Raw genomic sequence first — 56,250 nt, 5'->3', positions numbered from 1 at the left:
GGAGCCCAGGAAGAGAAAAAGTGATTAACGATGAGAGTGCTGTCCTTTTTCCCTCCAAAGTAAGTGTGGTGGGTGTGTCATGCCCAGGGCCTCGGCTTCTGAAGCTTCGGGGGAAAGCCTGCCACTGTGAAGCCAGCAGACTCTGTGGCCCACGGGCAACTCACTGTCCTTGCTCTTCTAGATGCTGGGTGTGTCGGAATCCTCAATCCACATCATTGGTGTTAGCCTGGGGGCCCACGTTGGGGGCATGGTGGGACAGCTCTTCGGAGGCCGGCTGGGGCAGATCACAGGTAACATTCCTCCCTGCCCATCCTCCAGGCTTTAGAGATAGAGAAAGCTTGCCCTGAAAATTTCTCTTCTAAAGCAAGCAGAGGGGAGTACAGAGCCTTTGTTCTTACGATCAAGTCACTTATTACCACTAAAATTTATTTATTGTGGTTCTTTCGTATAAAATGGTGGTGTGTTATTATTGCATGATTTCTAATATCAGTGTGAGAGGCCATGTATTTTTTTTTTTTACTTTTTATTTTTAAATTTCTTATTTAAAAAACTTTTAGAGTCAGGGTTTACATGTGCAGGTTTATTATACGGGTATAGCATGTGATGCTGAGGTTTGGGCTTCTAATGATCTCGTTGCCCAAGTAGCAATCACTACTTGATAGGTAGTTTTGCAACCCTTTCCCCTTGCTTTTCCTCCCCCTTTTGAAATCCCCAGTGTCAATCGTTCCCATCTTTGTGTCCATGTGCACCCAATGTTTAGCTCCCACTTATAAGTGAAAACATGCGGTATTTGGTTTTCTGTTTCTGCATCAATTGGCTTAGGAAAATGACCTCCAGCTACACTCACGTTGCTGCAGAGGACATAATTTCATTCTTTTTTATAGCTGTGTAGAATTCCATAGTGTATATGTACCACAGTTTCTTTATCCAGTCTACCATTGGTGGGCATCTGGGTTAATTCCAAGTCTTTGCTATTGTGAATAGTGTTGCAATGAATATACTAGTGCAGGTATTCTTTTGGTAGAAGAATTTCTTTTCCTTTGGGTATGTATCTAATGGGATTACTGAGTCAAATGGTGATTTTATTTTTAGTTCTTTGAGGAATCTTCAGATTGCTTTCCACAGTGGCTGAACTTATTTACATTCCCACCAACAGTGTATAAGTATTCCCTTTTCTCTGCAGCCTTGCCAACATCTATTTATTTATTTTTTGCTTTTTTATAATAGCAATTCTGACTGGTGTGAGATGGTATATCATGGTGTGATGATTAGTGATATTCAGCATTTTTTCATATGTTTGTTAGCCACTTGTATGTCTTCTTTCAAGAAGTCTCTTTTCATGTCCTTCACCCTCATTTTAATGGGGTTATTTGTTTTTTTCTTGTTGATTTGTTCAAGTTCCTTATAGATTCTGGGTATTGGTCCTTTGTCAGATGCGTAGTTTGTGAATATTTTCCCCCATTCTGTAGGTTGTCTGTTTACTCCATTGGTTGTTTATTTTGCTGTACAGAAGGTCTTTAGTTTAATTAAGTTTCACTTGTCAATTTTTGTTTTTGTTTCATTTGCTTTTGAGGACTTGGTCATAAATGCTTTGCCTAGGCTAATATTCAGGAGAGTATTTCCCAGATTTTCTTCTAGGATTTTCATAGTTTGAGGTCTTACATTTAAGTCTTTAATCCTTCTTGAGTAATTTTTGTATATAGTGAGAGGCAGGGGTCCAGTTTCATTCTCCTGCATATGGTCAGCCAGTTTTCTCACACCATTTATCAAATAGGGTATCTTTTCCTCTAAAAAAAGTGTTAATTTTTGTCAGCTTTGTCAAAGGTCTGATGACTGTAGGTGTGCTTCTTTATTTCAGGCCCTATTCTCTTCCATGGGCCTATGTATCTATTTTTGTACCAGTACCATACTGTTTTGGTTACTGTAGGCTTGTATTATAGTTTGAAATTGGGTAGTGTGATGTGCCCAGCTTTATTTTTTTTGCTTAGGATTGCCTTGGCTATTTGGGTTCTTTTTTTGTGCCATATGAATTTTAGAATAGATTTTTATAATTCTGTGAAAAATGACATTAGTAATTTGGTAGGGATAGCATTGAATCTGTAGATTGCTTTGGGCAAAATGGATATTTTAATATTTATTCTTCTAAACCTGCATAGAATACAGATACTTTGGCAAATACTATGCAAAAAGCATAGAATACTTTTCCATTTGTTTGTGTCACCTATGATTTTTTTTTTTTTAGCAGGGTTTTAGAGTTCTCCTTGTACAGATCTTTCGCTCTTTTGGTTAGGTGTGTTCCTAGGTACTTTATTTTTGTGTGTGACTATCATAAATGAGATTGCATTCTTGATTTGGCTCTCAGCTTGAATGTTATTGGTACATAGAAATGCAACTGACATTTGTACATTGATTTTGTGTCCTGAGACTTTGCTGGAGTTGTTTATCAGGTCTAGAAGTCTTTGGTCAAACCTTTAGGGTTCTCTAGAATCATATCACTGATGAAGAGAGATAATTTGACTTCCGCTTTTCCTATTTAGATGCTGTTTTCTTGCCTGATTGCTCTGGCAAGCACTTCCCCTTTTATTTCTTTCTGAGCCTCACTTTCTACATCTGTAAAATGGTTGTAACAGCCCACATCTCCTTGGCCCACTGTGGAAATAAACTTTAGACAGTTTTGTTATATATGTGTAAAAGTGTGGAGGACTTTATGCTTCCAGAGCCACTCTCAGTTAATAAGGGACTGGAGTTGTGTGGCAAAAACCCTCAGCTTCCTGGCCTTTTGGTGGGACAATTCTGGGTCTTGTTTTACAGAATCTCACAGAGGTGCCCCAATGGGGTGAGAGCCCAGGGGGATAACCTACTCACTACTATTTTCCTTTATTCCCTGACCTGTTTTCCCACTCCCTCACCATGCTTCCTGAGACTTTCTCCCAAATCTACTTTGAACTCTTGTGGCAGGGTCTGCTTTTTATAGGGGGAAGGGAAGGGATCCAAACTGAGACATGGGAATAGTAGTATTCACAGTAATCACTGTGTTATGATGAGGACTAAAGTGTGTAAAACTTCCGGGCATAAGGCCTGGTACACAGTAACTGCTCGAAGAAATTTAGCTATTGTTATTACTACATGAAGGTAGTAACAAGCTTTACATTACATTAACTTCCATCAAATAATTGGTGTTATCAAGGTCATGTTTTTTTTTTTTTTGAGATGGATTCTCACCCTGTCGCCCAGGCTGGAGTGCAGTGGCGCGATCTTGGCTCACTGCAACCTCCGTCTCCCGGGTTCACGCCATTCTCCTGCCTCAGTCTCCCGAGTAGCTGGAATTACAGGCACCTGCCACCACGCCCAGCTAATTTTTTGTATTTTTAGTAGAGACGGGGTTTCACCATGTTAGCCAGGATGGTCTCGATCTCCTGACCTCGTGATCCGCCCGCCTCAGCCTCCCAAAGTGCTGGGATTACAGGCGTGAGTCACCACGCCTGGTCTCGAGCTCATCTTAGAGCCAGAGAAACTGAGTCATTGAGAGGTTACCTCTAGACAGACAACAGAGTGGGGTTTCCTGAGGAAGATGGTCCTCAGCGAATTCTCCCAACCCTTGGGTCTTTTCAGGGAGGCTTTATGATCTGCACTGGAAGGGTGGGTGTGTGGTGGGTCCAGGAATGTTCCTGCAGCTGAGAGGAAAGAGGTCCCTCATATCAGTCTCTTCTCACAGGCCTGGACCCCGCTGGACCTGAGTACACCAGGGCCAGTGTGGAGGAGCGCTTGGATGCCGGAGATGCCCTCTTCGTGGAAGCCATCCACACAGACACCGACAGTGAGCTGGGGTGACCTTCCTGGGGTGAGGGAATGAGCTCAAGGCAGTGCCTAGGAGGCTGGCATCTAGCTCTGTGGCCCTGGGCAGAGATGCCCTGCCCCTCTTTGACCTTCTGTTGCACAGTGAAGAGTTTACCAAAATGCTATTGAAAGTCTCTTCCAGCTCTGTCTCTGTGACCACTGAGGTGAATGGTTGTATTTTTAGCCACTATAGGCAAGAGGATTCTCACTTATAGACCAAACGTATTTGGTTATGAGTCTCACTTTCTAATTCAAATGAATGCAGTAACAACAGCGTGCTGAGCAGTACTGGGTAGGGCATTGCTACCTGGCTGACTTACGGGAAAGTCATGAAGCTTTTTTAGGATAGGTGTGCCTGGTCCCAAGGTATTGGGCCATTCCACTCCCCAGACAGGCAGGCCTGTCACAACTTCCCTCCTCCCCAGATGACAAGCTTGGCCCTTCAGTCCAGTGGAGAATAAGAATCTCTCTTCCTGGCCAGATGCGGTGGCTCACGCCTGTAATCCCAGCACTTTGGGAGACCATCCTGGCTAATACGGTGAAACCTAGTTTCTACTAAAAATACAAAAAATTAGCCAGGCGTGGTGGCCGCCTGCCTGTAGTTCCAGCTACTCCGGAGGCTGAGGAAGGGGAATGGCATGAACCCGGGAGGCGGAACTTGCAGTGAACTGAGATCGCACCACTGCACTCCAGCCTGGGTGACAGAGCGAGACACCGTCTCGAAAAAAAAAAAAAAAAAAAGAATCCCTTTTCCAATAGTGACAGGCACAGGAAAGACTCCCCAACTCTCAACCCATTATGACCAAATTAAGTTCTTCTGACCAGTTGGGAAAGGCAGGGGTATTCCTCTTCATTTCTGCTCCATGGCAAATGCCCATGGGGTCTGCGCTTAGTGTGGTGGGTGCAGGGAGAAATAACATCTGTCCCTGACCAGACGAGATTGCAGCTCAAGTTAGAGATGTCCTTATCTCATTTCCTGTGGTCAGAAGCCTCTTTTTAGCATTTAAGACTCATGATTCTGAAAGAAACACATTCAGTTATATTGTCCAACCCTTCTTCCCACCTTTATTTCACAGATAGGAAACCAAAGCCCACAGACCTCTTCCTAGCTATGTTAGGTGAGATAAGCTTGTTCATTTAAAAAGTGAATACTGGCCAGGGGCGGTGGCTCACGCCTGTAATCCCAGCACTTTGGGAGGCCAAGGCGGGCGGATCACAAGGTCAGGAGATCGAGACCGTCCGGGCTAACACAGTGAAACCCCGTCTCTACTAAAAAAAAAATACAAAAATTTAGCGAGGTGTGGTGGTGGGCACCTGTAGTCCCAGCTACTCTGGAGGCTGAGGCAGGAGAATGCCGTGAACCCAGGAGGTGGAGCTTGCGGTGAGCGGAGATCGTGCCACTGCACTCCAGCCTGGGTGACAGAGCGATACTCCATCTCAAAAAAAAAAAAAAAAAAAGTGAATCCTTTCTATCCTTAAATTTGCTAAATATGTGTCTTATTAGGTACCCATTTACCTAAGCAAGGCCTCTCAGGCCCCTGCAAAGTTGGAGCCTCTCCCTGATGTGACTTAAAAAAAAAAACATTCTATTTATTCAATCAATATTTATTAAGCTACGTGGCAGGTGCTGAGAATACGGCAGTAATCAACACAATGAATGAGGTCCCTGCCTACATGGAGCTTACAGGCTAAGTGGACCGTAGGAGTCAAGAAGGGAAGCCCGGATGCCCATTAGAGAGTGTCTGCAGTAGGGGTCTGGGTGAGAGATGATGGTGGCTTGGGCAAAGGTGGTGGCAGTAAAGACAGAGAGAAGTAGACAGACTCAAAATATGTTTTGGAGGTAGAGCTGACTAGACTCGTGATGGGCTGCATGTGGGGTATGAGGGAAAGGCAAGACTCAAGGATGGCTTCTAGGTCATTGCTTAACCTCCAGATCGACGGCAGTAAGCAAATAACACACAATCAATTTCTTCCAGTAGTGACAGATGATAGAAGAAGAAAGTCGGGGTCTTAAGTAGCTGGGCCTGAGCCAGTCTGAGGGCTCAAGTCTGCCACAGCGGAGGGTCCAGGAGTTGGTTACAGGGACAGAAAGAGGGCAGAGGATGCTCTCTTACCTCAGCTCTGGAGCCATGTCCTATTTCCACTCAGTCAGGAGAGCACAAAGATATGTTTTTGGGGAGAATGTGGAAATGTGACCCCATACATGTTTACCTGAACTATTACTCAAAGGAAAATCAAAACTACTCAATGAGGAAATTTACCAAGTTTATAACATTTACTGAGTTACAAAAACTTGTGTTACAGGATATTTTTCTTGATTTTCTTAGGCAAATATGAGTATCTTACCAACCGAATCTCTTTGGTTCCCTTTAGCGTGAAAAATCCCTTTAGAAAACTGGGAGGCTGAGGCAGGTGGATCACCTGAGGTCAAGACCAGCCTGGCTAACATGGTGAAACCCTGTCTCTACTAAAAAAAATACAAAAATTAGCTGGGCTTGGTGGCATCCACCTGTAATCCCAGGTACTCAGGAGGCTGAGGCAGGAGAATCGCTTGAATCCGGGAGGCGGAGGTTGCAGTGAGAGAAGATTGCGCCACTGCACTCCAGCCTGGGTGACAAGAGCGAGAAAAAAAAAAGCGTCTCAAAAAAAAAAAAAAAAGTAAAAAAAGAAAAAAGAAAAGAAAAGAAATCTGTCTGAGGGCTCATCCTGTGAAGTCTCGCAGCCCTTAGAAGTGACGTGGCAGAGAATGGGTGGGCTCTCGAGGTCAGAGTGTGGGTGGGCTCCCGAGGTCAGAGTTTGAGGTCTGCTGCCAGCCGACCCCCTGAAGTAAGGAAGTTAATGGAGTTCTGCCTCCTTTCAGATTTGGGTATTCGGATTCCCGTTGGACACGTGGACTACTTCGTCAATGGAGGCCAAGATCAACCTGGCTGCCCCACCTTCTTTTACGCAGGTCAGAAAGCCAGTAAAAGTTGGTATTTGGCAACCCCAAAGATTGGAATTCACCAACAGCTTTTGTGTTGAGTCAGCCAGAGTGGGCCATAGAGGGTCTGCTTGACAGTGTCCTTTGCTATGTCCCATAACGCTTTACTCCGAGTGTATTCAAGGATGGATGTCTTCAGAGCCCAGGCATTTGAGGGGAGGGTGTGGCACAGTCCACACCAACTGCATCCTCTACAGAGCCTTGCTGTGGCAGAGGCAAAGCCATCGTGCCCAAAGCTGGCGAGCAGAAGGATCAATTAACTGCCCAGCCATTTCACCACATTTACCAACTCAAACAGTTCTCTAAAATTGTTTTCAAGATGATCTTTTTGAACACATTCAATGACCGTACATTTCCTCTCTTTAAATACAGCCTTCTGGAATGTTCTTTTTAATATATTTATTGATATATTTTTAGCATACTAAATTTGTCAAAAGCTAAGATCAATAATTATTTGGTTTTCTTATATCTTATGAATATAGCCAATATATCAGCATTTCATATAAAAATTTAAAATGCTGATTTCTGTTTGCTATGTTTTTAGTCTTTTCTTGCTTTACCAAATTTCTAACATTTTAAGGATTCTTTTGACAATCTTATTGAATAACTACTGATCTATTTTACCAAATTTACTAGTTTTCCAAAAACATGCTTCTTTTCACAATTTGTGAATTTCTCAGCAATTCTGATAAAATAGGATAGTTTGGTTTCAATGGCTTTTGAAGATTTGGTGGCATTTCAATTGGCCACTTTTCATTTTTTCTTCATAACACAATTTGAGAAGGGTTTAGTTTGTCTCTGCCCCAGCTCCCTGTTGCAACTGGAAAGAGCTTGGCCATACAGAGTGTCCCAACCACAGGGGAAAGGAAAGTCAAAATATTGCTTGACCTTGGTTGCAGGTCTCAGCAACGAGGTCTCAAGGTACAGGGAGAGTTTGAAGACCCCAGGACCCTGGAGTTGTAGCTCACCACATACTTCTTAGTTCCAGCCAATTTATCCAATGTTGAATGCTGCAAACTTAAATAGTAAATAACAGTGAACTAAGTTTTGGTAAACTGGGATATTTAACAAATTCAGCATATCAGTCATTTGGCCGGTGAGCCTCAGCGCATTGGCTGTAGAGAGTGACCATAAACTGTGGCTGATGCAGCAGTCTCACTGCTGGGTAGGTTATAATGAGGTTGTAAAAAATTGGTTGTATGGGTGATGATAAAGAAGGTAAAAATATGCACAAATACCCATTTTGAGAAGTGGGGCAGCATCATCAACTCTCTATATATTCCCATTTTATGAAGGAGAGTTTGCATGATCACGTAATCCATCTCAAGGCCAGGCATGGTGGCTCACACCTGTAATCTCAGCACTCTTGGAGATTGAGGCAGGTGGATGACCTGAGGTCAGGAGTTTGAGACCAGCCTGGCCAACATGGCAAAACCCTGTTTCTATGAAAAACACAAAAATTTGTGAGGCGTGGTGGTGTGCACCTCTAATCCCAGCTACTCAGGAGACTGAGGCAAGAAATCACTTAAACCCAGGAGGCAGAGGTTGCAGTGGGCCAAGATCATGCCATTGCACTCCAGCCTGGGTGACAGAGTGAGATTCCGTCTCAAAAGAAAAGAAAAGAAAAAAAAGAATGCATCTCAAATCAAGCAATTTTCTTGATGGATTATGCTTATGTATCTCAGGAAAAGTAAAATGAAAAAGTAGAATGTAGTAACCATGTACACTAATATTTTGAAAAAGTGATTTGAGGGGACTCCCATGCATGTATTTACAGCTTGCTGGAATATAAAATTCAATAGAGCTTCAGTAAACAGCATAGGTTTCCATTTGTCTTGATTGAAACCTTAGTTGTGTTTTTTCTCTGTTCAGGTTATAGTTATCTGATCTGTGATCACATGAGGGCTGTGCACCTCTACATCAGCGCCCTGGAGAATTCCTGTCCACTGATGGCCTTTCCCTGTGCCAGCTACAAGGCCTTCCTTGCTGGACACTGTCTGGATTGCTTCAACCCTTTTCTGCTTTCCTGCCCAAGGATAGGTAAAGTGCTACCCCTTTGACTTTCTTTGACAATGTTAGGAAAGTTCAAGCCCTGCTAGTTGTCCCTGTTAATGTCCTGATCTCCTACGGTCAAGAATTCTATCTTATTGGGGAAAAGAAAATTAAGCGATGAGGTGCTCAGCCTGTTCTTACTTGGAGGTGGACGGTTGGTTCTCGTGCCCCACCCCTCACTCTCTATAGTGTTCCCTATGGCCATCCTTGCCCCACACATACCCTTCCCACATACAGGTTCCTCTACTCTCAGACCAGATGCTGCCTATAGGTCTTTCTCACTGCTGGCCATTCTCCAGTTCTTCATAGACCCTAAATCTCTGTGTGGTGGGGAATCCCTAAGAGTGGAACACAAGACCCACATTAGAGGTCTGATATTCTGGTGGCCTCATGGCAGCTGGGGTGATGCCTAGTTGCTGGGGGACTTGGGCACCTTCCTGGATGATCCAGGCCAGTCTGGGGAAAGGATGCCAGAAAGGCTGCAGGATCTGGCCTCTAACTCACTTGTGTAGACCATTGCTATGAATATCCTGTGGTTATCCAGGATGAAGAGCTCCAGGAAAAACTCCTGGGCAGTGGAAATGGTTTCTCTCCCTCCCACACTCTCTCACGTCCTGCTATCCCTGGCTGCCACTCAACTGCAGCAGCCTGTCACTGCTTATATGAGTGAAATGGGTACCAGCTTGACAAAATAGTAAAGTAGGGTAGCTTCCAATGATAGAACAAGTCATCATTATTTCCTACTCATTGTGCATATGTCAGTTTCCCCTAGATGCCATGGACCCGCAGACATAACTGCCACCTCACACTGTCTGCCCGGCCTCATCTCTCACTACACTTTCCCTCGCGCTGAACACCTGGTGGTGCTAACTACTTGTACTTCCAAGTGTACATCGGGCTTCCTCACCTGTGTGCCTTGGTCCTAACCATACTCTCTTCCCAGAATGCCCTCTCCCCACTTGTCATCCACTAGTCTTCAGGTCAAACACTTCCTGCTTCACCGTGCTCCCACTGCATGGGATATAACTGTCATGAAAACAACTGCTATAGGAGATTTGTTTTGCAAGTTAGAGACAGATTAGTATCAGATTTCTTATAATTACCTGCCAAGAATGAGTCAGATGATCCGAAAAGCATACTTCCGTTTATGTGTGTGTTTACTGCCCACTGGACCGAGTTGCTGGGATGCCAGTACTCACCTCAGAATACAGCACATAGTGCGTGTACGGTGTAGATGTCCGTGGAATAAATGGGTGCATGAATTAATAAACACGTGGCTGGGTGCTGTGGGACCCTAAGATAGCCTTTCAGGACTCTGCTGTCTTTGCTTCTTTATTTCCAGGACTGGTGGAACAAGGTGGTGTCAAGATAGAGCCGCTCCCCAAGGAAGTGAAAGTCTACCTCCTGACTACTTCCAGTGCTCCGTACTGCAGTGAGTAGGGGGAAATGCATGAGCTCAGCTCTGCCAGGGCACCACCAGAGGAGTCCAGCCCAGTGTGGTAGCCTGGGTGGGAGTGAATGATAAGGGCAAAGGCATCACTGGAGGTGTGGCAACAGCCCCTGGTCTGAACCAAAACTTTCAGGGTGAGTCCAACCGATTGCTCTTCAGATGAGGACTTGGGGGCTTCTTACCGTCTATCTACTGACCCTATTTCCTCTTACCCTCAAAATTTACCCTCTAGTGGGTCTTCTCTCTAGAATGGTGTTTAGGAGTGTCCTCTGGCCGCCTCCTTTCTGCACTCTCATTTCCCACTTCTTGGCGCCCACCCTATGTGGTTCTCACTCTGGCAGCCTCCAAGGTCGGGGTCCCTGGGGAATACTGAACCTTTCCCTCTGGTATCCTTCCCCTTCACAGATGCATTCCAGCTTCTCACTGTTGCTCCTAACCATGGCATTTCCTTAAAGCTAGGATGCTGGTGATTGTAATGATGTTAAATGTGAAATAAAAATGTGTCCAGAATCCATGAAATACATTACAAGCTGAAACATCGTCCTTCCCTATGCTATGTGCATCTTAACTAGGGTGACTATACTTCCTAGTTTATGCTGGTTATCCTGGGGTCCTGTCTGCTTTATCACGTGTATAGGATAAAGTATGCTGGTTTGGATGATAAACTATATGCCACCCAATTTTAACTGATTTTCTGATCAGCTTATGTCAATCAGTGCAGGGATCTTTGTGAAAATATCTTCCTGATACTAGAAGGCCTGCTGCCGTATGATATGGAGCCCAGAGCTCAGACTCTGTGCTCACCTGGACCTGGATTCAAATCTCAGCTTCTCCACTTACCAGCTGTGTGATCAGGAGCAAGCTATTTAAACTCTCTGAACTCTATATCCTTATGTGAAAATGGGAACCATAACAGTACCTACTTTAAAGAATCAATTGTGAGTATAAAATAAAATGGCGCACAGGAGATCGCTAGCACAGGGACTGGAATCCAATCAGTAATAATTTCCTTCCCTTAGTGAATCAGAGAATTTGGGAGAAGAATAGTTAGGGTGTTTCTATCTTCATGCCAGAGAAAATTTATGGCTACCTCTTAGGAGCAAAGTGGACTACAGAGTCAACTGTGGGCTTTTCACATCCTTATCAGCTCATTCAACAACCCAACTGGGAGACGTAAGGAAAGGGAAGCTCTGAGAGACAAAGTCACATGCCCAAGGCTCCACAGCTGGGTGAAAAGGTCAGAACTCAACTCCAGGTCTCCTGGCTCTAAAATCTATACTGCTTCCTCGCCACCACCATGCTTCCATCTTCTGAGAACCTGCTGTCTGCAGGCCGTATGTCTCAGCTCCCCTTCTGTCAGCGCCACCCCAGCAGAGCTGGCATGCGGGAGGATGTTTTGTCTGGTGGTGGAGGTGGTGCTGCCAGGACCAGATGTCCTGACTTCTAATTCCAGCTGCTGGGCAGATTCACAGCAACCTGAGCTGGTGCCTCTGTGTCTGTGCAGCTAAGAATACACCTGGCAGGAAACTGGGGAATGCCTGGAGACTAACAGCATGTTAAGGTCCCTGCTGAGGGGGTTCACAGGGCCATACTTTTTCTGACTGTTTCATATTTGTTGTGAGACCACCTCCCCACACCTTCAGAAGCATAGCCCTGTTGGTTCCAAAACCACAGAGGGGCACATAAACAGGCATGCTCTGCCTTGAGCTGTCACTTCTAGGGATGGGAGCTGGGTCCTCCCTGCTCTCCCCGGACAGATATGGGTGTCCTCTGGCCGCCAGGAGCGGGTAGGGACCAGCAGCTCTCCAGCCACTCTCAGGCCATCATGGCACTGGGCTCCCTTGCCTAGCAACCTTGGCCTGCTTTGACTTCAGCAATGTTGACCTGTGCCAGGCATGCGCCAGCATGGGCAGAGGATCTTCTACCAAATAATAATTTTTAAACAATATATTCCCTCATAGAACAGTTTTTCACATAGTGTACCTTCTCTCCATTACTTCACTCCATCCTTACCATGTCCTGTGTGATAAGTTGGGGGCTATTACTTGCAGATGAGGGAACTGAGGCATGGAGAGGCTCAGTGTCTTAGGCAAGGCAGCATGGCTTGTAAGCAGTGGGCCTTGGATCCAGGCCTCCTGACCAACCACTCAGGACTCTGTGTTGTGTGACATGAGACACGTTCCTGTGCAGATTTGATTCCACTAATTCCCACCCACCCAACATTAAGCCTGGCTCCCTTGGGGCCTCCAGGGTAAGTGAAGAAAGAAGCAGACCAGGAGCAGTGGCTCACGTCTGTAATCCCAGCACTTTGGGAGGCTGAGGTGGGAGGGTGTTGAGGACAGGAGTTTGAGAGCAGCCTGGGTAACATAGTGAGACCCAGTCTCTACAAAAATTGCTTACAATTAGCCAGGCATGATGGTGCTCACCTGTAGTCCTTGCTACTAGGGAGGCTGAGGTGGGAGGATTGCTTGAGCCCAGGAGTTCAAGGCTGCAGTGAGCTGATTGTGCCACTGCATTCCAGCCTGGGCAACAGAGCAAGAACCTGTTTCTTAAAAAAAAAAAAAAAGAAGAAGAAGAAGAAGAAACAGAATCTTAGAAAACTTTCTTAATCAATGATACCTGCTAGCAAAGGAAGAAGTATTAATAATATAATATAGCAAACTCAGCCCTGAGAATTAAATTCCTAAAGCTTCTGTAAGTTAGCTATTTTTTCCACATTGCAAATATCATCCTTTCCAGTTCAGCCCTTGCCCATCCCATAACAATTGACATCCCATAGTAACATCTGAGAAGGAGAGACAGACGGGGTGTGGTGTCAGATGTCCTCTGTGGAGGGGAAGCATTCAAGGCTCTTTTCTTCTCGTGGGTTCTTGGCATCTTGGCACCTTTTGGTGAGCCCTGTTCCTAATCCCAGGGAGCCCAGATGGGCCATAGCACTCCTTCAACTTAGTGCTGAGCTCCCCTGCATCCAGTTTATATTCCCCTCCCCAAAGTTAGCCCATAAAATATGGCAAATGAAAAAGTACAGGTAGAGGAGAGGCGAAGGATTACATCTCTAGCTATGTTCCCATCACCAAAAGAGCCTGGGAAAATTCCCTGAGACTAAAGTGATTGCAAAATGCCACCAGGTGCACCTACCCCTTAATTAAAAAAAGGACAGTGTGTTAGGGAAACTGTAATCTTTATTTATTTATTTATTTATTTAGAGACAGAGTCTCGCTCTGTCACCTAGGCTGTACTGCAGTGGCACGATCTTGGCTCACTGCAACCTCCGCCTCTTGAGTTCAAGCAATTCTTCTGCCTCAGCCTCCTGAGTAGCTGGGACTACAGGCATCCGCCACTATGCCTGGCTAATTTTTTTGTATTTTTAGTAGAGATGGGGTTCCACCATGTTGGCCAGGCTGGTCTTGAACTCCTGACCTCAGGTGATCTGCCTGCCCTAGCCTCCCAAAGGGCTAGGATTACAGGCATGAGCCACAGTGCCTGGCTTTTCTTAAAATTGTTAATTTTGATTTTTTTTTCGAGACAGGGTCTCCCACTGTCACCCAGGCTGGAGTGTGGTGGCACATTCATGGTTCACTGCAGCTACAACCTCCTGGGCTCAGGTGATCCTCCCACCTCAGCCTCCCAAATAGCTGGGACTACAGGTACACAACACATTCCCAGCTAATTTTTTGTTTTCGTTTTTTTGTAGAGACTGGGTCTTGCCATGTGGCCCAGGCTGGTCTTGAACTCCTGGGCTCAAGTGATCTGCCCACCTTGGCCTCCCAAAGTACTAGGATTTCAGGCATAAGCCACCATGCCTGGCCTGTAATCTTTCTTACCTTCTCTTGCCAGAGGGACAGCAGGTCCCAGGGGTATCACCGTGGCCTAGGCTGTACACCCAGTCTATGTTGGTGACACTCACTTTGAGACCTCCAGCATCCATGCTGCTCAAGGGAGAGTCTGGATGCCACATAGGTAACCAGTGGCCCCAGGGAGAGGAGCAGTCTCCTACACACACAGCCTGCTTCCCTGACGCTGGGAGCGGGAGAGGGAGCAGGGCCGTTGCTATATTTTATGAATTAATTCTTTCTTTTTTTTTTTGAGACAGAGTTTCACTCTTGTCACCCAGGCTGGAGTGCAGTGGCACAATCTTGGCTCACTGCAACCTCTGCCTCCCGGGTTCAAGTGCTTCTCCTGCCTCAGCCTCCCTAGTAGCTGGGGTTACAGGTGCCTGCCACCATGCCCTGCTAATTTTTATATTTTTAGTAGAGACAGGGTTTCACCATGTTGGCTAGGCTGGTCTCAAACTCCTGACCTCCGGTGATCCACCCGCCTTGGCCTCCCAAAGTGCTGGGATTACAGGAGTGAGCCACTGCGCCTGACCTTATGAGTTAAATCTTTAGTTTATGTCTTAGTCTATTTGTGCTACTATGACACACTACCTGAGACTGGGTAACTTACAAAGCTCAGAAATTTATTTTCCCACAGCTCTGGAGGCTGGGAAGTCCCAGATCAAGGCACTGGCATTCCATGTCTGTAAGGGTTGCACTCTCTGCTTCCAAGAAGGTGCTTTGCTGTTGCATTCTCCAGAGGGCACAGATACCGCATTAACACACAGCAGAAGGCAAGAGGTCAAAAAAGGGCCTTGCCAATTCCCTTGAGCCCTTCTATAAGGAACTATTTCATTCATGATAGTAGAGCCTTCATGACTTAATCCCGTCCCTCAAAGGCCCCACTTCTCAATACTGTTGCACAGAGCATTCAGTTTAAACATGAATTTGGAGGGCATACAAACATTCAAAGGATAGCCGTATATGATAGATGCATTTTGGCTCATTCAAGATCATCCCACCATGAATATGTCAGCAAACAAGGGGAAGTAAAACATCAGTATTACAAAATAACAAAAACTAACATTACTGAATGCTTCCTAGGCACAGGCACTGTCCTGAGGACTTCATACATATTAACCCACTTATTTCAGACCTAGGGTGTCTATTTTTCTTTTTTTTTTTTTAGACGGAGTCTTGCTCTGCCACCCAGGCTGGAGTGCAGTGGTGCGATTTCTGCTCACTGCAACCTCTGCCTCCTGAGTTCAAGCGATTCTCTTGTCTCAGCCTCCTGAGTAGCTGGGATTACAGGCACCCGCCACCACACCCGGCTAATTTTTATATTTTTAGTAGAGATGGGGTTTCACCATGTTGGTCAGGCTGGTCTCAAACTCCTGACCTCAGGCGATCCACCCGCCTTGGCCTCCCAAGGTGCTGGGATTACAGGTGTGAACCACTGCATCCGGCCAAGTGTCTATTTTTATTATCCTCAATTTACACTTGAGGAAACTGAGGATCTGAGATTATAGGTAATCTGCTCCTGGGCACACAGCTACTAAGAGATAGAGCCAAGATTCCCAACCACACTGCTGCTCTCTGGGGTTTTTGACCAGTGCACCTTCTGCCCTCTGGCCAGTCTCTGTTGTGTTTTGGTTTCCTAGTGCATCACAGCCTCGTGGAGTTTCACTTGAAGGAACTGAGAAACAAGGACACCAACATCGAGGTTACCTTCCTTAGCAGTAATGTCACCTCTTCATCTAAGATCACCATGTACGTAAGTGTCCCACCTGGTTGACCCCTCCCCTTAGGAGTTGGTTACTTTTTCATTTTACACACATGGACATCCCAGGTCAGGGACTGTGTGATTGCTGATGCATGGACCCAGCCGGCTTGGCTGGGGGCAGCACCTACTATAGATCCAGCCACAGACACATGCTGAGGAGCTGCTCAGTAGTGGGTCCAAGTATAACAGATTCAGACAAGAGTAGGCAGAGCAGGCAGGCAGCAGGGATGGCATGTCCCAACAGGTGGAGAGGACATACGAATCAGGTGCCTGAGAGGAAACAATACTCTGGAATCCAGACAGTGTGGGTATCAGGGATGTCAGTAGGGAGGAGGGCCTCAGTCACCAGCCCAGGGAGGGCTAAACAGAGCCTGGAGAGCATCCACTTCTGGGAAAGGAGAGCAGTTCTGGGTCAGTTACCAGAATGGAATCTGAGGCACAGGGTCAGTCAGCAAAGGAGTGTGAGCTGAGGGCCAGACTAGCGGCCAGGAGGGCTTGATGCTGGGTGATTCCTGGAACTGGGGCTAATCATTCCCTTCCTTTGTTGGGGCAGACTTGGGCTTGGGGGCTGGTGGGACTACGCTTGAAGCGAGAGGGCAAAGAACCCCAACCCCAACCGTAGGGAGCCACAGCCTGCAGGGGATAGGAAGTCAGTAGCCATGGTGCATGCTTCTTTAAAAAGCAACCGGTTAGGCCGGGCACGGTGGCTCACGCTTGTAATCCCAGCACTTTGGGAGGCCGAGGCGGGTGGATCACGAGGTCATGAGATCGAGACCATGGTGAAACCCCGTCTCTATTAAAAATACAAAAAAATTAGCCGGGAGTGGTGGCGGGCACCTGTAGTCCCAGCTACTTGGAGAGGCTGAGGCAGGAGAATGGCGTGAACCGGGGAGGCGGAGCTTGCAGTGAGCCGAGATTGCACCACTGCACTCCAGCCTGGGCGACAGAGCGAGACTCCGTCTCAAAAAAAAAAAAAAAAAAGCAACCGGTTAGTTATTCACAAGCCAGCGGGAGACAGACTGTCAGATAACGTCACTGTCTCAGTCAGAGTCCAGTCAGGAAAACAGAGGAGTCCAAGAGAAGGAATTTAGCACAGCGAACTCATTACAAGTATGTTGGATGAGCTGGAAAACAGATGGGGACACAATGCAGAGATTACTCACAACAGGAGTCACTACAACCCTAGGCTAGAGGGACAAAGCAGGAGTAGCGTTAGCAAAGCTGGGTCCACAGGGAAGGCTGCTTGGCAGCTGAACCCATGGGAAGTGCAGCCCCTCTGGAACTCCTGCCCAAAGCAGCCATCCACCTGAGCATGCTTCCACTGGGTTAGACCTCACCGGAACCTGCTGGTGAGGGAACCTGCAGGGGAATAGATCAATCCAGAGCAAACAGGGAAATGACCAGTGCACACACACTTCAATGTGTGAGCAATGCCCTGAGAGTGACAGCATAGAAGACAGAGCCTGACCGAGTCTAAGGAAATGATGAGCAGGCTTTACAGGACCTACCCAGGCCAGGCTTAGGGAGAATGTGACACCTCTGGTGTGTCTGGAGCACAGATTTGGGGTTGTGGGGATGGTGTGAGGCTGGAGAGGTAAGTCAGAGCCAGACCCTGCCAGGCCTTGAAGGACAGGTTTTTACCCTGAGAGTAGTTTGGAGAGCCACTGGGAGTTTTAAGCAGGACAGTGATGAGATCAGATGTGAGTTTGGAGATATTTCTCGGCTGGGATGTTGGACGTGAACTCTGCTATGAGGCACTACAAGTTTCTGCTGGAAGGAGCGCACTTCTTCGCTCCCAAACCCATGGCCACTAGCTGGTGTTCCTTCCGGCTCACCCAAGGTCACACAGCTCGGTACAGCCATCAGGATTCCAACATAGGCCTGCAGGTGCCCACAGGGCCTTGCAGATTGTGGCTGGGTATCGGTAAGCCAAGTGCCTTTCATTAGACCCGCTTGAGGTTGTGCTACTTCTAGAAGGGTGTTTTCATCATATTCTAGCCCATTGGTAGGTCCAGCAACACTGGCAGGAGTCATGAAAATGACCCATAACCCTGACTGCACGTTAGAATCACCTGGAGAGCTTTAAAAAATACTGACGCCAAGCCCCCCAACCCAGACCAATCACATCAGGGTCTCTGGGCATAGGCTCCACAGCTACACTTTAAAATTTCCCTGAGTAATTCCAGTTGACCTCCGCAGATTAGCGCTTCCTCCTCCACGAAGAGGTTCGCATAACTCTTTTGAAGAAGGTGCCAGAACATGATTCACTTCTTGCAGATCAGAAATTGGGGGAAAAATGGGGAGATTACGTGTGGTCTTTCTCCAAATTTCTTATAGCTTTATGCGACTCTAAGATTTCCTTCTAATTGGAGAATTAACCTGGGCCAACTTCCCAAACCACTCGCTTAAAAGATTTTTCATATTCCTTGTATTTTACAAACTCTTCAATCTAAGCTTAAAGGAAACAATCTTATTTTTTCTTCTGAAATATTTCAAAAGACTTGTGAATTTAAAAAAAGAGGGAACGGTTTTTAAACAAAATTATACATGATCTTCCCTCAGAAGGAAAAAACAAGTGATATGACTAACAGTGGACCAACAAGAACACAAAGAAGCCCTGTCACCACTCTGCGAAGGCCAGAAAGGAACGGGAAACCCAGTTGGCAAGGGTAGTTCCCCACACCGCCCCCAACCCCCGCCGAGAGGAACGCAGCACCCTCCTTCTTTCCTCTTTCTCAGAATCCCACTCGGAGGCCAGGGAGGATCACGAAGGGCCCCACAAGTCAAATTCCTTCCCTAGCTGGGTGGTGCAGCCCTGCTGGGCGCCCTCCTTGACCCCACACTCACCACCCTCAGGCTCTGCTGGCTGGGCTGTGCCTTGCACTCAGCGTGAAGACTTTCCTCATTGAATCTCACGATTTTTTGCTTTTGTCTCCAGTACCTAGTACCTAGGGGGTACCACAGCCCTTTTGGAAGCACTCTGCTAGGTTGATCACCTCATACTTCTCCCTCATCTTTGTCTCAGTCCAAAGTGGTGCCTGAATCTTTATACATAAAGGGAATCTGGGGGGGCAAAGCCAAGGGGGTGGGTTAAGACAGAACTGGATGCCGTTTTCACTCTGAGCCTACTAGGCTGAAGTCAGTATGAACCAAACCCTATGGTTCAAGTTCATAGCAGCATGTAGGGAAGCTGGGACTTACACCTAGTTGCTATGTGACTCCACAGCCACCTTGCCAGGTTAGGTAACTTGTCCAAAGCCATACAGCTGGGAAGACAAACCTGGGTTCCACCCAGCTCTGTCTGTGCACTTCACAATGTTTTCTTGTTGCTGTTCCCACCCACACATTCATACTTAGCCTAAAACAGAAAAGTCCTTACACAGAATTCTTTGAAAAGGAATGTCCTAAAAGAGGGTTTCTACTTCTGAATAATTGGATCTGAAGGTGAAGATCTCCTCCAGCTGGGAATCCAAGAATGAGGAACAGTTTTTCCAGATATGAAAATCCAGGAGCTACTATTTTGTTGCAGTGTCCACTTGTTTATTCTAAAAAACCAACAACTACTTTCTTGGTCATATTCAAAGCTGTAGGTGTGGGCAGAGGGGCTGGTGAGGGTGACACAAAGGACTGTGGTAAGGAGCTAACCCCTTGGTGCATGACAGCCAACCAGTGCCACCAGCAGAGCCCGATCAGAGCCAAAGGGGGAAGTACAGGTGGCAAGGGCTACAGTCATTTACCTTTCCTTTACCCTTTTCTTGCAGACCTAAGCAGCAACGCCATGGGAAAGGAATCATAGCCCATGCCACCCCACAGTGCCAGGTAAACCAAGTGAAATTCAAGTTTCAGTCTTCCAACCGAGTTTGGAAAAAAGACCGGACTACCATTATTGGGAAGTTCTGCACTGCTCTTTTGCCTGTCAATGACAGGTAAGCCCCAGTATCCACCTCCGCCCCAGATGCACTCACACATCAAAGACCAGTCTTGGCCTTAGATGTGCTGCCTGTTGAGGTTCAATCTCATCATAGTGATTATCATCTTAGAAGCAGAGATGACAGAGACACAGTGTTTTCCAGAACCTCCTGTGGGACCATCTTGGGTTGGGGAAATTCCACTGTAGTTGTTCTACATATTTGGTTTCTACGTAAGATTTTATTAGAACAAAGTTTCCTCATTGCATATTTTCTCCTCTGTGGCCTCCACTCCAACTGTGTCATGGGTCACATTCATGGGTGTGGATCCAGAATCCACATCCCCTTTCCCTTCCTCTAAAGGCATTTATGTCATTAACCTTACCACCCCTGGGCACTTGGACCACAGGAACTGGCTCTTAATTGTAGGTGATTGCAGACTTCTTTCACCAGACATCATGGGAATTCAAAAGCCACACAATGCCAAGCCTGTCTCCTCACCAGCCACTGCTCTCTTATTGTTCTTCTCTTCCAGAGAAAAGATGGTCTGCTTACCTGACCCAGTGAACTTACAAGCAAGTGTGACTGTTTCTCGTGACCTGAAGATAGCCTGTGTATAGTTTAACCTGGGCAGGACACATCTCCCTGCATTTTTTTTTTTTTTTTTTGAGAGAGGTGTGATGAGGGATGTGTGTGTGCAGCTTATTGTAGACCATTACTACTAAGGAGAAAGGCAAAGCTCTTTCTTATTTTCCCCATAATCAGCTACCCTGGAGGGGAGGGAGAACTCATTATACAGAACTTGGTTTCCATTGCTGATCTTATGTACATACCCATTTTAGCTTTCCCATGCATACTTAACTGCACTTGCTTTATCTCCTTGGGCATCTGTACTTAGGATTCAATAGAAACATGTAGAGGGTAAACAATTTTTTTAAAAATAAAACTTCATGGAGTACCTGAATCATTTAATTGTTTTACTTGAATGGAATTCTGTTACCTACAAAAAGTTGAAATTTATACTCTGTGGGATTGGAGAAAACAGTATTGCATTATCTGTATTAAAATAGCAACTAAAAGAAGTACTTGGAACAAGAGAGGGGATGAAGGGTAGGGAGGAAGATGGCACCATTCACCAACCCTTACCATTACCTCCTCTGGATATCTGGAAGGTTTGAGGGATCAGAGAGATCTTGGGGAATACAGGTCAATTTCCTCTGGGTTAGTGTTTCCCAAACTTTGATCTTTGTAAATAACCTTGTATCAGCCGCAGCCCAGCAAAAAACAGATGATGCGCTCAATCTGGGTTATTTGAGGAGAATTTAGGAAAAGGACTATTTGCCATAGTCTTTTGTGGGGAAACCACAGGGATAATGCAGTTCCCTGAAGCTACTGGCAGTAGAAGCTGCTACTACCCTACTTGTGAAGAGGCCAGAGAAGGAGGGGAAGTACCAGGAGGCTGCAGACCTGCGGTGCAGGGACACAGCCAGCAGCAACCCCCGCAGGGAGGGAGCAGGAGCACAATTCTCTGACTTCACTCTTCCTCCTCCCCCATTTTCCTGCTAGTGCTCCCCATTAGGGACCCCCAACAGAAGCCAGAGGGCAAATAACACATTGACATGGCCTGAACAGGCCCGGGGCATACAGCAGGACAGAGAAGGGTGGACAGTGGATGGGAAGGGGGTGGGGAACTAACAGATATGGCACACACCTTCACCACTTTCCCAAATCCAGGTTCCCCCTGGATTCTTTTATTCTTTAAATTCACTTTTTTAAAAACATAAATAAATGTGCTTTAAAAGGAAACTGCTGACTTGCTGATTCACTCTCCACAATAAAGACTGGGAGAATGATGTAAGCAACAGGCTGCAATTACTTCACCTGGGCCAAGTCAGCCAGGGCACTGAGAGAGCTTTGGCCTTCGTCCAGGCCTTGGAAAAACGACCAAAAGGACAGGTGAGGCTCACAAAGATGTTTAACTGTCTGCATGATCACAGTCATGTCTAAAGAATACACATGTTCCCTACTATGTAGGCTTGCAATTTTCTATTTTGCCTCAAACCAAAAACCCTCCTTTCCTTTTCCTTCTCTTTACTCCACCCAGGTTCCTCCCTAGAGACAGTCTTACCCTACGCTGCACTTCCATTTGCCATCTTGGGAGACATTGCTTAGCACATACTTCTTCCTTAGTTTTCCCCACTGCTCGTTGCTTTTTTTTTCCAAATGTGTATCATATTTCTGTGATGAAAATCATATTGTGGGCTGGGCGTGGTGGTTCACACCTGTAATCCCAGCATTTTGGGAGGCCAAGCTGGGTGGATCACTTGAGGTCAGGAGTTCAAGTCCAGCCCGGCCAACATGATGAAATCCCATCTCTACTAAAAATGCAAAAAAAAAAAAAAAAAAAAATTAGCTGGAAATTAGTTGGTGTGGCGGCACATCCCTGTAATCCCAGCTACTCAGGAGGCTGAGGCACAAGAATTGCTTCAACCCAGGAGGCAGAGGCTGCAGTGAGCTGAGATCATGCCATGGTACTCCAGACTAAGAGACAGAGTGAGACTCCGTCTCAAAAACAACAACAACAACAATAACAACAAATCATGTTTTGTGATGTTGGTGCTAACTGGTGTTAAACTGACTCAATCTGTTTTTCAGTGGCCTCAAATTCCATTCTGCTTTTGGCCATAACCCTGGGTTTCTTTGTGAGTATTTTCTTATTTTTAAACACTGTTAGACTTTCTCACATGTTATTTTGCTCCCAGTCAGAAACTTTGGATTATTACCTTACATGGAAAAACCAGTTTCTCTACTCATAAATTAATCCTAGAAACAAATACAATGAGAACATTATAATGTTTAACATTCCAACTAGATACTGTGGTCTGATGCAGGCTCAAGTCCCGGGCCTGTTTTTTCCTTTTTTTCTCCTTTCATGTTCAGGAGGCAAAATTTTTTCTTTACTAAAAAGGGAAAATTTGCAAGTATGTGAGAGATGTTAAAAATTTATCAACACTGGCCAGGCACGGTGTTGTCCAGCACTTTGGGAGGCCGAGGCAGGCGGATCACCTGAGGTCTGGAGTTCAAGACAAGCCTGGCCAACATGGTGAAACCCTGTCTCTACTAAAAATACAAAACATTAGCCGGGCATGGTGGCAGGTGCCTGTAATCCCAGCTACTCAGGAGGCTGAGGCAGGAGAATCGCTTGAACCCGGGGGGGCGGAGGTTGCAGTGAGCTGAGATCGAGCCACGGAACTTCCAGCCTGGGCAACAAGAGCAACACTCTGTCTCAAAAAAAAAAAAAAAATATCAACACTGAATGGAGACATTTTTCTATATGTAATTACTGGATGGAAAGGATATAAAAAATGTATAACTCTTTATGAGATGGAATGTTGTTTAATGCTGGGTCTATGTGGTACCTAAAATCATCTTGTCCAGGGGTACGTGGCCCACACTTTGGGAAACATGGCTTTAAATAGATGGGATGTCTGTGGGGTCAGGGAAAGGGAGAGCTAACATGGAACTCTGCTCCATGGCAGAACAAAAGCAGAGCTTGGGTCTCCCTTCCACACCTACTTTGCTCACCTGCTGCAGTCTTTTCATGAACAGAGACTATTACAGAACTAATTAAATTCAATAGGCAGATTCACCACCAAGTGCAAGATACACTGCCAAAAGATACAGAACAATGTGACCTTGGAATAGCCACGCAACAAAAACATGCAACATTGCACAGCTTTTTACTAGGTTCCAGGCACCATTCTGAGTGTTTCATATGTATTAACATATTTTATCCTCTCAGCGAGCCTATGAGATACCTGCTATTATTATCCCACTTTACAGATAAAGAAATCAAGAGGCTGAGGAACTTTCAAGATCACAGGTCTAGTAAGTAAAGGAGCCAGGATTCAAATGCCAGCTGTCCACCCCAGAGCCAGGTGATTAATCACCACTCTAACCAGACTCAGAAACATGACAGAGAATTAGCCCCTAAAGGTCCACAATGCAACCCTGTGGGACTGGATACATAATTTGCAGGGTTCAGTGCAAAATAAAAATGCAGACCCCTTATTTAAAAAGTTGAGAATTTCAAGATGGTGACAGCAGAGCATGAAACCAAGTGTGGGGCCTGAGTGGAGCCCTGTGCCCAGGTGTACAGGTCGCATGCCCAGGAAGCCGGCCTTGCAGCCAGGTGAGCCACGCTGTCAATTCCCAGAGCCGGGCATTCCAGCCAAGCTTGTGTAGTGCAGCTGACTGTGAACCCAGACAAACCTCAGTTGGCTAAGGAAGAAAGTTTTGAAGGATGAAAAAAAGGTCATAGGGCCTTTGAGAGGGGTGCTAGTGTTTCTTACAGAAAATATTCAGACCCGGTCAGGCACGGTGGCTCCCGCCGGTAATCCCAGCACTTTGGGAGGCTGAGGCGGGCGGATGACCTGAGGTCTGGGGTTCAAGACCAGCCTGGTCAACATGGTGAAGCCCTGTCTCTACTAAAAATACAAAAATTAGCCAGGCATGGTGGCGGGGACCTGTAATCCTAGCTACTTGGGAGGCTGAGGCAGGAAAATCGCTTGAACCTGGGAGGTGGAGGTTGCAGTGAGCCAAGACTGTGCCATTGCACTCCAGCCTGGGCAACAGGAGCAAAACTCCGTCTCAAAAAAAAAAAAAAAAAAAGAGAAAAGGAAAGAAAAAAAAAAGAAAGGAAAATATTCAGACCCCAGGGGACATTCCTATATTAACAATCACTAGATTTTCAGATGAATGTTGTTTAAGGTTCCTCTACACTAGAGGCTGTGGGAGTTTGGTTCCCACTGCACAGCTTGGTGACAGGTAGGAGAGAGCCCATCTCCAGCAGCATTTTGGAATGCTGTCCCCAACATCTGGAGCACAAGATGCCAGAGAGAGATTGGGACGGGTTGATAAGGGAGAAAATTGACTTCCTATCCTCTTTTGAGGTCTGATGATCCACACTGAGAACAGATGTAGGAAAGACCTTCTACTCTGGTGTCCTACAGGTGTGAGATTGTTTAGCAACTGCAGAGTGCTTAACAGCAAAGAGGACATGTGTACTCACTTCTGAATAGCAGGGCTGGCTCCTTCAGTAGAGGGAGAAAAAGGTGGGAGTAGAAGGACAGGGGAGAGGAGAGGAGATGGAAGCATGGATGGAGGTGACTGCAGTCAGATAAACAGTTGTTTGGCACACAAACCCAGCGTTCCATAAAGTCCTATGTGGACTCCGTGAGTTCACAATAGTTTCCCTTGCTCACAAACTGTGCCTTGATTACAAATCTTCTCATGACAAATCAAGCCCTTGGCCAACAGGGACTTTGTCTTGTCTGCTGTTGTACTCCAAGTCCCTAGCACACAGTAGGTTCTCGAATGTTTGTTAGAAAATGAATAAATAAGTGGTCCCGGGAAGTATTTTCACTTCTAAGGCTTAATTATTGGCAGAATTCACCACTGAAGCCATCTCAGTGTTGGCTTTTCTTTGTGAGTAGTTTTTCACTAATTTAATATCTTCACTTGTTATAGGTGTATTCAGATTTTCTTTTTCTCTTGAGTCTATTTCAGTAATTTGTACCTTTCTAAGAACTGACCATTTTATTTAAGTTATCTAATTTGTTGGTACACAATTGTTTGTGGTATTCTCTTATAATTCTTTTTATTTCTGTAAGGTCAGTAATGACGTCTCCTCTCTTATTCCTGATTTTAGTAATTTAAGTCTTCTCTCTTTTTTTCTGGATAAGTCTAGATAAAGATTTGACAATTTCATTGATCTTTTCGAGGTACCAACTTTGGTTTTCTATTCTCTAGTGTGATAATTGCTACTCTAATCTTTATTGTCTTTCTTGATCAGATATTATTCTATATCATTTTTAAAAACAGCTAAAGCCACAAATCTGCCTTGACCCTTTTGTTTTTGCTTCTGCTCTGTCAATCTTCCTTGAGGCAGCAGATCTTTCATGACCTATTGCCCAAAAAGGATAGAGTCATAGAGTCACAGACAATTATTGGAAAAATTTACATTGGTTAATATATCAAAATGATATTCTGCTACATATGCATAACTTATCTTCACTTTTGGACCACAAAGATCTATTTCAGAGACAAATTTGGAGTGGAATTTTCCTTAACATTATCCTCAGTAGAGCCTGAGGTATAGAATACTCTCATTTTCTCACTCAAATCCTGAGACCTCAATGGTCGTTTACCAGATGTTGGAATTTCTAAATGAATACCATTGTCTTAAAAATCATATTCCTCAGGTCAGAAGGCTAGAGAGCTCTAGTACAGGAGTCCTCAACCCCTGGGTGAGTGAACATTAAACCTGAGCCCCATCTCCTGTCAGGTCAGTTGTGGCACTGGATTCTAGGAGTGTGAACCCTATTGTGAACCATGCATGCAAGGGATCCAGACTGTGCTGTCCTTATGAGAACCTAACTAATGCCTGATGATCTGAGATGGAACAGTTTCATCCTGAAATCATCCCCCTTACCACCGTCCCCGCACTGCACTGGTCTGTAGAAAAATTGTCTTCCACAAAACCAGTCCCTAGTGCCAAAAATGTTGGGCACCACTGCTGTAGTAGATACCTAGTCAGTTTGAGGTGCCTTTTTTTTTTTTTTTTTCAGGTGGACAGAAAGTAGGATTTATTGTTGGGCATTAGGAGGGGCAGCACAGTGGAAGCCCTCATGAGTGCAGGGCCCATCACTTGTCCAGAGGGCCACCATTGGGGATGTACTTGACCTCTCAGTCATCTGGAATGAGCCGTTTCTCAGCCACCGTGTCTTCACATTCATCCACATTGAACTTGGTAATGCTCCACTTCTTTGAGACGTGGATCTTCTGGTGGCCAGGGAACTCGGCCTTGGCCCTGCGCAGGGCCTCAATCACATGCTCCTCGTTCTGCAGCTTGGTGCCGATGGACATGATGATGTGACCAATGTGAACCGTGGCCACAGTGCCCTGGGGCTTTTCAAAGGCACCTCATATACCTGTTTGGAGCCTGTCAGCCCAGCATAGGACAACGTCTTGTTGATGTGCATAACGTGGAAGGGGTGGAGCCACACTCGGATATGAAAGCCATCCTTGCCACAACTTTTTATCATGTACTTATTGGCACAAATTCGGGCAGCCTCCAGGGCTTCAGAGGAGAGCTGCTCATATTCATCTGACACCATGTGGCCACGGAGTGGAAACTCATCCACTTTTGCCTTCTTCCACCCCAGGTCAAAGATGGGAATCTTGGCATCAGCAACACCTCGCCAGAAGAGAGGCTTTGTGTTGTTCTTACAATAATGGTAACACTGGGTGGGGCAGCGGCCCATGGTGACACCAGAATCTTCAGTGGCACACCAAAGGGAAAGAGCTTGAGGTGTCTTTTGAACTTAAGAGTCATCCCTTTCTCTAAGAACTGACCGCCATCTAGAAGATGGGCAGCCCCAATTGTACTACATGACCCTGTCCTCAGACCCAGCTGAATGGACCAGAAGTAGACAGCTGACTGAATCTGGACAAGGTAGATTTCCTTCCTGAAAGTCTGAAATTATGACTAAGAGGCAGCCGTACTTGTCTTCTGGTTATTGGAATTGTTCCATATGAACTCAGGAGCTGAGGGCGAACATATTCCACCATGAGAACAGAGAAACAGGGAAGACTGCTCTGTTGGAAAACAGAAATATGTTGCAGTTCTCCTAAGAGAAACAGAAACAGAAGATGGTGACTGGGTCCCCGACAGCTTTCTGCTTTCACTGATGGCTTTCTGATCTAGTCCCATATTAAAATCTAGTGGCATTTCTGACTTTGAATTCCATAAGATATGCCTGTGTCCTTATAAGTTCTCCTTTGCTTTGTCATCATAATTATCAACATCGTCAACATTATCAACAAAAAAGATAAAACTTCCTGAGCATTTACTATGTGCCAAGTAAAGTTCCAATTAGCTTACACAAATTATCTTATTTAATCCTCCCAATAAATCCATGTATTACTTCATTTTACATATGAGGAAACAGGGACAAGGAAATTAAGTAACTTGTCCACTACAGTTAGCAATGGATAATATCAGGATTCACACCAAAGCCATCTGACTTCAGAATCTGAGCTCTAACCACCATGTTATACAGTTTACCCTGCTCATGTTGGTTTCCAGCACTTGCAACTAAGATGTATTAGCTAAATAGGGCCCCTCAGTCTGGCCCTACTCTGCCTAACTAAAATTATCTGCCATTTTCCCCAGTGTGCTGAAGCCAGCATTCCCCTAAAACATACTATGGTCAATGTCACCTCCATGCCTTTTTGCTCCTTCTCCTTCCCACCTCCCCACTTTTATATTCTACCAATAATTCAGGGTCCACTTCCAGTTCTATCTTCCCCAGGGAACCTGGTCACCCGTATGTTCTATCAGTCAGTAACTATGCTGCCTTGCAATGGTGGTTAATAGCTTACTGCATGTATGTCAGGCCTCTATGATGAGATTGTAAGGTCTTTAAAAGCAGGGGCTATGTTTTCTCTTTCACTGTGTCCCCAGAACACTATAATTCATTGTAAATGTGCAATAAAAGCTCCTTGAATTGAATTAAAGGCAGTAACCTTAGTGGCATAGACAAAGGCAGGGAGAGAAGGTCAGGCACAGAGAGGCTTAACTTTAAAAGAGAGCTTAATGTCTTTTCATAAGTGTCAGGAATGGCCTTCACATACTCATCTTGTTTTAAAATTTTATGTGTCAATTATTATATTTTAAAAGTTTTAAATCTCTATAGGAAAAAGGATATTATATTGAAACATCAATCTTCCATAATTGCTGAATTCTCACCCAGCCCTTGACCTCCTTGTTGAGTGGTTCCAAGTCTGATATTCTGAAAGTGACATATGCTGCTCCCCACAGCCTCAAACACATCTCTGATCTCACTCTTGGGCACACCTCAAGCCTGGGATAACCATCACAACTCTCCGCTGCCCCACCATCTCAGAGGAGGTAGGTTTCTTCCCCTTAAGAAGAGCATGGGGGTGATGAGAGTATCCCAGTGCCTGAGTCTTCCTGGGCCCTAGGAAGGCCTTGGAGTCCTCTCTGATCCTTAGCATTCACCCTCATCTATGAAAACAACTGTTTGCATTATGTGTCCACTTAGTGTCCTGACAACAGCCTAAACTCAATCCATCCAAAAGCTAATTAACATCTTCCCCAAAGTTGTTCCTCTTTTTATAGTAATAACTGCCACCACGATCCAATCATCCAGGCTTGAAGCCTGAGTCATCTTTGACTCAGAACATCACAGTGCTAAAAAAAAAAAAAAAAAAAAAAAATTATTTTAAGCCATTTGCCTCCTTCCCCCAACATATGATTTATACTCAGACTCTATCTCTCAATATCTTAAAATGCGTCTGAGATCTATCCATTCCTGTGTATTCCCTCTGATAAGGCTCTGGATTTTGGCACCAACCCCTGAACTACTACTCTCTTTTCCTGCTGGTTTGAATAGGGAGAGAAGCAAAAGAAAACTGGAAAGTGGAACTAGAAGTCTCTAAAACCACAAGTGTTAACCATACCCTTGCCGGAATGGGGCACATGAATTGTCCTACTAGCAGTTAACAGCTGAGTTTAACCAACATTTAAGAATTACCAACTACATCCTGGCTAACCTGGTGAAACCCCGTCTCTACTAAAAATACAAAAAATTAGCCGGGCGTAGTGGCGGGCGCCTTGTAGTCCCAGCTACTCGGGAGGCTGAGGCAGGAGAATGGTGTGAACCCGGGAGGCGGAGCTTGCAGTGAGCCAAGACCGCGCCACTGCACTCCAGCCTGGGCGACAAAGCAAGACTGTCTCAAAAAAAAAAAAAAAAAAAAAAAAAAAAAGAATTACCAACTAAATGTCACACATGTAGCCTTGTGTGAGGTGCTGGGGCCACAGCAACAAGTAAGACTTCCCCAGCCCTCAAGTGCCTAGCGAGGGATGAGAGCTGAGGGGGGCGGGCTCAGAGGACTCTGCAAGTCCTGAAGGGGATTGGTCAATGCTGAGGGCAAGCTGAAGGCCAGGAGAGTGTGCGTAGGGAGAGGAAATGTGTACTAGGTTTGAGGGGTGAATAGGATTTCAGGCCTGAGGGCTGAGGGATGGAGGGCAATTCCAGGCTATTAAGCAAAGGCTCAGTTTACAGGCTGGACTAATCCGATTTGTGTGCTGTGTCCTGGGCTCCCCTGTGGCAGTGATGCAATCATGTGACAGTTGGTGGTCATGTGCTGGGTAAGGACACTTTCAGGAAGGATGATATCACAGAAGTGATATCTCATAATCACCAGATAACTTTCTGAGTAGGAGGCACATGTCAGGGCATGAATTCAATGGTGACAGACGTGAAACTGCTGACAGCATTGTTTTCACTTCTACCTTAAGATTTGTGTGGATGTCTACAGGAAACCAGGGGGTCAAAAATAGAAACAGAAGACGTGCTGAACATTGCAGATGGACTCAATTTCCTCCTTCAGGCAATTCTTCTCCCCAGGGTCTCTCACGGGTTTTTGCTTTATACATATATGTAATGCTATTTTTCAAACATATAAAGAGACTGTTGTGGCTAATTTTTAAAACCTATAAATTTATCTGAAAATCCTATTGAAATCCAAATGTCTTTTGCCTTACATACACCATTAGATAATAAAAGCACAACTTCTACAATGTAAGGTCTGATTCTTTGGCGGGGAAAAGGGATTAAAAGAGGTCCTCATCTTGAGAAACCACTGCTATATGCCATAGGTTGTAATGACAGCCCTGCCTTGGTGATCCTCCAGGCTGTGGAGTGGCACCACATCCAGGTTATGTTGAATCTCAATTTACAGTGTACAGAGTAGTTTTTTTTTTTTTTAAGATGGAGTCTTGCTCTGTTGCCCAGGCTGGAGTGCCCATTATAAGTCATAGAGACTCAGATTTTGAGTAACAGAGAAATAAAACTTTGTTCTTTCAAGTAATAAGTCAATCCTGACTAATATCACATGGTAAGAAGTGTGGATTTTATTCTAAGTGGAACAGGAACTCATTTCAAATTTTGAGCCAGAGAGTGATAAGATCTTGTATATGTTTAAATGACCTCTTTACTGTGTGTAGGTTATGAGGCAGAAGGACTGGTTATAAGTCCATTGAAGTTAATTTAGAATGAAGTAGTGGTGGCTTGAAATTAGCGGTGGCAGTAGAGATGGTGAGTTGAATTCAGAATATACAGGTATGCACCATATAATGATATTTTGGTAAACAATGGACCACATATGGTGGTCCCATAAGATTATAATAGAGCTGAAGAAGAAAGTTTGAAGACTACCAGATATCAAAACTTATTGTAAAGCTACAGTAATTACAACCAGATGGTACTGCCAAAGGATAGAAAAATAGAACAATCAGACAATAGAAAATTCAGAAACAGACCTACATCTATAGGAAAATTTGATTTGTTACAAAAGATAAGCTGAACAGTAGTAGAGATAGGATAATCATTTCAATAGAGAGTGCTCAGTCAATTTGATATCCACATGGAAAATAATGAATCTTGGCCCTTAGTCATATATACAAAAACCAAATCCAGGTTGATTGTAGGTCTAACTTTGAAATGTAAAACAATAAGAAATCTAGAAGGTTACTGGGAGAGTACCTTCAGGGGAGGAAAAGATTTCTTAAACATGACACAGAAAGCACAAATCAGAGACAGAAAGATTGATAAACTATCACACTGAAATTAAAAACTATGTTCATCAAAAGATACTATTTAGAGAAAAACAATATCCACAAAAGTAGGAGAAAATACATATATACATAATCTCAGTAAGTAACAGAAGGACTTTTAACCTGATTATTTGAATAACTCCTTTAAGTCAATAAGAAAAAGCATACAGGCTGGGCACAGTGGCTCATGCCTGTAATCCCAGCACTTTGGGAGGCCGAGGCAGGTGGATCACTTGAGGCCAGGTATTCGAGACCAGCCTGGCCAACATAGCGAAATCCTACCTCTATTAAAAATACAAAGATTAGCTGGGTGTGGTGATGCACACCTGTAATCCCAGCTACTCGGGTGGCTGAGGCATGAGAATCACTTGAACTAGGTAGGCAGAGGTTGCAGTGAGCCAAGATCACACCACTGCATTCCATCCAGCCTCAGTGACAGAGCCAGACTCTGTCAAAAAAAAAAAAAAAAAAAAAAAGAAAGAAAAAAAGAAAGAGCAATGGACAAAAAAAGAAACAAGAATAGATACTTCACAATAGAAGATATCCATATGGCCAAAAAAAAAATGAAGAAGAAGAAAAGAAAGAAGAGCTACTCAACCCATCAGGAAAATAAAAATACTGCTAAACATGACCAAATAACTAAAATGAAAAAAAAAATGACAATGCCAACTATTGCTGAGGATGAGAAGCATCTGGAACTCTTATACAGTGCTTGAGGAAATGCAAATTGGTACAATCACTTAGAAAAACTTGTAGTATTTACATACCCAATGCCTGAGTAATTCCATTCCTAGGTATATATCCAAGAAAGGTATACATATGCATACCGAAACACAGGTACAAGAGTGTTCATAGCAGCACTATTTGTAATTGCCCCAAGGTGGAAACTATCCAAATGCCCATCAACTGTAGATTGGATAAATAAATTGTGGTATACTCATACAAAGAGCACACAACAACAAAAATGAAAAAACTATTGAGAGGGAGAGATGCCCAAGGATTCCCAGCTGTTTCAGCCCTCATCTGTTTGAGTTTTCCCAGACAGGTGAATGAAGAAGCCTTAAAGATGATTCTAGACTGAGCTGCTATCTGACTGAAACAACATGAGAAACCCTGAGGGAGAACCGCCTAGCTGAGCCCAGTCTGGTCCCACACTCATGAGCACCACAAATTATTAGGACTATTTTAAGTCACTATTTTAGGGATTGATATTACACAGCAATAGATAACTGAAATATATGTTGAAGTATTTAAAGAAAAAGGAAAATAGAATATATTAAATTTATAAATCTATTTTAAGATGTTTAAGAAAACCTAATTAACTAAGTTTGTAAAAGTCCTTCTAAAAACTATTGCTTAGTACTAGGTTCATCAATAGAAAAAGAGATTTGTGAGTTGAATGTCACAGCCTAAGGGAAAACAAAGTTTTTAAATTTCCACTTCCATAAATTTCAATCTTAATTGAAAAATAAAAAATAACCACCAGTGAAAAGCTGGATCTTTGACTTCACTGATCCTTTCAGACAATGCAAAGAAACAACATAGGGAAAGGAGTTGAGTGATTTATTGAGTGCTTACTTGGTACTATGCCTTGTGCTAGGTGCTTACCTAAATCGACTCATCGGATCCTCACAACAACCCTGTGAGGTGGGTTTCATAACCTCCACTGTTTACCGATGAGGCTCACAGAGGCTATGTAACTTGCCCAAGATTCTGCAGCTGGTAAAGGACAGAATCTTTGCCTCTGCACTTCCAGTGCCTGCTCCTGAAGGAAGGCTTGTGAGGGTGAATTTCTCAAAGTCACTCAAGGTCTTTACTGTAGCGACAGTGTTGGCACCTTCTGTGTCCTCTCTCACCTTGCCTGTGAGCCTTCCAGTGGGTGGGAAAAGAGGCATGCCTATCAGTGGCCATTCTGTGAACACAGATGAGAGCTGCGCTGGCCACAGAGAAGATAGTCCCGTGATCCTTAAAGTTCAGGTGTGTGGGTTGGAGCCAAAGGGGCCTGTCCCCTGGATATAACTTGACAGTAGCTCTGGAGAGGAATTTTAGAAGCTGTGGAAAGAAAAAGAGGGAGATTTTAGCACTATGTCTCCGGACAATTTGTCTAACTTCAAAGGGTTCTTTTCAGTTTTTTTCTTTTCCTTTACCAATTCCCAATGTTTTAACTGTACTCACTGCCTGACATGATAGGGGCAGGTATACCTTTGAATCATTTCATACTAGAATATCAGGGCAAGTCAGCTTTGAAGGTATCTAGCCCAATCCTCTCCTATTGTAGAGACCAAGAGATCAACTTTTGTTGCTTCCTATGAACGTTCTATAGAACTCTACTTCTTACCTAACCCTATCTAATTTAAAGAAAAAACCAAAAGCCTGTATGGAATAATGGTAAGTTTCATAAGACTCCTGACTTTTATTTTTACAGAAAGATGGGTAGGAAAATGAGGCCTGTAAGACAGCAGTGGAAACATGACTCAGGAGCAGCCCCAGGCTGCTGTGATCCAGAGGGCAGGTGGGGAACTGTTGCCTCTAACTTACCTGACCGACAATGGAACCTGTGGCAGGTAGAGGTGGCACGACCCTCTAGAGACCCCTGCTCTGGCTGTGCCACTTTCAAGAGCAAGTTTTCTGTGCCAGGACTCTTTCCAGTAGTTCTGTGAGAAAAGCACTGTTTGCTAGCACTGACAGCTACCAAAAACCTACAGCTGCTTCTGAGATGAAGAGCATGATGACAGTGTGACTCTAATCTGCCTCCTCCCAAACAGATGAAGGAGAGCAGTGTGACTTAGTTATTCAAGGGCTAAAGAGCTAGCACATGTTTTCTTTAGGCCTCCACTTTTTGCTGTACCTTTTGTTGTCAGGGGATTCTGCCAGCTGCCACCTTCCCTGAAAAGCCAAACTGGGGGAAATAAGAGGGAAAATCATCTATCTCTGATAAAATAAAGAGAAAGAGAGAGAGAGAGAGAGACAGAGAGACTGCTAAACAATTGTACATACAACAGAATCTTAAAATACGCTACACATTTAACTAGTGCTTCACAGTTTAAAAACTGCCTTTATGTATTTTATCACAATCACTCCTCACAGCAACCCGGTAAGGTAGACAGAGCCATCTTGGTCCTGTCCTGCAGATGAGGAACCTGTTCTTGATGGCAGGTGAGTGGCAAGACTAGAGTCCAGATCTCAGAACCACAGAATCCTAGAGTTAGAAGGTACCCTGACAGCAATAATCCAAGGCATCCTTTTCCCAGAGTGTGAATCATCTTATAAAATCTCTGAGATTTCTTATGGCCCCTGTTTGAACTCTTCCAGTGATGAGTAACTCTCACCACCCATGAGCAATCCAGTATCAATACTGATCTAAAACCCTTCTTATAACTTTCAGCCTATTCAATTCAATTTCTGCCCACAAGAACTATACCAAATTAAGTCAAATTCTAATTCACATTCTTTTTAAAATTTGAAGATATTACACTTGCCCTTTTCTTGCAGATAAAACATTTTCAGTTCTTTCAACTACTTATCACGTGATTACCTAGAACCATGCCTAAAATATACAGTAAATAGTAAGTGTTGATTGGATCGTTCCTCTTGCCCTTAGTACTATGTCCTGATCCTCCTGTTGAGGGGCTCCTTCCCTTACCTCGAGGGTCCTCCATTTTGTAGTCTGTCCATCATTTGTTTATTTAAATAATAGGGAGAAAAGAAACAGTATAGTTTTCAGAACAATGTGAAACAAAATAAAAATTGTCCAAATGTCAGACAGCTTTCAATTTATTTTGTGATAATGGATTCATTATTTCACTCAACAGACTACCTTGGAGTTGCATTTCTAGAAGATGAGTCCCTCATTCATTGAGCATCTCCTGTAAGTAAGACACAGAATGGATCCCTGTGCAGAGTGGCCACAGAATTAAACAGAAAAATTCTAGTGAAGGGAGGGATAATTTGGGGTCTGGCTGGAAGACCCTGCATGAATACATTATCCTGCAGCATAGTTTTGCCTGTTGAGAGAAGCAGCACCCATTTTTTGTTCAATTTTGGGTACCACCAGACTAAAAAACATATGTCTCTTCAAAAAGGAGCTCCAGAGGAAACTCTATTTTCAGTTGGTCTTAATTTGGATTGGTGTGAGAGACAAGCACTGGTGTTAATGTGATGAGGCTGTGTCATTCCTAATGATGCAGAATTCAGCCAGCTTCATGCCTCTCATATAAGTGCTGTGCCGGGATGAATAGTAATGAGTTTAAAATTTTGATAACTAAAGAGCCAGGAAATAGATGGTGAATGGTGCCCTACTTTATGAAAGAAACAATAGTAAATTGCTCCCAATCATAAGGGAATATGCTTATTCATTAGAGTAATAACCTTATAGCAAGTTTGATGGTAAATAAGTCAAACCAAACATCCAAAACACAATTCCAGAAAAAGTACTGAGGCTAAATTATCCCATGATCACAGACTACATCGAAAACTGTCAGAAGTTTGGCTAATATGATCATGTTTTCAAGTTGTTCTGAAAACCTCTATGGCCTGAAAAGTAAACAATATAATTTTCCTTTCTCTCTATTGCTTAAACAAAGAAACATGAAAAACTATTCTCTCCATATTGCAAATTCCGGTATTTTAGAAAGTGAGCCTCATCAGCAGTTTTCTCATCTTGAGTTTTAGAAAAGGTTGAATTTGGAAAGAGGCATTTCATACGATAGTATGCATTAAGGGTTGAGGGCTTGGGGACTGAGTAGTGATCTCCTCTCTCATAAAATATCCGCACTGTAGGCCGGGCGTGGTGGCTCATGCCTGTAATCCCAGCACTTTGGGAGGCCGAGGTGGGTGGATCACGAGGTCAGGAGATGGAGACCATCCTGGCTAACACGGTGAAACCCCGTCTCTACTAAAAATACAAAAAATTAGCGGGGCGCGGTGGCGGGCGCCTGTAGTCCCAGCTACTCGGGAGGCTGAGGCAGAGAATGGCGTGAACCCGGGAGGCGGAGCTTGCAGTGAGCCGAGATTGCGCCACTGCGCTGCAGCCTGGGTGACAAAGTGAGACTCCGTCTCAAAAAAAAAAAAAAAAAAAAAAAAATAGAAAGAAAGAAAAGGAAAAAAAAATCTGCACTGTAATCACATGGTAGGTGATAGATTCTTCACAGGCACAGAATGGAGGGAACTGCTAGTTAAGCAAGACCCACCACCACAAGGGCTAGGGAGAGTCCCAAGGTGCCAGAGAAATTGTAGTGAAATATCACAGACAGTTCTTGCTGAAAGACACTCAGATGTCCTGGGGCTTGTGTCTACTGAACTGTGGACTGACTACTCCTCTTTTCTTCCTTTGAAAAACTTATCCTTGCCTTCTCAGATCAATCCAAGGGGGTTCCTGGGGACAGCTGGTCCAACACGCTCAAATGAAGAAAGTAAGGTTTAGCGAGGTTGTATGGTTTGCAAAAAGTCACGTATTTGATTAGTAGCAAAACTAGACATAGAAGCCAGGACTTTGGACTCCCAGTCCTGGTCTCTTTCTCATTTACCATGCTGCCTGCCTCCTGATGTTTGGAAAACATTCCTAAAGCTGGGGATTTTACACCTTCACTTGAATGGTTTTCTTTATAGGCAGAGGGAAAAGTACTGATCTTTGGAAGAGTTAAGATTAAAAACTAATAAGATGGGGGTACAGGGTGTTTAGGAGGAAGAATAGATACAGCAAGGCAAAAAAAGTGGGAAAAAGAAAAAAGGTAATCGGAGAGATAAATATATGAACAATAAAATGGAAGAAAACAAGAGACAAGTGAAGAGGGAGAAATGAATTGAGAAGACAAAGAAAATGGACACTTAAGAGCAGTAAACTGGCCAGGCATGGTGGCTCATGCCTGTAATCCTAGCACTTTGGGAGACCAAGGCAGGAGGATCATTTGAGCCCAGGAGTTTGAGAACAACCTGGGCAACATGGGGAGACCTTGTCTCTACAAAAAATTTTAAAATTAAACATTATCCAGGCACAGCGACATGTGCCTGTAATCCCTGTTAGTTGGCAGGCTGGGGTGGGAGGATCGCTTGAGCTTTTGGAGGTAGAGGCTGCAGTGAGCCGACATCATGCCACTGCACTCCATCCTGAGTGACAGAGTGAGACCCTGTCTTAAGATAAAAAAGGAAAAAAGAAAAGAACAGCAAATTGAGGCAATCAAGGACTGAGAAGAAATTGGAGAAGAAAGAAGAGAAAAATAGAACCAAGAAAAGAGAATAAAACCAGGAAGAACAACATGAGAAAACAGAGAGCTGCTGTGAGTCGAAGAGAGAGTGTATAGGTGGATGGGCAAGTTGGACCAAGAGGGATCCACAGGACATAAGGAGCATGCGTGGATGCAGGATGAACGAGTAGGAAGGCGAACAGCTGCACAGAGGGAAAGGAGTGATCAGAGTGGCCAATGCATACTTGGGGGAACTCAACAAAGTGATCTGGGGTGTTAGATTGATCCTTGGAATTACCTCAGAATCAGCTGAACTGTGGTTCTAAGGATGCTGGTAACACAGGAGATTGTAAATTCCATATCTACAAAACCAAATCTCTAACCTTTCATCAGTCATCTCTATGGCCTCTTTCATCATTTATATAACCTGTTTTTCAAAATAGACAAACATTCACTCATTCATTTCATGTACTCTGGTGGCCTTCCTCACTGGGCTAGTTTCTCAGGTAATTTATTGGTGCTTTCTAAAGAATGGTGGGAAGCGCCTTCCAAACTGGGAACAATGGGATTTTCCTCAGGAAATTCAGGCCTACATCATGGTTGGGTGGAGTTACAGAGAAAAACGTCACAGCATTGTGAGGGCAGCCGGGGGAACATGAGAGCAATTTCCCAGAACCACTGGGCACAGCCTTTCTTGTAGACTCTCTGATGAGGGAAATTCTGTGAGGGAAATCCTGCACGCACTGTTAGGCCCTCCAGGATTTATGCACATCCTACCTCTCACAGATGTGGGTGACTGAAGAAAGCCAGGCTGCCATATACCTATCTGATCATAGTAACATTTAATCATAGCAGTATCTAGTCCTCTGTGTGATCAACAAACACATTCTCCACTGGGTGAGAGGAAAGCAAGATGAGGACATTTTCCTCCCCGAGCTATTAGCTCATAATCACAATCCTCTTTAAAATACGCAATTTTAACAGAGATCCCTGCCCAGTCTAGGCTAAATAACAACTGCTTTCCAGGATGGGCTCTATACCAGGAAAGACAAGCAATCAGAATTAGAACCCTGCCACATTCTTTTTCTTTTAAAATGCATGCCACAAATAAAAGCCCCTTTAGCCCCAGCTGTGGCCTCAGCTATTAGAATAAACTTGCAAAAAAACAACAATCTACCTGCCTGCTCAACATATCAACCAGCCCACTTTCCAAAATGCAATCACAGTTTTTAAAATCCCTTCATGCCTTGCATGCACCCAGAGTGAGTTGCTATCTGCAAAGTTGGGTTAATGCCACTTTCTGTGAGTCTTCTAAGAGGAGATGTTCCACGAATGATTTTTTTTGCCCTAACAAGCTGAGTTAAGGCCAGCTGTTGACAGGAATGTGCAGCGGCTGCCTTCTGAGTACTTACATAGGATCCTGAGCCGGTGGCTGTGCCCATGTTAGTTCTCCCTTCACCTCATGTACTCCCCATCACTCCTATAATCCATAAACGATTCTGATCCTGACACCTCCTCAAAATCCTCCAGCACCAGACTGGTGGAGTCCTCACCCAGGATGCCGCTGTCTGGCCTGGACAACCTGGCCCGGGTAGGAGGTGCAGGAAAGTTGATGGCAGCTGGACGGGGAGAACAAGGGGGTGTTTGCTGGAGAGAGGTGGGTGTGGCCTGAGGAGGAGACACAGCTGGCTCACAGACTTCCTCATCACCCTTCTCGGACTCTAGTCCAGCATCTGCAGCAGTGGGACCCAGGACATGATAGAGGCTGGGAAGGCGGATGTCAAAGCGCATCCCAAACTTAGCAAAGAGCTTGTCATTGAGAGTGTAGAGCTTCTCCGAGATGTCATAACCCAGCAGAGCCGAGAAGAGGCAGGAGATGTATCGCTCTTTGGTCAGAAGAAGATGGAGACTTTTCCGGGGCCAGGCAATGTAGCTACATGAGGTCTCAGCAGTCAGAGTGACCTGAGAGGGGTCAGAAGAAGACAGTAAAGGTTTAAACTAGAAAATTTGTCCATGCTGAGCACAGAGATCATTCAGTCACTTGGCAAACAGCTGTACTTTTACTGAAGAAGCTGTGTGGGCGTACCCCTCTATGGCCTTGCCTGGAGGAGGTCCAGTGGATGACTTTCACTTGTGTGCACTGATATGGGGGTGTCCTGTGTCAGGAGCCCTGGAATCAGCCATTCACTCACTCACCCATCACCTCCCGGAGCCTCAGTTTCCACATCCACTTTCTTCAGCTCTAATTATGTAGTTCCGTGGCTAATGCCACTAATGACTGCAGAAGGTTCTGAGTCTTAGAGAAAGAAGGGGCTTTCTTGTGCTCTGAAGAGTGGTTGAAATGCTGACAACTATTCATTTTAAGAATGAGGAAGGATAAGATATTGGGGTAGGGACACAAAAAGAGTTGGAAAGTTCAGTTTGAGAAAAAGCTTCTGATGAGGTATGCCAAGCTACATCATGTGGCCTGGGATTCAGGTCCATGAAATTGCTTGTAACTTGGCCACTTCAAGTAACCAAAAGGATCTGATGACTGAAATCAGAAAAAGGGCGTAGAGGAAGACAAACTCTAAAGGGTAGAAAATCAAAGGGCACCCCATTCTCCATTTGTTTATTCATCTACGAATTTCTGAGCACTCACTGTGGGCCCATGATGCAAAGCTAAATTATGCTTGCATGGGAAATAAGCAATAACATGTGCCTAGCATGCAGCAGGTGCTTGATAAATCCTTGTTACAATAATGATGAGTGGTAAAGCTGGGGTCAAAATGGAAACATGCTTAGGACAGTGCAGGAAAAGGGTGCAGAATCACACAATTTTTAATAATCTAATTGACCCTAATACTTTGGGCTACCAGAGTTCATGATATATTTTGGTGGTTGGAGACAGTGGAAATGATGATGATATGATGTTAGCAGCTAATATTTGTCAAGAGGTGCCAGGCGTTGTGTTAAGCACTTTATATGAATTGTCAAACTGAAAGTAGGGTAGCTTTCCGAACATTCTTTATTAGAGATTATATATAATCCTTTTCATTCCTGCATTGCCTACCGGATCTTCCATTACCCTCTTCTTCTCTTCCTTCCTTTCTGCTATGCCCCTCCCCCACATTCTTTATTCCTTTCCTCCTGTCAACTTTTCCCCACTAATTGTTAGCACTGCAATCAGGACCTAAACTACATTATCGAGGCCAGAAGTGGTTTCATGTTTCAGCTTTACCTCTATCAGCTGTATGATGTCAGATAAATTACTTAATCTCTCTTGCCTCATGAGAAAGAATTCTGCAAATAATACAATCTGTCCATTACTAATAGTTCAGCAAGTAGTTGTCACATCTGCCATAGCCTGTGCCTTAGATGTACTTATGAACAATTCCCAAACAAGAAATCAGAGTACCAAATATGAAGCAGGTGTGTTTGAGCAATAACTAAGCCGAAAGCAAATAATGTCTTCAAGCCAAACACAAAGACTGTGAACCTTCTTAGAAATATGCTGTTACTTCTTGCATCTTAAAATAAAACAAAATTTTACAAATAAAAATTCTTTTTCTTGACCTCACTTCCCTGGCTAGCTATCACTCCACTAATTTGCTTCCCTTTTTAGCAAAACTCATGAAGAACAAAAAAAAAACCTGTTTATACTTACTGTCTCCAATTCCTCTCTTCTCACTCTCTTAAACCAATAAGACTTTGTCCCTAGCAGTCCACAAAGACTGTTCCTGTTAAGGTCACCAATGACCTCTAAGCTGCTGAGTCTAATGGTCAGTTTTCATGCCATCATCAATTTCCCCTTCCTTTTTGATACATCTTCTTCACTTGGTTCCCAGGATGCCATACACTCCTGGTCCAATCTCATGATTGTTCCTTTTCAAGCTCCTTTGCTGCTTCCTCCTTTCCTCTCCAACTCCTCACCACTTAAGTATCCCAGGGCTCCGCTCTTGAACCATTCCCTCTTCCATCCACACTCACTCACCTGGTGAGCTCATCCTATCCAATGGCTTTAAATATCATCTGCATACAACCAACTCCCAAATTTATGTCTCAGGCTCAGATCTCATTCCTGAATTCCAGACTTAAATATCCAGTTGCCTACGCAGCATCTCCATTCAAATGTCCACAGATGATGCAAACCTAACATCAAACACTGAACTTCCTAGTCCCCCGAAAGCAGCTCTACCTGCAGCTTTCTTTGTCTCAGTTGACAGCAGTACCACCCGTCCAGTTGCTCAGGCCAAAAGCCTTAGAGTCTTCCTTGATCTTCTCCTTCTCTCACATACTATATCCAACCCTTTAGAAAATCCTTTTGGCTGTATCTAGACAATATATGCTATGGCCCTACATGATCTTGCTGCCTCGTCACCTCTCCAACTTTCTCTACTGCTATTCCCTCCCCTTCCTCTCTCCATTCCAGGTCCACTGTCCTCCTTTCTGTGCATCAGACACACTGGCCCCACCTCAGGGCCTTTGCACTGGCTCTTTCCTCTGTCTCATATGCTTTTCCCAGATAGTCACAGACCCCACCTGTCACCTCTCTCAGGTTTTTGCTCAAATGTTACCTGCTTAACAAGGATTTCCATGACCACCCTATTTAAAATTGCAACCATATCTCCCTTACACTACTCTAGGTTTTTTTTTTAAACTAGCAGTTATTATCCTCTAACATATTATATAATTTACTTATTCATTATGCTTAGGGCTTTTTGTCTCCCCCATTAGAATGTAAATTGCATGAGGGGAGGGACCTTCATCTGTTCTGTTCACTGATATATTTCAAGCCCTTTTAACAGTGCCTGGTATATACTAAGTTTTCAATAAATATTACTGAAGTGAATAAATGAATCAAGGGAAGACAGCCAATCTTGTATATTGCAAAACAACCTAATGTCACTTTCTTCCCGCCGCCCCCACCACCCCCCGGAGATGAAGTCTTGCTGTCACCCAGGCTGGAGTATAGTGGCGCGATCTCAGCTCACTGCAATGTCCACCTCCCAGGTTCAAGCAATTCTCCTGCCTCAGCCTCCCGAGTAGCTGGGATTATAGGCACCCGCCACCACCCTAGCTAATTTTTGTATTTTTTAATAGAGATGGGGTTTCACCATGTTGGCCAGGCTGGTCTCAAACTCCTGACCTCATAATCCAACTGCCTCGGCCTCCCAAAGTGCTGGGATTACAGGTGTGAGCCACCGCGCACAGCCTCTAATGTTGCTTTCTCATGTCCTGTATAAAATCCTTCCCCAAAGGTCTTCCTGAAATCTGCTTCTTGATTGGTTCTCCCATATATATAGACATATCTGTTGTAATGTTTTGACAAGTATTTAGCTTTTTTTTAATACTCACCTCAGATGTTGGTTGAATGAATTAAATGAGATAACCTATGTAAATAGGACTTAGGTCCAGTAACATAGGATGCAAATTAGAAAAACAGTGATGTTTTCTGTGAGATCCCTCCTGTGCTGTGTTCTTGGTGACTAATGAGTGTCACAGTGCGGAACACACAATGAATTCTGACTTAAATGAATTGTCGAGAGGTGTGGTGGAATGCTGATTGATTTGTACTAAGTACAACGTGAATTATAATTTAGGCTGTCACTGTGGATTGCTCTCAGTCAACAAAGACTATGTAATTGCAAAAGGCAAGGACAGGATGAACTCTAACTTAAGATAACACTTGACATTTACAAAGAGGAAATGGGACTTTACACAGCCAATAGCAAATGTGTGGCTCTCATTGCTCCCAAAGGAGGTACACGCTAAAAATATAAATGGGAGGAATATGACCATACCTACATTCCAGGCTGAGAGGCCATGTGGGGTTACAGCCCTTCCTCTTGAGCACAACTTAGGGGAGGACACCCGGCTTAGCCACCACCTGTTCCTCTGTGTCAGTGTCAGAAAGAGCCCTGGTCCAGCTGGCTCAGGTCCTGACTCAGCCCTCCTGGAGGTTCTCATGTGCCTGAGAGAGTTCCTGAAGAAGGTTTCTGGGCTAGTTAGGGAGGGTGTGTGGAGGGAGGTCAGGGTAGGAACATGATGGAAGTGGGTCTGCGGCTGGTGACCCTGGCAGTGGGATCAGGACTGCCTCTCAGGCTCCATCATCACAGAGCCAAGTGTCAGGGTGGGGGTGGAAGCAGGTCCTGCCAGGTAGCACTGCCCGGTCTGTGTCTGTTCTGGGGTTGGCCCATATGTTGGCTTGAGGGACTCCCTGATAAAAGTAGTAGGAGACACGTGGAACCCAGTGTTTCCAGGTCCAGCAAACTATCCAGGCAGGGGAGTCCTTAAAAGGGTGAGTGAATGTGTGTGTGCGTGTGTGCATGCGTGTGTGTGTGTATGTGTGTGTGTGTAAACTCCACTTTTCTGGTGACCCTCCCATTTTAATAAAGAACAGAAATGGTAGATCCAGGCAACTTGGCTTTGTCACTTTCTAGCTGAAGACCTTGGACAAATTACTTGATGTTTTTGGGCCTTAGTTTCCTCAGCTGTTAAATGGAGTAAAAATCATATTCAACCCATAGAGTTGTTATGAGAATCAATGAGGCGATATGATATGTAGTGCCTGCCACATGCTAGCCATTCAATAAGTGAGAGCTATGAAGAAAGTGACCAAAGCCTGAGGGATTGGCAGAGATAAGAGTAGGGGCCAGGCAGCCAGGCACCTGCATTGGAGCATGTATGTGAATGCCCTATGGAGTCCTCTGGGACACCAGCTGCCCAGTGGCAAACCAGTTCAGCAATTTTTTTTTTTTTTTTTTTTTGAGATGGATTCTCGCTCTGTTGCCCAGGCTGGAGTGCAGTGGCGCAATCTCGGCTCACTGCAAGCTCCGCCTCCCAGGTTCACGCCATTCTCCTCCCTCAGCCTCCCGAGTAGCTGGGACTACAGGCGCCCGCCACCAAGCCTGGCTAATTTTTTGTATTTTTAGCAGAGATGGGGTTTCATCGTGTTAGCCAGGATGGTCTCGATCTCCCGACCTCATGATCCACCCGCCTCAGCCTCCCAAAATGCTGGGATTACAGGCATGAGCCACCGCACCCGGCAAGCAATTCTTTACTGAATAGCTGCTGTGCTCCAGGTACTTTCCTTTAGAGTCTGGGAACAGAGAGGGAAAAGCCTAGATTTTTACTTCAAAGAGTTCACTGTGCAGAAGACAGAAAGGAGACCAGATTATTAGAACAGAGAGCAAGATGTGCACCAGTTAGCATAAGTAAAAGGACTAGAAGAGGCACACGGGAGTGCTAGGCTGTGGGGTGGAAGCTGGTGAGGCTGTTGGGTGGAAGCAGGCTTCACAGAGGAAGTGAGGTGCCATGGTCTCATCTAGAAGGGGAAATGCATTTAGAGGGGAGAGTAGGGGCCAAAGCATAGAGCTGCAAAACAATGTGGTGTGTTTAGGGAAGTACTAGTGGTTCAGCATGGCTAGTATGAGCAAAAAACATGAAGGAGGGAGAGCTGGAAATGTGACTAGAGAGCACCAAAAGGTTTAAGTTACCCTATAAGGAGTGTGGGTTTTTATGTTGTGGCAGTAGGGTCTTCCAGAAGAGTTTAAGCATACAAGTAACATGGTCTACCCAGGGGCCAGCATCTTCCTACCCTATCTCACCTATGGCTAGGAGCCCAGGAACTCTTTCACAGAGGAAGAGTGCCCCCACCTGTAGCTTCACACTGGCAGTGGTGCGAAGGACAGATGTGAGAAGGGAAACATGGAGGCACGGATATTGCTGGGCTACAGTGGGACAGGGTGAGGCGGTGCTGCCACCAGGCTCCCTGTTACCTGGAACACCCCCTCCTCAGAAGGCTGTAGTGATTCCCACTCAGGAGAGTCCATGAACTGGTATGGAAAGATGTAGTGCAGAAACTGCCCATCCTGGCTCACACGAACCCTGGAAGGGAAGAGAAGAGATCACGTGGGAAAAGGAAAATGGCTCTCCAAGCTACCCATGCTGAAGTTAGGTGTTGCTGATTAACATGAATCTTCCTGTAGAAATACTTTGCCTAAAGCATGGTAAAACCCAAAGCTAGAATAGCCAGCCTAGTTACTGCATGCAAGTAGTTCAGAAAAGGAACCCACTGAGACTTCCTGAACCCTCATGTTCCTCCTCCTTCTCCTTACTGGTTGTTCTCAACTTCAGGCTGCAGAGTAGAAGCCCCAGGGAAGCTTTTAAAAAAAGCACGTAGGCTTGGGCCTTATCCCAGAGAACTTAAACAAGAATCTCTCTAGGTAGGATCTGGATGTTATTAGTATTTACATCTCCCCAGTGATTCTAATAGGTAGCCAGGATAGAAACTACTGCTCAAGAACTCTGCTGCTGGCCCGGTGTGGTGGCTCACACCTGTAATCCCAGCACTTTGGGAGGCCGAGGCAGGTGGATCACCTGAGGTCAGGAGTTCGAGACCAGCCTGGCCAAGATGGTGAAACCCCCATCTCTACTAAAAATACAAAAATTAGCCAGGCATCGTGGCGAGTGCCTGTAATCCCAGCTACTCAGGAGGCTGAGGCAGGTGAATCACTTGAACTCGGGGGCGGAGGTTGCAGTGAGCTGAGATCACACCACTGCACTCCAGCCTGGGCAAAAGAGCAAGATTCTGTCTCAGAAAAAGAGAACGCTGCTGCCTATTTAAGTTTATATTCACATTAATTAAAATTAAATAAAATTAAAAATTCAGTTCCTTACATAATTACATTATAGGTGCTCAATAGCCATATATGGCCTGTGACTCCCATGTTGTGCAACATAGATCTAGAACATTTCTGTCATCACAGAAAGTTCTGTTGGATGCCGCTGCTCCACAGATTCTCCTTTCTCCCTTCCCATTAGCTACATGAAGATTCATGCTTACATTTAACCACTTTGTAGACTTCGAAGGAAGTGGCAAGTCCACTATATGCCAGACTCTGCTAGACACTTTACCAGTGTTTTCTTATATAATGTTCACAACACCTCAAGGTAGATTATTCTTTTCTGTATTTTATAGCTAAGGAAACTGGTGCTCAGAAGGGTTGAGTGGCAAGCTTAAGGTTACACAGCGATCAAGTGGCAGAACTAAAATTCTATGTTCTTAGCACAACACCGTGTTGCCACCCTATTACTAGAGCTTTGGGTAGATGGTAGTGGACTCTCTTAGCATGACCCCTTCCCGGACCTCTCTAACAACAGGTGACAATAACAGCTTGTTTCTTTAGACAATGAGATCCCATGCACCCTATTCAGTTGGTGGTCCTAGAGTGAACACCTGACTCAAGCTGAGCCAATCAAACTCCTTCCCTGGGAATCTGGAAATGGAATTGAGTGTAAATCATGCCTTGCATGGGGACAATTATCAGGCATTAACAAAACTAACACACTCCTCCCTGAAGGAACTAAAAAAAATTTTTTTTATCACGTAACTCAGACTTTGAAAAGCATGGGTCCCAACTGGCTATAGAGAAAATAAACTTGAAATCACATAGAATGTCCTAGCAGGACATGTTCTTGTTTCTAGTACTACCTGAGGCTCAGGTGCATGTCTTTCCTTGAGTTTCATAAGAAATCCTTGTATCATTTTAAATAAAGACCTTTTTTCCTCCTTCTGTTGGCTAGAGTGGGTTACTGTGGCTGCAGCCAGAAATCCTAATTATTTGCTTTAATTTTATGAATATTCTTATCCCACACTACCAACAGGTTAAACAACTGCTCTTGACTTGCCCATGACCACAGGCTTGGTTTCACAACTTAAGGGTTCAGCGATTCTCCTTTAAAACTAGAGCCCAGTCATAGACTAGAAGCCTTACTATTGCTGCTTGCTGCCTTTGTACCCTTGTGGCTGTACCTAGCCTAGTGCTTTGCCCCTGCAGGGCAGAAAGACTGCATTCCGTGAGAACTTGTTAGAACTGATGGCATGACATTGATGATGCCTGAGGACAGGGAGTGTATTTCAGATGTGAGGCCACATCTGGAAAAAGATTAGAATCCAGTATGGGCTTTATCCTCCCCCCCACCCAACCCCCGCCCAGAAAACTCAGAGTTCCAACTTTAACCTCTCTTCTAAAGTGAGTTATATCAGGCAATGGGGTGCCTCTATTAGGCAAAGGGGGAAGATGAAAAAGATCTCTAAGGCACACCTTGTTCATTTGGGGGAGATATCCTTCCATTATTTCTGGAGGTTTATTGGCTAAACAAATATTCCTGGACCATCTCCCGTGTTCCTGGAGATCTGGGAATGCAGAGATGGGCACAATCTGGTCTTTGTCTTTGAGGATTTCACAATTTGGTGGAAGTCACAGGCACATAAATAACTGGCTGCAAGTCAGTGTGATAGGTGCTATTGTGGAACAGTAACAGAGGAAGGAGAGAGATTGGTTCTCTTTGGGCAGCAGACTTCTCGAAGGAGATGACATTTGAGCTGAATTTTGAGGGATGCAAAGGGTATTGAGAAGCAGATAAAGATGGGAATGAACAAAGATCTGGAAAATCCAGTGTGGCAGTCTGTTCTCCAGTATCTGCTTTCTTCTCTTCCTTAATGGTGCTAGATTTTAACTGGGCACATGACTGCAGAGCAAAAATCAACATTTCTCTACTTCCCTGGCTGCTAGGCATAGGCAAGTGATAAGTCCTGGCCAATGGGATATCAGCACTCCTGAGTCTTGCTCTTAATGAATGCCTAGGTATATATGCGTGTATACAAATTACCAAAGACCATCACCAATTAAAAAACAATTGCACCTATTATCTGACAACCTAAACCTGGAAGACAGGAGCTTTATTCAAGACTCTGAATAAATATGTATGGAAGGGGGAAAAGAAGGAAAGAAGGAAGCAAGAAACGAAGGATGAATAAATGAACAAAGGAAACCAAGGAACAAATTCACTTGTGTCACCATAAAAGGGGATCAAAACCTCACTGAAAAGCTTCCATAGGAAAGGAAGATAGCAGAAGAGAATGGCGCTGCTGCAGCACATGTCAGATCCTTAGGCGAGGATTTCGGCCACCCAGGCAAGCCACTAAAGAGTGACAACCGTAGAGTGTAGATAATGTCTAATGTAGATAATGTCTAATGGCTCACTGAAGCCATTTAAATCAGAATGCTGTGCCCTTTATCATCTGTTTCTTCTTCCTTCTTGATCTACTGGATGATGGATGATCTTTTCCTATATGAATAGCTTAGATAGTTGCCTGCTCAGGGGGTTGTATATGTGGAAGTTTGTGTTTTGAATTTTATATGAGAGAAACTGTCTAAGTTAAGCACTGCTTAACAGGGTGGCAGACTTTGAGAAAGTCACTTTGCCTCTCTGAGTTTTGAAAGAGGTTGGTTTCCTTTATTAAAATAAAACAAAAAGACTTCTGAGGTTTGAGTGAAGGACTCTAGAGAACCGTGTGCATGTGAGATGTGGAAGTCTGCACAAGAATCCCCACTTCCTGGCACAAAGTTCTTGTCTGCTGCTTTGAGATGTTTGGTCCCTTACTGTAACCAGCCCAAGGTTCAGCGATTCTCCTTTAAAACTAGAGCCTAGTCATAGACTAGAAGCCTCTTCCTCTATGTCCAGCTCAGCAAAGCTGAGACAGGGTGACACTGAAAGATAACAAAACTCTTACTCCAAACCTTGAAAGGCAGGAAAAAAAAAAATCAAAATTGTCTAATTTCTGACTCAGCCTTTTGATGCTAAGTATACCAGGAAAAGCTACACCAAGGGCAAGCCCCCCTCTCCCCTTCACTGGGAAGTGATCTTATACAAGTTTACAGTAAATCTATCCTACCTGAACTATACAGTAACCATACATGCTTCCAGCAAATGAGCACCCTACACTGGAGGGAGCACTTCTGCTGGTCTCAGTTTCCTCCTTTGAACAGACGAGCTATAATATAACATCATGGGTCTCAAGAATGAGCAAGTTCCCTAAATTGTCTTTAAGCATGGAACTGTAGGTGCAAACATTTTCACAATAGTTATATGTATTTGTATTTACACCTATATTTGTTTACAAATAATCGCATTGGTTTACACTTTCAGTTCACCAATAAATGAAATGAAATGTACCCTCACAAAATGTCTCCCCTCATAGCTCACTCAACCCAGGACCTCTGAGTTCAAACAAAATCAAAACATATATACATGATACTTCAGGTTCTATAAACGAATACACAAACATGTATTATTACTATTAGTGGTAGTTGTAGTACCATTAGCATCATTGTCAAACTTTTTTCTCCATTGTGTGGTTGGCAGTATTATCTGGATTTGTTTTTTTTTTTTTTTCTTGGAATTGGAGCCTCTAATTACCATCTTACCTTTTCTACCACATTCTCCTGGTCTCAAGAAAGCGGGTGGAGTGGGGGTTGTGGGGCTCAAGAGCCACTAGGGCAGTATCAAAAAATCCACAATTGCCTACTAAGTGTGGAGCACAGAGCCCCGTGATGTTTTCTCAGAAGAAATCAATGCCCAACATTCACATCCAGGTTGACTGGGCATACACTGATCCTGACTAAGACCATTTCTGCCCATATCTGACTGTCAGCCTTCTCCAAAAGAGGCGGTGCTTCCACAAAAGCCTTGATGAGATAGGTCTATCACTTCTCTTCTCCCATTGTTGGGCCCCCAGATTTACAGTACTGTACTTGACTTCTTAGTCTGTAAGAACCTCAATAGAACAACTGGAAATGGAAAGGTGGGCGAGGGGTATTCACTCTCCCTACCTGGCTGCATACAGGTACCCCAAACACAAGTGGGGCTGTTTTCTTGATGCCTTGGCAGGGAACAGGGGTTATGAGAACCACCCCCCTACCCCGACCTCCCATTTCTGGCATTGTTCCCTGAATATAGTTGGTGCTTAGCAAATGTTGAATTTGAATAAGGAACAGATTAACCTTATTGAAATGTTAGTTTTTCAAAGCTTACAGAGATATTGCTGCAGCTTAGGCATGACACACTGATATGTGTGTGGTGATGGTAGAGGAGTTATTTAAGGCCCAGGCTCAAGACACATGCACTGCACACCTTCCAGCAGCAAGTGCACACACAATCATTCTTGCCAACCAAGATGCCTCATGAACTGGTTTCTTCTTGGAAAATGCCAAGAAAGAGGAAGCAACCCCACTCTTAGAAAAATCTATTTTGGTTTGTTTGACTTGTCACATCCTTCCCTCAGTGGAAGGGGACACGAAATGGAAAGAGACATGAAATGGAAAGGGACACACTAGGAAATGAGAAGTGTGGGCTGGGGAAAGAAATTCTGGGCAATGGACAGAGTAGCTTACCGGCCAGAGAGCAGCAGGGACAGGCGGTTGATGGGTGTCTCACCCTCCACAGCATAGGTCTGTTCAGTGGCCAGAGTTAAGACCTGCTCCTCGCAGCAGTGAACAATCTCCTTGTATGTCTGTAGGGGCACCTGCAGGGGCAGGCACAGCGTCTTGTAGAGAAGGTCAAACTCCTCAGGGAGGGTGTCCTCACGCAGGCGGTATACCAGGTGTGCCAGCTGGAGCAGGCAGACCACAGCCAGCAGGAAGCTCCAAAGAACAATGTCCAGGCCACAGGCACTGAACCAGCCCCACAGCACGCAGCACAGGTAACCTGCACTCAGGAAGCCAAAAAGATAGAAGCATCCATACACCCCACTGCCCCCCATGAAGCCCAGGAGTAAGAGGCAGTTGGCTAGGTGGTAGACAGCCCCTTCCACATCCTGCTTCCAGCTAATGCACGCTGAACCCTGCAAGAGAAGCTGGCCCACTCTGCTGCTGTTGGTGCTCATCTTTGGGGCCTCTCAAAGCCTCACTGGGCTCTAATACTGTCCTCACATAGGAAATTCAGAAAATGAATGAATCCATCTGCTCAGGGGTCTTCTCACCTCCGGCTTCTCACCACCGACTCCACCTTTCCTAGAAGGAATGCTTCCGGTGGCTTTGGGAAGGAATGATGGAACATAGTACACTTCATGGAGAATTTAAAAACCTCTCTCTCCCCCTCTCCCCACCCCCTCACACCCCCCAACACACCCCCACCACCCCCGCTGTCTCAGCAAGGCTCTGGCTCTCCCTGCAGGGCTCTGGCAAGCTTCCTTGGTTCCACGTTTCTTGGGACAGTCTTCAAATTTGGTTCTTAGCAGAAAAACCTAAATAGTCCCAAGGGAAAGTAGCACTACAGGACTGAAAAGTCCAGCAGTGTGGGATGACACGGCCACATCCTGCTCTCTGTTTTTCCCAAGCAGAATGAGGAGAGCCAGCATGGGAGGCACACTTGTGTTCCATTTGGAATGTGTTCTCTCTTGGCACCGGAAGAAAGGGTGACCCCAGATGGATACCATGTTTGGAATTGGAATCCAAGAGGTACTGGCAGTGAGAAAAAACAGGCCAGGCACAGGCAGCCTGGCAGAGCACTTAACATACCTCCCAGAGGACAAGATAAGACCTCAGGGTGAGAGAGACAGACAAGGAGAGAGAAAGGAAAAGTGAGCACAGAATTCACCTGAACACCTCAGGCAGGAAACTGTCCCGAGCTCCCTGTGGGGAGAGCCAGACAGTGCTCCTGAGTGAGGACACATCAGAGTAGGAAAGTATGGGACTATTATCAGAAAAAATCCTAACAGTGAAAGCTGGAAAACCCCCTGAAGGCCTTTATTAAGCCACACTGCAAATATCATTATGTATTTATTTGACATCCATTTAACAAAAGTAGCTATGTAAAGCGGCTTTTTGAATTCTAAGCTGGCTTTCCCTGCATATGTCTGGATCTGGTAAGAGTAAACAAATAATAATACATTGCCCAGATCATCATCCCACCCACTCCAGTGTTTCCAAATTATAATTCCCACCTATTAAACACCCATGAAGTGCCAAACCTAGATTAGGCATTTTATACACTTATAAGTTAGTTGTGACAACGACCCTTCAAAATAAATATTATTCTCCTTCTAGATCTGGAAGAAACTGAGGCTCAGAGAGGTAACAAACTTCCACAGATAGTAAGTGGCAGAGCCAGGATTTGAACCCAAGTCTGTCAAACTTAATACTCTGTCCCAAGGGGTTTGCCAGTAAGTGGAAGTACAGTACTAGATCCATGACTCCCAACTCCACACTTCTATGAAGTCTCACAATTTTCAAGGAACTTCTGGTTGAACCTAGGAATCTACTTTGGGCTGCCAAGAGATAAAGCTAGAGTATGCAAACATTAGGCTAAGAAATGTTAGCTGGGCACAGTGGCTTACACCTGTAATCGCAGCACTTTGGGAGGCCAAGGCAGGTGGATCACCTGAGGTCAGGAGATTGAGACCAGCCTGGCCAACATGGTGGAAACCCTGTCTCTACTAAAAGTATAAAAATCAGCTGGGAGTGGTGGCGAGCGCCTGTAGTCTCAGCTACTGGGGAGGCTGAGGCCCAAGAATCTCTTGAACCTGGGAGGCAGAGGCTGTGGTGAGCCAAAATTGTGCCACTGCATTCTAGCCTGGGTGACAGAGCAAGATTCTGTCTAAAAAAAAAAAAGGAAGGAGGGAGGGAGGGAGGGAGGGAAGGAAGGAAGGAAGGAAGGAAGGAAGGGAAAGAAAGAAAGAAGGAAAGAAAGAGAAAGAAAGGAAAGAAATAAAGAAAGAAGGAAAGAAAGAAAAGAAAGAAAGAAAGAAATGTGACTCTATGGATTCCAAATGACTCCTTGATTCTTCCTCCCTGCTGCTGGGTTAGCACTTACTCCCATTACTCCTATTGCCCCTGAAGTACAGGCGGGATGCTTAGTAACCTCGCAGAACTAATCAAGGACTCAATCCATAAGGACTTTTACCATGCTGCTATAACTTGATGAAAATTTATGAGAAATTAGAAATTGTCAAATATGGTGAGAAGGAGATGTTTTCACTCAAAAAAATATTTATTGAGTGCCTTTTATGAGCTAAGCCCTTGGGGATCAAAGATCCTCAAGAGAAACTTTCACCCTGTTAGGGTAAAGAGACCTCAAAAAACAAAGGCAGTTCAGTGTGTGAAGCACAATAACCAAGTTAAGTTTGAAGGATGGTGGCAGCCTAGACGGAAGGGTGGCATCAGGGAGGGAAGATGCAAAGAAGTGCTGGCTTCTAATTTGAGGTTTAGGGGTTGAATTCACCAGGCAGGTAGAGGGAGAGCAGCATTTCTAGTGGTGAGAACAGCAGAAGCATGGGCACAGAGGCATGAAAATGCATGGCATGTTGAAGGAAGCCAGTTTTTTCTTAACCTAATTAAAATCATCTGACCAACAAATATATACCTTATTTCCTCCTTTCTAAGTTAAGAGGAAAAAAATCAGTAAAGGAAAGAGCTAGGGTATCTGGAGAAGAAATGTCATTGAGGTCACTCCATGGACATGATTTGGACCCCTGACATCATTTTAACAGTGGGGTTTGGGGATTTCCATATACTGTTTTTATGTCACTTGCCTGCCTCCCAAACAACCCCCCTACTTTAACAAGCAGTAGCTGCTCATCCTTCTATCACAGACATGCAGCCCCTGAGCTTCCAGAGTAGCTGTCCCTGCCAGCTGTAAGCAGGGAAGTCAGAAGCACAGAAATGAAGAAGCAACCAAAGCTCTGCCCAAGATAGAATTTCAAAGCAGCTCATCTTTCTTAGGAGACCTGCCAAATAGGTTGGCCCTGACCCATTAAAGAGACAGGCAGACCCATTAACTCTATGGTTCGCTTGTCCTGCTGTCCAGACTGCACTCAGCCTGCTTTCCTGTCAATCCAAATATGTGCTATCTCAGCAGAGGGGACTAACATTTATCAAGCAGCTATTGTTTTATGTTATCTTACTATACCTATTTTTTGTTTTAATAGAAGAAGCAGGCTCAGAGAGGCTAAGGAACTTGCCCAAGGTCACAAAGCTAGTCAGTAGGTGAATAAGGATTAAAGCCTAGGTCAGCGTGTCTCTGAATTGTATATTCTCTACAGTATATTAATAACATCCTACCAGGTACTTTTGGGAGTTTACATGTCTGCATATACAAGCTCATCTATTGCTGCTGGAAATTTGAGTACATTGCTAGGGTGGCATACATGTCAGAGAATCATGGGTGCATGTAATAGTGACATTACACTGCAGTAATAGTGGCCTGCAGTAATAGTGACATTGATGCCCACAGGATAGGACCTGTGATCAGAACACAACAATGAAAAGTTGTGTCTTGTTTAAGTCCAGATTTGATAGAAAAGGAAAGAAAAAATGTATTGTCTGTCAAAATGGTATGTTCTTATAAGGAAATACACAAACATAAAGGCAGAATACAATAAAAAACAACTGGGAAAGAAAAAGGAAAGAAACAGAAGTTTTCTCATTTGTTGAGCTGATTCAATTCAATAGGCATTTATTCAGGACAAACTACGTGTTCCAAGAACAGGGGATATAAAGATGAATCAGACAATTATCACTGCAAGAAACTTTCAGTCTATCCCAGATACTAACTCAGAAACTGTAATCCAATAAGTGTACTTAGGATTCAAAGAAAAAACACTTATAGGGGGCAAATAATTCAATCCGTAGGGACTTTTACTATACTGCTATAACCTAACTAAAATTCATGAGTTTGGGGGCGTGATGGCTGATGTCTGTAATCCTAGTATTTTAGGAGGCTGAGATGGGAGGATCACTTGTGCCCAGGAGTTCGAGACCAGCCTAGGCAACATAGTGAGACCACTGTCTCTTAAAGAAATACTTTTTTCATGAGAAAACATCACAGGGAAGGTGACTTTTAATCTGGTCTAAAAAGATGAGTAGGTTTTCCCCAGCTAGAGGAGGGCATTCCAGGAAGAAAGAACAGATTGTAAAGTCAGTCCCAGAAGTAAAACAAAATATGTGGCATATTCTGGTAACAGAGAACAGCTTGTTGTAGGTGAATCAAAAGGAGAAGCACACAAGAGGCAGGTGAGGCAGGCTGGGGACAGCTTATGAAGTCACCAGAGTCAACAAGTGTGGTCATGAACTCAGCCTGGTCTTCAAACTGTTTGTTACCAGTCACGCTGGGGTAAGGACAGAAATTGTGAGTTTAGACACTTTTTATAGCAATTTCACAGAGAAACTAATGGCCTTTGAACTAACAAAAATTCTGGGTTTGTATAGCATATTTTAAAATCTGTACGGGCTTATTTCATTTTCCTAGGGTTAGATCTGTGATGAATTGGGGGGAAAAAAGCTGGTTCTTCACCACATACAGTTTGAGAAACACTGAGCTTGAGGTTAACGCTTTCCTAGTATAGATACTAAAATAGAACAGAGGCATAATTTTATGCTCTGGACACATAGTGTCAAGTTGAACTTAAGCAGACACTATTGGTCGTCTTCCATAGCCATTTCCCCTTTTTCTTCAGTTTATGCAAATCTAATTTTGCTTGGGCAGTATGTTAAGGAAGGTGGGCTTTTCCTCAAGTTGCCAGAGCCTGAACTAAGACTGACTGAAGCCAAGCACAATATCTCATTCCTCTTGATAGCGACTGGCACAAAAGTAGACCTGTGAGCAATGAGATGTAAGAGGAAGTACGTGCGGGAGCTTCTGGGAAAAAGTATACTCCCTGATAGATAGCAGGCCTACCTTTCATCCAGGCTTGAATAGTTGTGCGACGATGTAAT

The 56,250-nt window shown here is 44.5% G+C and overlaps 2 protein-coding genes and 1 pseudogene across 4 annotated transcripts; 1 reads left to right on the top strand and 2 right to left on the bottom strand.

Annotated features, from left to right (window-relative positions):
* Positions 1-186: 186 nt before the first annotated feature.
* On the top strand, positions 187-20,776 carry PLA1A (phospholipase A1 member A). Its single transcript, XM_032150090.2, has 8 exons — positions 187-290; positions 3,716-3,817; positions 6,698-6,787; positions 8,690-8,857; positions 10,212-10,301; positions 15,796-15,904; positions 19,679-19,843; positions 20,361-20,776. The coding sequence occupies exons 1-8, from the start codon at positions 248-250 to the stop codon at positions 20,443-20,445; spliced, it is 852 nt and encodes a 283-aa protein (XP_032005981.2). The 5' UTR covers positions 187-247; the 3' UTR covers positions 20,446-20,776.
* Positions 20,777-26,530: 5,754 nt separating this feature from the next.
* Positions 26,531-27,150, bottom strand: LOC116466903 (large ribosomal subunit protein uL16-like; annotated as a pseudogene).
* Positions 27,151-33,075: 5,925 nt separating this feature from the next.
* On the bottom strand, positions 33,076-51,588 carry POPDC2 (popeye domain containing 2). Of its 3 annotated transcripts, none has more exons than XM_032150089.2 (4): positions 50,932-51,588; positions 45,472-45,580; positions 39,265-39,673; positions 33,076-33,581 (listed from the first exon to the last, which is right to left on the bottom strand). In XM_032150089.2, exons 1-4 carry the CDS (start codon positions 51,420-51,422, stop codon positions 33,496-33,498), a joined length of 1,095 nt encoding a protein of 364 aa, XP_032005980.1. In that variant the 5' UTR covers positions 51,423-51,588; the 3' UTR covers positions 33,076-33,495. The 3 variants fall into 3 exon arrangements, with proteins under 3 accessions (XP_032005980.1, XP_032005979.1, XP_058294127.1); XM_032150088.2 differs by having other exon boundaries at positions 33,489-33,581; positions 39,124-39,673; XM_058438144.1 differs by lacking the exon at positions 33,076-33,581 and adding an exon at positions 34,387-34,460 and having other exon boundaries at positions 50,932-51,579.
* Positions 51,589-56,250: the final 4,662 nt, after the last annotated feature.

The sequence above is a fragment of the Hylobates moloch genome, unplaced genomic scaffold (assembly GCF_009828535.3).
Source record: "Hylobates moloch isolate HMO894 unplaced genomic scaffold, HMol_V3 SCAFFOLD_4, whole genome shotgun sequence".
NCBI lineage: Eukaryota > Metazoa > Chordata > Mammalia > Primates > Hylobatidae > Hylobates > Hylobates moloch.
The sequence above is the reverse complement of the archived record's forward strand: the minus strand, read 5'-3'. Positions and strand labels throughout refer to the sequence as shown.

What these genes read in the sequence shown, in the direction of transcription:
- PLA1A (XM_032150090.2), top strand. Translation starts at nt 248, where the DNA reads ATGGTGGGACAGCTCTTCGGAGGCCGGCTGGGGCAGATCACAG. An exon ending in TTCCAGTGCTCCGTACTGCA is followed by an intron (nt 10,302 to 15,795) that starts GTGAGTAGGGGG and finishes TTGGTTTCCTAG; the next exon opens with TGCATCACAGCCTCGTGGAG. An exon ending in CTTTTGCCTGTCAATGACAG is followed by an intron (nt 19,844 to 20,360) that starts GTAAGCCCCAGT and finishes CTTCTCTTCCAG; the next exon opens with AGAAAAGATGGTCTGCTTAC.
- POPDC2 (XM_032150088.2), bottom strand. Translation starts at nt 51,422, where the DNA reads ATGAGCACCAACAGCAGCAGAGTGGGCCAGCTTCTCTTGCAGGGTTCA. An exon ending in TCCCTGCTGCTCTCTGGCCG is followed by an intron (nt 45,581 to 50,931) that starts GTAAGCTACTCT and finishes CTTCCCTTCCAG; the next exon opens with GGTTCGTGTGAGCCAGGATG. An exon ending in CTGAGGAGGGGGTGTTCCAG is followed by an intron (nt 39,674 to 45,471) that starts GTAACAGGGAGC and finishes GACCCCTCTCAG; the next exon opens with GTCACTCTGACTGCTGAGAC.